At 46.5% G+C, this 64,974-nt stretch overlaps 1 protein-coding gene across 5 annotated transcripts; it reads right to left on the reverse strand.

Moving 5' to 3' along the window:
• Positions 1-9,819: 9,819 nt before the first annotated feature.
• HKDC1 (hexokinase domain containing 1) lies at positions 9,820-57,599 on the reverse strand. Of its 5 annotated transcripts, XR_012093987.1 has the most exons (19): positions 57,418-57,589; positions 50,507-50,669; positions 44,467-44,615; positions 44,246-44,365; positions 39,150-39,245; positions 37,547-37,646; positions 34,955-35,138; positions 32,087-32,242; positions 30,737-30,970; positions 29,549-29,853; positions 27,853-27,998; positions 27,636-27,755; positions 21,606-21,701; positions 21,330-21,429; positions 19,808-19,991; positions 17,608-17,763; positions 15,687-15,817; positions 11,897-12,130; positions 9,820-10,759 (listed from the first exon to the last, which is right to left on the reverse strand). XR_012093987.1 is itself a non-coding variant. In XM_007963226.3 (18 exons), exons 1-18 carry the CDS (start codon positions 57,478-57,480, stop codon positions 10,612-10,614), a joined length of 2,754 nt encoding a protein of 917 aa, XP_007961417.3. In that variant the 5' UTR covers positions 57,481-57,584; the 3' UTR covers positions 9,820-10,611. The 5 variants fall into 5 exon arrangements, 4 of the variants coding, with proteins under 4 accessions (XP_007961417.3, XP_072875181.1, XP_072875182.1 ...); XM_007963226.3 differs by lacking the exon at positions 15,687-15,817 and having other exon boundaries at positions 57,418-57,584; XM_073019080.1 differs by lacking the exons at positions 15,687-15,817; positions 57,418-57,589 and adding an exon at positions 55,118-55,202.
• Positions 57,600-64,974: the final 7,375 nt, after the last annotated feature.

Genomic DNA, 64,974 nt, shown 5'->3' on the forward strand with positions numbered 1-64,974 from the left:
GTAAAAGCATGCTGAAATACTTGTCTTCTTTGGGAGAAGATATATCTATCAATCCTTCGCTTCCATCCTATATATATGTAGGATATATATAGATATATAAAATATCCCTTTATATGTAATTATAGATAAACATAATAGCTATAATTACAAATAATTATTAATTAATGATTGAATGAGTTGATGTTTAATTATGCTAATTAATAAATAATTTTAATCATTTAAAATCAATATCTTAAAATTAAGATTTTTTTTTTTTTTTTTTTGAGGCGGAGTGTCACTGTGTCGTCCAGGCTGAAGTGCAGTGGCCGAATCTCGGCTCACTGTGAGCTCTGCCTCCCGGGTTCACGCCATTCTCCTGCCTCAGCCTCCCGAGTAGCTGGGACTACGGGCGCCCGCCACCACTCCTGGCTAGTCTTTTGTATTTTTTAGTAGAGACGGGGTTTCACCGTGTTAGCCACGATGGTCTTGATCTCCTGACCTCGTGATCTGCCCGTCTCGGCCTCCCAAAGTGCTGGGATTACAGAGGTGAACCACCGCGCCCAGCCGATACTAATTTTTTTTAAAGACAGAGTCTTACCATGTCGCCCAGGTTGGAGGGCAGTGGCGTGATCTCAGTTCACTGCAGCCTCCGCCTCCTGGGTTGGAGCAATTCTCATGGCCCAGCCTCCTGAGTAGCTGGGATTACAGGCGTGCACTCTCATACCTGGCTAATTTTTGTATTTTTAGTAGAGACAGGATTTCACCATGTTAACCAGGCTGGTCTCAAACTCACAACCTCAGGTGATCCAACCACCTTCGCCTCCCAAAGTGCTGGGATTACAGGCATGAACCACTGTGCCTGGCCAGATGTTAAAATTCTAATAAATTAACCACTAAATATTAAAGCAAGAATTGTTAGACCTACGGAAATATTCTGACAAATCCACATTATAAGAATAAATTTAAATGTATTTTTCTCTGCCATTAGGTCAAGCAAGCAAACAAATGAAATCAACAAAGTTATAAAAGATTTGAACAAGTTTAATCGAATAAATATATAGAATTATTTATTTAATACAGTATATACATACTTATATATTTTTTTCTTTTTTCTTTTTTCTTTTTTTTTTTTTTTTTGAGGAGTTTCACTCTTGTTGCCCAGGCTGGAGTGCAATGATGTGATCTTGGCTCACTGCAACCTCTGCCTCCTGGGTTCAAGCAATTCTCCTGCCTCAGCCTCCTGAGTAGCTGGGGTGACAGGTGCCCAGCACCACGCTCAGCTAATTTTTTTGTATTTTTAGTAGAGACAGGATTTCACTATGTTGGCCAGGCTGGTCTCAACTCCTGACCTCAGGCGATCCACCTGCCTCAGCCTCCCAAAGTGCTGGGATTACAGGCATGAGCCACTGTGCCCAGCTAATACAGAATATATTTTAAGTGCACATGAAAAGCATTCAAATTTCAAAGCAAACATATTTATAAAGCAAGTCGTAATAAATTTGTAAATAATTAAGATAATTTAGACCAGAGATTGACAAACTGAATTGCAGGACAAATCCAGCCTGCCACTTATTTTTGAAAATAAAGTTTTATTAGAACCAAGCCATACCCGTTCATTTACATGTTGTCTATGGCTCCTTTTTTGTTATAACAGCACAGATCATATGGCCCACAGAGCCTACGACTGTGACTGCCTGGCCCTTTACAGAAATAATTAGTCAATCCCTGATATAGGCCATAGATCAACACACAATTAAGTTAAAAATTAACAAAATGATCAAATTTAAAACAATATACTTGGAAATTACAAATGTACAAACTTAAGCTTTTTTTTCCTTTTAAAATTTTTATTTATTTATTTATTTTAAATCTAGTAGAGACGGGGTCTCGCCATGTTGCCCAGGCTGGTCTCAAATTCCTGGCCTCAAGCTATCCTCCCGCCTTGGCCTCCCAACGTGCTGGGATTACAGGCGTAAGCCACCGCGTCCAGCCTTAAAAGTTGTTGTTGTTTTTTTTTAAATAACTCGTGAGTAAAATAAGACATTGTAATGGGAATTTAAAATATTTAGAATTGGTGGTTAGGATGTAGGATGTAAGAGGGGAACAGTAGACCATTGTGTCCACTATGGCAATTAGAAAAAATATATATGGATAAACTAAAAAACATATATATTTCTTTTTAGAGACACTGGAAGGCTGGAAATCTAATGGAACTAAATTCCAGAACAGAAGGGACCCTTGCAAAGTGAGTGGAGATTCGTGACTGCTTTCCTGTATGAGGGCATTTGTTGAGTCTTGGCATGGGCTTGGGGAGATTAGACTTGCCAGAATAGAGGCAAGCCTACTCAGAGAGAATGAGAAACCAGCCAGCTTTTCTGGTCATGTGAGCTGGCTAGACAGAGTAGAATCTGGAGAAGCTTCAAATGCATAGCTGGTTTTCCTCACCTGCCAGTTCTCCCCACAGGATTTTTGCTAAGTTCTGGGCAGTAGAGAAGGCTAGATTGAAATTCAGAGAAAGATATCCTATAGTATTGTTGTATTTGAGAAAGAGAAGGCTGCTTGAAAAAAGGGCCTATAATAAACACAAGACACGCACGATTCTAAGATATTTGAAACTTTTTTTTTTTTTTTTGAGACAGAGTTTTGCTGTCACCCAGGCTGGAGTGCAGTGGTACCGTCTCAGCTCCCAGCAACCTCTGCCTCCTGAGTTCAAGCAATTCTCCTGCCTCAGCTTCCCAAGTAGCTGGAATTACAGGTGTGTGCCACCATGCCCAGGTACTTTTTGTATTTTTAGTAGAGATGGGGTTTCACCATGTTGGCCAGGCTGGTCTCAAACTCCTGACCTCAGGTGATCTGCCTGCTTTGACCTCCTAAAGTGCTGGGATTACAAACGTGAGCCACTGCGCCTGGCCGAAACCATTTTTTTAATTAAAATTTGAAAAACTAAAAAAATACAGATGAGGTCTCACTATGTTGCCCAGGTTGGTCTTGAACTCCTGAGCTCAAGTGATCATCCTGCCTCAGCCTACCAAAGTGCTGGGATGACAGGTATGAGCCACCATGCTCAGCTGATATTTGAAATGAAAAGTGAACTGATCCAGCTCAATATCAGACTGGATCAAAGTGATCAGTTCATCACCTTAGTTGCCTGAGAGAAGAAAGAGTGTTCTCTCTCTGGTGAAAAATAATATCTACATCAGACTTTATGGCTATTTATGCATAATATTAAAAATATATAATATATGCAAACAAGTAGAAAAATGTGACCCATAAGCAAGAGAAAAAATAGACAAGAGAAACAGTCCTACAGGTAACCCACATGCTGGAATTAGCAGACAAGGACTTTAAGATGCTTTTTTGTAACTATGTTAAAGAAAAATAAAAGTTAGACAAAATGGATGAAAAGATAAAGAATGTCAATAGAGAAATTAAATCTCTAAAAAAGAACATGGATATTCTACAATTGAAAAATATGATGTGTTAAATTAAGAATTCATTGGCTAGCCTTAAGAGCAGGTTGGCCACAGCAGAAAAAATATCTATCACTGAACTTGAAGACTAGTTATTAGAGATTATGCAAACTGTCTGGGCACAGTGGCTCATTCCTGTAATCCCAGCACTTTGGGAGGCTGAGGCAGGAGGATCACCTGAGGTCAGGAGTTCGAGACCAGCCTGGCCAACATGGTGAAACCCCATCTCTACTAAAAATACAAAAGTTAGGCTGGACGCGGTGGCTCATACCTGTAATCCAAGCACTTTGGGAGGCCCAGGCAGGTGGATCATGAGGTGAGGAAATCGAGACCATCCTGGCTGACATGGTGAAACCCTGTCTCTACTAAAACTACAAAAAAATTAGCCAGGCCTGGTGGCGGGTGCCTGTAGTCCCAGCTACTTGGGAGTCTGAGGCAGGAGAATGGTGTGAACCCCGGATGTGGAGCTTGCAGTGAGCTAAGATCACACCACTGCACTCCAGCCTGTATTACAGAGTGAGACTCTATCTCAAAACAAATAAATAAATAAATAAAAATAAAAATACAGAAGTTAGCTGAGCATGGTGGCGGGCACCTATAACCCAGCTACTTGGGAGGCTGAGGCAGGAGAATTGCTTGAACCCAAGAGGCAGAGATTTCAGTGAGTTGAGATTGCACCAATGTACTCCAGCCTGGCTGACAGAGTAAGACTCCATCTCAAAAAAAAAAAAAAAAAAAAAGTAAAAAAGAAAGAAAACAAATTATGCAAACTGAAGCACAGAGAAAAAAATAATAGCAAAAAAACTGGAACAGAACTTGAGAGAGATGTAAGACAAGATAAAATGCTCTAATGTTTGCACATTGGAATTTCAGAAGGAAAGAGGAGAAATAATGAGTCGTAAAATAAGAATTTTCAAAAAAAAAAACAGTGAAAGATATTAACCCACAGATTCAAGAAGATCTTAGCAAAGCCCAAGCAGGATAAATTAAAAAAAAGAAAAAGACACACACACACTAAAACAAAAACACATCCAAGCACATTATAGTTAAACAACTGTTGAAAACTAAAGAGAAAGAGAAACCCTTGCAAACAGCCAGAAAGGAAAAAAAAAAAAAAACTTTCAGAAAAATAGTAATGAGAATTACAACTGACTTCCCAAAATAAATTATGGAAGCCAGAAGAAAATGAAATGACATTCTTAAAATACTGGAGGAAAAAACTACCAAACTAAAACTGTGTATTGTGTACTCTTTAAAAAGGAGGAGTAAAAAGACATTTTCATATAAACAAAAGTTGAGTGAATTTACTACCATCGGTGCTGTACTACAAGAAATGCTAAAATTGCTTAGATCTGCCATCTAAGATCTGTCTCTAAATAAGTGCCAGCTCCATTAGAACATTTTGATCAGAGATTAATAACCTGGGCACCAGAGAGCCTTAAGGTAGAAGGTGATATCCATAAGCTTCTGTGGGAAAAAAATACAAATGAATATCTGATAGTCTCTAACTGAAATTTAACATTTCCTTTAATTATGAATGTGGGCAACAAACCCACCAGTGCTAGCAGCATCTGTGACTTCGTCTCCAGTGGAAATCACAAATATATCGGGTCAGGCGCAGTGGTTCACGCCTGTAATCCCAGCACTTTTGGAGGCCAAGGCAGGAGGATCACCTGAGGCCAGAAGTTTGAGACCAGCTTGGCCAACATGGTAAAACCCTGTCTCTACCAAAAACACAAAAGTTAGCTGGGCGTGGTGGCAGGTGCCTGTAATCCCAGCTACTTGGGAAGCTAAGGCAGGAGAATCACTTGAACCCAGGGGGTGGAGGTTTCAGTGAGCTGAGATTGCGCCACTGTACTCTAGCCTGGGCAACAGAGCAAGACTCCATCTCAAAAAAATAAAAGAAAAAAGAAAGAGAAATCACAGATATATTCATATCTATGCTGTTGTTGCAAATGTCTCAAAGTAGTATTTATACTCATTAGGACTTCAAAATTGTCAGGCTGGGTGTGATGGCTCATGCCTATAATCCCAGCACTTTGGGAGGCCGAGGCAGGTGGCTCATGAGGTCAGGAGATCAAGACCATCCTGGCTAACATGGTGAAACCCCATCTCTACTAAAAATACAAAAAATTAGCCAGGCGTGGTGGCAGGCGCCTGTAGTCCCAGCTACTTGGGAGGTTTGAGGCAGGAGAATGGTGTGAACCTGGGAGGCGGAGCTTGCAGTGAGCCGAGATCGTGCCACTGCACTCCAGCCTAGGCGACAGAGAGACTCCATCTCAAAAAAAAAAAAAAAAAAAGGAACTTCAAAATTGTCATTGTTATTAGGTTCCTGCTGGATCTTGCTACATAATGCATTAATAAACACACGCATGTATTACCATAGTGCCACTTTAACATTTTAATAAATGTAGTTCACACTATTAATTTCCCTTGTAATCCTATGTATTTTATGCATTTAAAAACGTTATTCTGATCAAGAATATAAGGTTTCACATGATTGTCCAAGGGGTACATAGTACGTGCACACACACACATACACGTGCACAAAGGTTGAGCATTCCTGATCTAAAGGATATAGGAAATGGTCAGGAACTGTCATCACCTTGCTCCTGTTTACCATGTTGTATTACAGATATTTATAGATCTTTCTTTCCTCACTAGCCTATGAATTCTTACAGAGCAGGAATGAGGTCTTTTATTTCTTTTGGTCTTCAGTGCATAGAACAGGGCTTGGCATTCATTGAATCATCATTTATAGAATATCTTCGGTGTATAAGGATTGAGCCCCATTGGGTGAGGAAAGAGAATGGAGAGATTCAAAGGAAAGTGATAATTAATTCATGTGCTTATTTGAGCATTCAGTCATTCATTCAGAAAACTGTTCAATTGCTACTCAATACCAGCCAGTATGGTAGGCTCTGGGGACAATAGGAAAAATGAAACCTAAGTCTTTATTCTCATGGAGCACCCATTCCAGCTAATGGGAGAAAGATAGATAAAAGATTTCTGAAGAAAGACAAATGAGAATGAACTCACTTGTTTGGGAAAGGCAGCATCATGGGGAAAATCTTATTCTTAAATCTACATTCATCAACTCTTTCTGGGCAAAATGTTACTGGGAGAAAGTAACACTTAAGGCTAGAAAATGAAGATAAAGATGCGCTCTCTCTTCCTTTTTTTTTTTTTTTTTTAGACAGACTCGCTCTGCACCCAGGCTGGAGTGCAGTGTCACCTTGGCTCACTGCAACCTCCACCTCCTGGGTTCAAGTGATTCTCCTGCTTCAGCCTCCCAAGTAGCTGGGATTACAGGCACCTGCCACCATGCCTGGCTAAGTTTTTGTATTTTTAGTAGAGATGAGGTTTCACCATGTTGGCCAGGCTGGTCTCGAACTCCTGACCTCCAGTGATCTACCCACCTCGGCCTCCCAAAGTGCAGGGTTTACAGGCATGAGCCACTGTGCCCAGCCAAAGATGCTTAGAAGGAAAAGTCAGCTAGGTGCAGTGGAGTGTGCCTGTAGTCCCAGCTGCTGGGGAGGTTAAGGTGGGGGGATTGTTTGAGCCCAAGAGTTTGAGAGTAGCCTGGATAACATAGCGAGGCCCCGCCTTGAAGAAAGAGAGAGAAAAATAAAGTCTTTGGAGTTCTCATGAGGACAGTTTACCTTGTTGCATGGTTGCTGGTCTTGCCTATTAAACTTTGAGAAGTTGACCCTCCATTGCCCAAGATGTTTCAGGGGCTGGCCTGTCCAAACACAGCAAGATAGATGTCTGCCCTCTCTGGAGTTCTGGTTCTTGTTCAAGGATTCTATGATGCGATCAATTAGTCAGAATGTGCAAGGTTGCCTAGATACCTTGGGGCTCCTTTTTCTTGTAAGAGACCAGGGCTGGGTGAGAAGGGACTGGGTGACCTCCCCTAACCTGCCAAACATGTGCTGAGAGACCAGGTCATGGGAGAACTTAGTGGCACAACAATCTGAATCTACGGGTCAGATCACTTGTCCGGGAAAGACAGCAAACAGAAAGATCCCTGGCAGAACCAGGGGAAAGAGGGACTGGAAGCTGAGGATGTCTTACCATAAAATGGGAGAACTGGGGAAAGAGAATAAGGACAGCAAGGTTTTCAATTGATTAAGATGAAACCTAATAAGGTGAAACATTTCTCCAAAGAGGCATAACTTCAAAATATAAAAAGATACATTTAAAAAATTCATATGACATTTATCTAAAGAGATATAACCATTAAATAAAAAAGAGATAATTTTGATAAATCTAGGACCTGTTCACAGCAGTACCACCATACATTTGTATTGAAAGTATGGACCAGACACGGTGACTCACGACTATATATCTCAGCACTTTGGAAGGCCAAAGCAGGAGGATCACTTGAGGCCAGGAGTTTGAGACAAGTCAGGGCAACATAGTGAGACTCCTGTCTCTACAAAAAATTTAAAAATTAGCTGGCATGGTGGCATGTGCCTGCGGTCCCAGCTGCTTGGGAAGCTGAGATGCGAGAATGCCTTGAGCCCAGGAGGTCAAGGTTGCAGTGATTCGTGATTGCGCCACCATGCTCCAACCTGGGTGACAGAGTGAGACCTTGTCTCAAAAAACAACAAAAAAGAAAGTATAAAAAATATGTCCCAAGGAATCCTCAGCTCCCTCATTACCCCAAGCCCTAGCTGGCCCCTCTCTCTCGGTCTTTAGACTCATCCCATCCCCCTTCACTCCATCTGGACATCCTGCTTCAGCAAATGGTGACACTTAGAGCTGGACTCCAAAACCATTTTTTTTTTTTTTTTTTTTGAGATGGAGTCTCATTCTGTCACCCAGACTGGAGTGCAGTAGCTCGATCTCAGCTCACTGCAACCTCTACCTCCCAGGTTCAAGTGATTCTCCTGGCTCAGCCTCCCAAGTAGCTGGGATCACAGGCATGCACCACCATGCCCGGCTATTTTTTTTTTTTTTTTTTTTTGTATTTTTACAATATTTTGTATTTTTAGTAGAGACAGCATTTCACCATGCTGGCCAGGCTGGTCTCGAACTCCTGAACTCTGGTCATCTGCCTGCCTTGGCCACCCAAAATGCTAGAATTACAGGCATGAGCCACCATGCCCAGCCAAAGCCATAATCTTTTGAAGAGACAGTAAGAACACTGTGGAGTTGTCATAATTAAGTATGTAACTAAGCAAATAAATAAAAATAAAATCACTCTGGATTATTCTTTTCAGTTTGTTTCCCATGACAATAACAATAGTTGACAATTTCTTTCCTTCCTTCCTTCCTTCCTTTCTTCCTTTCTTCCTTTCTTTTCTTTCTCTTTCTCTTTTCTTTCTTTCTTTCTTTCTTTCTTTCTTTCTTTCTTTCTTTCTTTCTTTCTTTCTTTCTTTCTTTCTCTTTCTTTCTTTCCTTTCTTTTTCTTTCTTTCCTTTCTTTCTCTTTCTCTCTCTCTTTTTTTTTTTTTTTTTTTTTTAAAGAAGCAGGGTCTCATTCTGTTGCCCAGGCTGGAGTGCAGTGGTGCAGTCATAGCTCATTGTAACCTGGAACCTAGACTCGAGAGATACACCCCACCTCAGCCTCCTGAGTGACTGGGACTGCAGGTGTGCACCACCACATTCAACTAATTAAAACAATTTTTTTTTTTTTTTTTAACAGATGAGGGTCTTGATATGTTGCCCAAGCTGATCTTGAACTCCTGGCCTCAAGCAATCTTCCTGACTTGGCCTCCCAAAGAGCTGAGATTACAGGTGTAAGCCACCATACCCAGTCTATACTTTTTCTGAAGAAAATTTCTTGAAAAGTTCTATTTTTTCAATCATGCCTCCCACAAGTAAGTATTTGATAGGAATGGCACAGTGCTAGGTTCACTAGAGCAATACAAGAATGTGTTTGACAAAGAGTTTACAATCTATCTGGCCAGATGTAAAACTCATACAGATAACTATGTGCAAAACAGAAAGGCACAGGCAGTTCAGGTAAAGTGGGGAAGAGAGGAGAGAGAGAGGAAGTCCACTGGAGAAATGGTCAGGGATAGGCCAATTCCACATAGTTCTGCAGGGTAGAATGGAGATCAGTGGGGTGTATGGGAGGAACCAAGCTCAGAAGTCAGAGGGACTTCCAGTCAACTCCAGCTGTTCAAAAGCAAGAGCTGTAGATCATGTGGGAAATGCTCAGTTACTGGAAATATTCCAAAGAATCTGGATAATCTGTTAAGGATATTTTAGAAGATATTCCATATATTTCCCCCTGTTGGTAGGAAGTTTGGACTTGAGAAAAATGCTCAAGCTGCTTCTGACTCTGCATCCCTTATTCCATCAACAAGGCATGGTGTTACCAAATAAGCCTCCCAGAAGAAATATCAGCACCTCATGCAAAGTTTATTGGAAAATCAAAAATTTTTTATTAATTTACTGGATTTCATATACCTAACAATCCTTAAAACAACTATCAACAGCTGCAACACAAACCACATGCAAAATGAAAAACAGATGCCCCAGACAGCACCCCACCTCATGGCACACACTTAATAAGGAACAAAATCAGGATGCTGACATAACTTGCTTTAAGCATGCAAAGATTCCTGCAGGGCTCCCTGGCAATCAACCTCTCTGCACCCCGGGGCTGGATACTTCAAAGTCTTTGTTCTGTCATCAGGTTTGAAGTCAACATGGCAAGTTAAGGACAAGTTAGATGAGATCCCCCTAGTTCATAACATTAGTTCCTCTTGCCCTCCAGTGTTCATCCACAAGTATAGGGCCCAATCCCCTATAAGAGATGACTTAAGCATCCCAATGGGGAAACAGCCTGCCAGTCACATGGGCAGATTCTATATATTTCCAAGTCCAGCAGCCACAGGACTGAAAACCACAGAGAACTGACGGCTCAATCCTCAACTGAAAAATGTGTTGAAAGGGGATCTCTCAGGATAGACATTTTGATTTCACAAGTTGACCCATTTTGGCCCAAATATACCAAATAGAAATGTCACGTAACATCACTGCAAATCCAATAACAAGATACTAAGAGTACCCGAGAACCTGGGGTTCTCTTTCGGCCATCCAGAAGGTGAAGTCAGCCAGGAGGGTGCCCATTGGTCTCTGACCAACTGATCTGCCAGAGGAAATGCTGGTCAGTATCCAAGATGCATCAGATCCAGTCCCAGGGATTCCTAGTTCTCCTTCTGTGCCTGCTGTAACCTCTTGGCCACAGCAGTGATCAGTGCTGCCCCTTTTCCACTGCCATCTTCTGACAGCATGAATGTCACATCACATCGAGGGGCTAGTTCCTTCACAGTTTCCTGCAATATTCTAGAAAAGCTATGAAAAAGAGAAAGAAACATCATCAGCCCTTCCATGTAGAATCAGCACGTTTATAAATGATCATAATCTAATTTCTTTAGCTTCTTCCCTTTGGTTTCTTTTCAAGGCTCTAAACAGCTGCTTCTTCTAATTTTTTTTTTTTTTAGACATGGTCTTACTCTGTTGTCCAGGGTGTAGAGTGCAGTTGTGCCATCACAGCCCACTGTAGTCTCGAGTTCCCAGGCTCAAGCCCCCCAGCTCAGCCTCTCATGTAGCTGGGACTACAGGTATGCACCATCATGCCCAGCTAGTATTTGTAATTTTTGTTCATTTTGTATTTTATTTTATTTATTTATTTATTTATTTATTTATTTATTTATTTATTTATTTTTTGAGACGGAGTCTCGCTCTGTCACCCAGGCTGGAGTGCAATGACCGGATCTCAGCTCACTACAAGCTCTGCCACCCGGGTTCACGCCATTCTCCTGCCTCAGCCTCCCGAGTAGCTGGGATTACAGGTGCCCGCCACCTTGCCTGGCTAGTTTTTTGTATTTTTTAGTAGAGACGGGGGTTCACTGTGTTAGCCAGGATGGTCTCGATCTCCTGACCTCGTGATCCGCCCGTCTCGGCCTCCCAAAGTGCTGGGATTACAGGTTTGAGCCACCGCGCCTGGCCTGTATTTTATTTATTTATGTTTGTGGAGATGGAGTCTCCCTGTGTTGCCCAGGCTGGTCTCAAACTCCTGGGCTCAAGGGATTCTCCTGTCTCTGCCATTACAGGCATGAGCCACTGCACTCAGCCAGCTTACATTTCTTGAGCTCTGTGTGAAACACTTTACATGTGCTAACTCATTTCAACCTCACACATTTAGCCCTATGTGGTAGGGATTATTAGTGCTGGCCTTTTGTGGATCAGGAACCTGGGGTTTAGAGACACCAGCTAACATTCCCACACCGTATTACCAGGTAGCAGAGGCACCAGGGCTCACACCTTGTCTGTCAGATGGAATAGGTGGCTTGACCACACAGCACTCCTTTCCCATAAAAGGATGGGGATGCATCTTCCCATGCCACGGCTGAGGAGGCTATGCCAAGTCCACACTTGGCTGCCAGCACCTCTGCTGCCCCACCCGCCACGCCTCTCGTGGGCACTCACTGAGGGTGCAGCTTGTACAGGGTGCCATCCACACCCACAGTGATCCTCAGGTGCTCCAGCCCCTGGTCTTCTCTCCTTTTTTCCACTATAGCGGCCAGGCCAGCACCACAGAGCTGGGCCGCCCTCCGGGACACAGCTCCGCACACCTCCTTCACCACGATGCTGTCCTCACATGTGCTGTCCAGGCCCAGCTGCTGCAGAATCGTCCTGACCTGGAGGAGGGCCAGCCGATCGCTGCAGGCAATACAGCAGGGAGTCAGGACCTCCTTCCCAGCACCCTGGGATGTGGTCAATGTAACCCACAGCCTTCCCATTCTTAGATGCCCTTGCAGGAGTGGGGAGAAATTGACCCAGGCAATGGCTAGGCTGGAGCAGAAAGGCTCAGGAGTCGAGACTCAAGAAGGTCCACCACCCCTGGAAGTTCCATCAACTTTAAAAAATAAAGTGTGAATGCCTCTGGTGTTCAGCATGTTCTTATCTATGATCTCACTAGAAGCCACATGAGCTGCAGCAACCAACACACCAGGTACCCGTTTTTCAGAAGGGGAGGCTGTGGCTCAGCCTGCTAGGGCTGTGCCCTCTCGTTAGAGAGCAGGGGCTCAAACTCAACCCTTTTCACACCACCTCTCACACTTTGCCACAAATCGTGCCAACTCTCATACGCTGGCCCCCTTCAATTGGAGGCCAACTTTCCTTCTATTTAACTTTTTCTAATTCTCTGCATTTTCTTCCCTTTTTCTGATTTCTCTGCTCTTTGACAGTAAGACTGTGTTTTCGGTAGTAGCCAGCAGGGTACATTCAATAAGCAAGTGAATACATGAATATACAAAATACAATCAGAACCTTAGAGAATCGGAACCAGGTAGGACTGTAAACACATGCAACAAAACACCCATCATGGGGCAGGCTGACTTCAAGTCTAGACCCCGGTCATCTCACAGTGAACTAATGGTACTTAAACGGAGCCCTGACTCCCACGCTAAGCGATGTGAAGTTGTATCCTTGACTGTCTCAGGTAATAATTAGAGAAGAGGAGTGTTATCAAGAAAGACAATTGAGAAACAACCTGTATGACCATACAGGGGATTCAGCAGGTAAACGGTGGTGTAGCCAAACAGTAGAATTCTTCATAGATCTTAAAGATGAGTTTGTAGCCAACACAGTGGCTTACACCTGAAATCCCAGCACTTTGGGAGGCTGAGGCAGGAGAATCACTTTAGGCCAGGAATTTGAGACCAGTCTGGGCTACATAACAAGACCCCAAGACCCCATCTCTAAAACAAACAAAAAAAGATGATGCCATGGAAAATCTTCATGACATAATGACATAGTGAAAAAATGGATTATAAAATACTATGCACGGTATAATGTTGGTTTTTTATTTTAATGTTTGCCCTTGCCAAGATAAAAAAAGATACACGGCCGGGCGCAGTGGCTCAAGCCTGTAATCCCAGCACTTTGGGAGGCCGAGACGGGTGGATCACGAGGTCAGGAGATCGAGACCATCCTGGCTAACACGGTGAACCCCCGTCTCTACTAAAAATACAAAAAACTAGCCGGGTGAGTTGGCAGGCGCCTGTAATCCCAACTACTCGGGAGGCTGAGGCAGGAGAATGGCGTGAACCTGGGAGGCGGAGCTTGCAGTGAGCTGAGATCCAGCCACTGCACTCCAGCCCAGGAGACAGAGTGAGACTCCGCCTCAAAAAAAAAAAAAAAAGACACACACACCCCCACATACATATAAGGAAATCTATTCAGACATTGGGAGGATTACAGGTAATTCCTTTTTTTTTTTTTTTTTTTTTTTTTTTTTTTGAGACTGAATTTCGCTCTTGTTGCCCAGGCTGGAGTGCAATGATCTCAGCTCACCGCAACCTACGCCTCCTGGGTTCAAGTGATTCTCCTGCCTCAGCTTCCCAAGTAGCTGGGATTATAGCCCCACCACCATGCCCAGCTAATATTTGTATTTTTAGTACAGACAGAGTTTCACCATGTTGGCCAGCCTGGTCTTGAACTCCTGACCTCAGGTGATCTGCCTGCCTTGGCCTCCCAAAGTGCTGGGATTACAGGCGTGAGCCACCACACCTAGCTTAATCTTTATTTTTCTTCTTTTGCTTATCTGTATTTTTTAGATTCTCTAAAATGAATGAATAACATTTGTATAGTAAGAAAAAAAGGTTTTTTAACTGGTGTGTCTAAAGAGAAAGCCTGCAATTCCTTCCTGGGTCCAGCCTTTCACAGCTTACTTAGTTCAAGTACATTCCCTTCCTGATCCTCAGAGCAATCCTGGGAGTTAAGCAACAGGGCAATAATTTCTGTTATGAAGCAGGAAACTGGAATTCAAAGAGGTGAAACAACCTGCCTCAGCTCATGCAGCATAAACAGGTTAAGTAGTGGGGATAAATCTTAAAACTCAAGCTCTAAGACTGTAAATTCAGGGACCTTCCCCCTGAGAACACTGTCCCATCCATTTGACAAACTGCTTTGAAATGGGCTGCAGTTAGCACGGCACCTACCAATTCCCATTGGCACTAGGTGGATAATTTTCTTTTTATTCCAGGAAGGTTTTAAAAAACAAAACCTGGCTGGGCATGGTGACTCATGCCTGTAATCCTACCACTTTGGGAGGTCTAGGCAGGTGGATGGCTTGAGCCCAGGAATTCAAGACCAATCTGGGCAACATGGTGAAACCCCATCTCTACAAAAAACACAAAAATTAGCTAGGCGTAGCGGTGTGTGCCTGTAGTCCCAGCTACTTGACAGTGGGTGGGAGCAGGGGAGAGAAGCAGTGGTGGCAGCTGAGGTGGGAGGATCACTTGAACTCGGGAGGTTGAGGATGCACTGAGCTGTGATTGCGCCACTGCCCTCCAGCCCAGGCAACAGAGTGAGGCCCTGTCTCAGAAAACAAAAAAACAAAACAACAACCTGTAGAAATCAAAACATTCAAAACAGACACTTCTTGTGCAGCAGAAGCAAATAATTCTGGGGGTATAAGAGTGTTACCACTTTGCGCTTGTCTAGGAACAACTTTCCTTTTATTACGGAAAAAAGAAAAGCAAGGCAAAGATAAGTAAACTTGCTTATCTATTGCTCATGAGAGAGAAGCTGTTTTACACAGCAAAATAGGATCCCTTTGGTCACCAAACATGATGATTTTTAACCCATCTGTTCAGATTGGATGGGGTGAAGACTAGACAGGAGAAGGATGCTGAGCACTTGCTAGTTAACACCCCAAAAATATATAATCGCTGCTGCTGTTATTGATTCCACCATCCTCTCCTTAAACAATAAGAACGCCCCTTAAACAGCCCATCTGATTTACCTCATTACGTACACCACTTTCATGTATAATGTGTTTTCTTTTTTTCCCCACTGGAAAGTGATTTTTCACTTGTGGGCATCTGACCATAAAGACCAGGAGAATTAAATGAATGAACCCAAATGGAGATAAAATCCAAAAACAAAGCATCAGATAACATCCAGTGCTAGCACAAAAAGCAGTGAAACTGACATATTTGTACATAACTGGTGGTGATGGAAATTGAAACTACTTTTTAAAAAAAAAAATACTGCACCCACGGCAAAATACTCTTTTAACCAAATGTTTCTACTACTGACGAAATGATTTACAATATTCAAATGACTATGTGTACTAAAAGAACAACTACGATTACTCAGAATAACAGGAATTTATAAATTATAAACTAGACATCCTATACTAAAGGGAAAGTTTAGTAAATTATAGTACAGTAACATAGTATAATATGCAGCCATTCGAAGTGATAATTACACCAAAGAGTTGATAGGGGAAAGTTCCTCTTTCTAGAAGTATTCCAGCTAATAACTGCAGGAATCATCACCATTTACGATGTCTAGTGAAATAATAGATCCAGGCAATATGCATCAATGACTGATAACATCCTAAAAGAAAGAGAGACAGACAGACAACTCAATGCCACCTAAGAAATATTCTTGTCCAAAATTAACTACTGAATCTAACTAAGCACCTGGGTCTAAACTAAGTGTTTTTGGGAAATACAAGAAGACAGAGGAAAATGCTAAATGCTGCAATCCACAAAATCTAGAATACAGGAAACTCATAGGATAAGACAACAGTTTTTTCAACAAATACATGGCAAGGGAAAGCAAGACAGGGAGAGGAAACCCATAGATTAAAAGAGATTATTTAAACATATTAACTAAATGCAGTGTGTAAACTTTGTCTGGATACTGATGCAAACAAAAGAACTGTAAAAACCATTAATTTTTGGCAATTCAGGAAATAAGAACACTAACAGCACATTTTGTGAGACTGAGGTTTATCATTAGATTTTTAAGTGTGATAATGGTACTGTAGTTATGTTTTATTAAGAACCCTTATATTTCAGAATACATTATGACATATTTACAGATGAACTGATGTAAGATGTGGGGTTTGTTTCAAATTAACCCAGCCTGGGGATGGGGACAGCAGGACTGTATAGATGAGCCCAGTTTGGCCATAAGTTTATTATTGTTGAAAGTGGTGATGGAAATATTGAGCTCACTTTACCTCTCTTTCCACTTTTGTATATGCTTAAGACTTTGTATAATAAAAAACAAAATAGCCGGGCATGGTGGCTCACACCTGTAATCCCAACACTTTGGGAGGCCAAGGCAGGTGGATCACCTGAGGTCAGGAGTTCAAGACCAGCCTGACCAACGTGGTGAAACCCAATCTCTACTAAAATAATACAAAAAATTATCTGGGCCGGGTGGCACAGGTCTGTTATCCCAGCTGAGGCTGAGGCAGGAGAATCGCTTGAACCCAGGAGGCAGAGGTTGCAGTGAGCCGAGATCACACCATTGCACTCCAGCCTAGGCAACAAAAGTGAAACTTTGTCTCAAAATAATTAAAAAAACAAAAACCAGAATTTTAAATGAAAATTTTCATGAACAAACACTGAAAACACAATACACAGAGTGATAAATGTAATGATTATGATTATGAAAAATGTTTGCATGCATTCAAGAACTTAAAAGGAGCTGGGCGCACTGGCTCACACCTGTAATCCTAGCACTTTGGGAGGCTGAGGTGAGCAGATTGCTTGAGGTCAGGAGTTCGAGACCAGCCTGGGCAACATGGGGAAACCCCATCTCTACAAAAAATACAAGTATTAGCTGGGCATTGTAGTGTGCACCTGTGGTCCCAGCTACTCAGGAGGCTGAGGTGGGAGGATTACCTGAGCCCTGGAGATAGAGGCTATAATGAGCTGCAATCGCACCACTGCACTCCAGCCTCAGTGACAGAGTGAGCCCTGTCACCAAAAAAAAAAAAAAAAAAAAAAAAACCTTAAAAAGGAAATATAATATGCAAAAATCAAAATAGCTGTAGTTGAGCATGTGGTTGATATTTTCAGGAACAAAAGAGGATTATTTTTTAGCCTTAACCTAACTCCTGTGTAACTATTTAGGAAGCTTGGTGGAGGACTTAGTCATTTCTGCTAAACATTCTGAGGCCCAGGCGGGCTGCAGGCCCCAGAGTGCTATACACATGGTCCTCGAGGCTGTGATCCTGAATCAGTTGGAAAGAGAAGAGCAGCCCCAGGAGGCAATCCCTTGTCCAGCTAGGGCCTTTCTGTTTTTCTTTTTAAACCTCAAATTGGCCCAACCCCAGTGCAGTGACAGTATACGCCAGTCAGAGCCTCATGATGAACTTGATCACAGGTCACCTTTCAATCTGGGACAGGAACTTGGTTTCGAAGATGCCCCTGGTCCGGAGACGCTCTGAAATCTGCCCTCTGAAGAGGAGACCCTGCTTGGTCAGGTCGATCAGGATCTGCCGCACAATCTCCCCCAAGTACATCCCACTGGTCATTTTCTCGTATCTGTTTGGTGAAGAGGGATAAGGTTGGGGCAGACATGCAATGCAGAAGACCACATGATGTGAGAAGGCCAGGCTTTGGAACCACGCATGGGCGCTAAGCAAAAGTTAGTCCCTGGTCTTGGCCCCAAAGCCAATGCTCATTGGCTTTGTGTTACAAATCTGTTCCACTGGAGATTCTGCTCTGTGAGTTAACACATTGAAACTGTCTGCATGCACCAGGGGTGCTCAAAAGCATTAATTCCCTTCCTCCTTTCTATTGGGCTGTGAGCTCCATGAGGGCCAAGAGAGCAAGAGAGAAAAGGGGCCTCGTACTGACCAGGCACTCTGCACAGGCTGTGTAATGGTGATACACATCATCATTAACAACAGTGACACAGAGGCAGACTCCCACTGCTTGCAGAGTCAAATAGAAAGCATTTATGTGCTGGGCTTGGGTTCTCTTCACTGCTCAAGACCTCATCAGTCTAAGGGATTAACACCAGAACAAACAAACAATGGTGATTTCAAGACAAGTTCAAAGGTGCTGCCCCTTAAAACCTCAGTCCAAAAATGTGAGCCTTCAGTGGCTGCAGACACAACACTAATTAGAATGAACTGCCCCTTGGGAAGAGCCATGATACTCAGATGCCCCAACTCAGGATTCAGAGGAAAGGTCCCTTCTTTTTGGAGCAATCCCTGCTTCAGCTGGGCTTACCACAACTCACCTGCCTTCCAGTTACAAGATTGGTCCCAAAGGGGAGAGAAACCAGCAGGGCCAGTCTCGGTCTTTTCTGAGCCTCTTCTTAGAAAACGTTCTCAGTTCAACAGTTCCCAAGGTGTCCATGGCCTAGGCATCCCCTCACATTTCCCATCTGCTCAAGCTCTCAACTTGGATAGCACCCCTAACAATAAATCTATGTTTCCCATTATTTTCTATATTAAGACATTGAGCTTAGTTTTGATAAAGACCATATGGCCTGCAAACCCTAAAACATTTACTATCTGTTCTTTTACAGAATACGTGTGCCAACTCCTCTTCTAGGGGATGGGCCTGGGTTAATAATCAAGTTTTAGCATGTGATATTGTTTGGATTTATGTCCCCACCAAAATCTCAAGTTGAATTGCAATCCCCAGTATTGGAGGAGGGGCCTGCTGGGAGGTGACTGGATCATGGGGGCGGATTGCCCCCCTGTTGTTCTGGTGATAGTGAGTGGGTTCTCACAAGATCTGGTTGTTTTAATAGTGTGTAACACCTCCCCCTTCACTCTTTCTTCCTCTTTCTCCAGCCATGTAAGACGTGCCTGCTTCCCCTTCATGGTCTGCCATTATAGTAAGTTTCCTGAGGCCTCCCCAGCCATGCTTCCTGTACAGCCTGTGGAACTGTGAGCCAATTAAACCTCTTTTCTCCATAAATTACCCAGTCTCAGGTAGTTCTTTATAGCAACGGGAGAATGGACTAATATCACTTGCCAGCTCTATCTCTGCTATCCTTTTCTCTCATAATAACAGGATGCAAGTGAAATCTACTCTAATTTATTTTTTAAGCCATTCATTCTTTTCAGTATTTTTCATGTGGTTAGTCATTGGAATACACCTCACAAGTGATTGTGACCCATGATAGGACATGACATCATGGTCAAGAACCAGCACTCTCATCCATCACAGGTGGCCACTTCCCCACTCCCAGAGAAGGTCACCAACTTAGTAGCCAGCTCTTGAAGGCCTGAAGATGTTGGCTTCTGAAAGAGACTTTCTAAAAGCCCATCACAAGAGGGGTCACTGAGTCACCATGCCCTTGGTGAATGAACATGCTGGCAGCCTCTGCCTCACTTCCAGAACCACCACTAGACCTTATGGGGCCTTATGGTAATTAGAAAAAGGGGACTTTTCCCTTTTACCTGTTGCAAACTTGTCATAATATTTTTCTTTTGTTCCAATAGGTATTTCACTGACATTCGACAGCTGTAATAAGCACACAAAGCTATGCTGTCTATGGTACCCCCTTAGGTCTCATAGTGTTGCTCACTACACAACCCATATAAATGCACACAACCACCCTCTTCACCTCTGCTTGCCAGGATTCAAGGACCCCTCGTCCACCTCCATGTCATATCGGGTCCGGATGTCATCTATGCAGCCATTGTCTCCAAATCCTCCCCACTCTGTGTTGATGCACATCTTCCCTTCATCCCCCTCCACCATCTCGATGTTCCTCATGTCCTCCATGTAGCACATGTTGCTGCCTGTTCCTAGAAGGAATTGTGAAGGAATTAGTCTTCAAAGACACCACCAGGTTTTAGAAAGGCAGCAGAGTGCAGCAAATAAGAATTTAGGCTTGGAGTCAGATACGACTGGATGTGATTCCAGCTTTACAGTCATAGCTGGCTAACCTTGGGCAAGCATCTCATCTTTCACAGGCTCAGTTTCTTCATTTCTGAGAAGGAAATAATACCCGCCTTATGGGTTTGTTATGAAGTGATATTTTTAAGTTTCCTTCCATAGTAAGCATTCAATAAATGGTAGCTGCCGACTTCATCATCATTATCATCATTACTGTTAAGCCATAGGCACACAAAGCTTCCAAGCAGTCGTAAAATTAGCAGTCAGAGCTGGAAGGGACCATGAGGAATCATCTAGTCTTGGATAAACAAATGCTTGGCATCTGTTAGCCACCCTCTTCTTCCTTGCCCATGACTTGGCCTCAGAACTATTCTCAGCACAGCAGTCCAGGCAAGTATTTTAGTCAATCAACAGGCCTCACCTCTTTGCCCTCCTATATCTAGCCCAATCCCTCCCACAGATGAAGAAACTCAAGTCAGACAGAATAAGCCACCTGCCCAAGCTCACAAAGCAGGTAAGAGTTAGAGTGAGAGGAAACCTCTCACCTGGCATGGGAGATAGCTCAGTACATCCCCACCTCCTTGTTCCACCTGCTGCTTATATCCAGAAAGCCCAGATGACCAAATGGAACAACTTTTCTAGGTTCTATCATTACTTAGTCTGTGCCTGTCACCTGGAATGCCTTTCATCCCCATCTCCACCTGTTCCAATCCTACCCATTCTACCCCTGGTAGAGACAGCATCCCCCTAGAATCTACCCTCAGCCTTACTCACTGCCAGACTTCTCCCAAAGACCCCTAAAATCCCTGTATCAGGCCACTCCTTTCCCCTCTTCTAAGTTTCTTCCCGGCTCCTCTCCTTCCTGTGCATCCTGAGAAGCAGAAGAATTCAGAGAACAGAAGAGGTGCATGTTGGAGCCAGAGTGAAAATCTACAATAGCTCCCTCAGCCCCAGGTCAAGAGGATCCAACTGTAGTCTCCTTCCCCCCATCACAATCGGCTCCAAGGCCCTAATTTAAAAATCTCTTCTTCCCGTGTCATTATCCTTCCTCAATAGAAAGGATGACCTTGGCTTAGGACTCTTAATGGATAAAGAACTTGGTGACCTGGAATCGCAATTGTAACTTCATCTCTGCCTTGGGCAGAGCCTCTGTATAACGGGACAATGCCCACCCTCTCACATTGTTAAAAGGGAACCGTCAACGGATCCAGTGGGATTAGGCCAATGGGCCATGCCTGACCACTTACCTGCAATCAGGCCAATCTCACAATTAGGATCTTCATAGCCACAGGTCATCATGGTCCCCACTGTATCATTCACAACTGCAACGATGTCCAGGTCAAACTCCTAAAAAACAAAACAAACAAACAAACAAAAACCCAGCTCTACTATGAGTTGAATGTGCCAAACAGGCTTAGGAGGCAGCAGAGACCAGAGTCACAGGAACTGGGCAGAGGATGGCAGAGCACAGGGGCCTGGGGAAGGCGGCAAGAGCAGGCATGAGCCTCAACACCACATCCTACGTTTCTCCTCTTGATGGCTTCCCTGAGCATGTCCACCACGTCCTCCCCTTCGCAGTCAGTGGCCTTGAAACCTTTGGTCCACCCTATGAGTGTTCCCTGAAAGAAAGGAGGGGAAATTCATTTGAGCAATAGTTTGCTAGGACTACTGCACAACCTCAACATCCAACAGATGCAAGGCACTATAGTTGGCTGCTTGTCAAGTACATGTGCTTTTGCCTCTGCCTCCCTCTCCACAGCCCTAACCCTGGGCACAGCAGCATCACAGAGCACCACACTCAGGCAAGGCCTACCACTGAGTGGAAGCAGTGCAGCAATTCATACTCGTTAAGGGTCAAATCATGTTCCCTGGCCATGATTACACAGAATAAAGGCCTAGGATCACAGTGATCCTACTTCTTTTTTTTTGTTTTCCTTTCTTTTTTTTTTTTTTTTTTTTTGGAGATGGAGTTTCACTCTTGTTGCCCAGGCTGGAGTGCAATGGCGCAATCTCGGCTCACTACAACCTCCACCTCCCGGGTTCAAGCGATTCTCCTGCCTCAGCCTCCCGAGTAGCTGGGATTACAGGCATGCACCACCACGCCCAGCTGATTTTTGTATTTTTTAGTAGAGATGGGGCTTCACCATGTTAGCCAGGCTGGTCTCAAACTCCTGACCTCAAGCAATCCACCTGCCTTGGCCTCCCAAAATGCTGAAATTACAGGCATGAGCCACCATGTCTGGCTGTGATCCTACTTCTAACTTAGTCAAGAACAGATTACGATGTGATCAAAGGCAAAGCTACCAAATGTTTATCAAAGTATGTTTCACAGTGAAAAACTAGAGGCATCCTACAACTCCAACAGTATGGATCTATCGTCCTGTACCTCAATATGGGACATGGTATACACTCATAAAGAATCACACTGTATGAGAATATTGGATGTGAGAGAAAGATGTTGTCCACACACTGTTAAGTGAAAGCACATCAAACAAATACAGATAGTGAATTATTCTATTTTTATTTGTAAAATTACACTCATACACACATACACTCACACCTGGAGAAAGGACTGGAATAATATATACACCAAAAGGGTTAACAGTGGTTCTTTCTGTTTACAAAATTATGCCTCACTTTTCCTCTCTCCTTTTTGTTTGTCTGTATTTTCTAATTTTTCTTAAAGTAACATATATGATTTTTATAATACTGAGAAAGTGGTTCTTTGTTTGTTTGTTTGTTTGTTTTTTAAGACAAACTCTCACTCTGTTGCCCAGGCTGGAGTGTAATGGCATGATCTCAACTCACTGCAACCTCTGCCTCCTGGGTTCAAGTGATTCTCCTGCCTCAGCCTCCCGAGTAGCTGGGACTACAGGCATGCACCACCACGCCTGGCTAATTTTTGTATTTTTAGTAAAGATGATGTTTCACCATGATGGCCAGGTTGGTCTCAAACTCCTGACCTCAAGTGATCCTCCAGCCTCAGCCTCCCAAAGTGCTAGGATTACAGGGGTGATACAATGTGCCTGGCCTGAAAGTAGTATTTTTAATTCTCAAAAGGAAGCCCAAAGTTATATTGTTAGCCTGAGGCAGGAGTTACTCTAGACCCGGACTCCATCACCTAGAAAGCCAGGGTGGGGTGAAGGCAGGCAAAACTGGGGTGTCTAGACCAGGAGAAGCCCTGGGACAGAAAAGGCAGTCAGAAAATCTGATGGCAGCACTGTCAGCCCCGTGACTGGATGCCACCTCACCCTGAGGCCGTTAGCCCACAAACCCCAGTCTCCCTCCTTCCCTCCATAGTTCTTGGGAAACTGGGCCCCTGGCTGGCTCCTTTCCTGGTTGGTATGTGTACAACATTAGAGAGACACTCCCAACTGGGAAACCTCTCTTATTAATTGCAGTTACACAAAACTAATCTGTTTTTTGATGTCTCTCTTTTTTTCTCCCCAGCCATGGGTGTCTTTGCTTCTAGCTGCCCATGGGTCTCCCCTCCCTCTTCACTGTGTCTTCACGACACCTTCAGAGCTGCTGGGAGAGAGGCCCAAAGGCCCAGTGTCCTGAGTCAGGAGCAGTAGCTGTGTCCTGGCGCCCAGTCAGGACCGCAGACAGCTGCACACGGCACCCTCCCGGATGGTGTATTAATTTTTAATGGCAGCAGCAATGCAGGAATGCATTAGTAGTGTAAAAAATTAAAATGTTACTGACAAGAATAGAGTTCCCTTCAATGCCCATCCTCCCAATCTGAGAGGTAACCTCTGCCATTAGTCAGATATTAATCCTTCCATAGCTTTTCCTTTCCACTCATTAGGACATTTTTTCTTTTTCCCCCCATTTCTTCTTTCAGGGGTGAAGTTATACATATTTTTAAGTAAATAAATTCACACTGTGTGTGAACTACTCCAATATCTTTTTCTAATTCAAGAACGTATCTTCCAGACCCTTCCAGGCCATTTATATGGATCTGCCACATTCCTTCACTGAGCAAAATATTCCTTGAATATAATTGCATGAAAATAAAACCACGAAACACACCTATAAAACGAGTTCTATTTTTGTGATCATTTTCCGATGAGGAAACCAAGGAACAGGGAGATTAAAGAACTTGCCCAAGGTCACACAGCCAATAAGCAGAGAAGCCAAGGGTGGGGGAAGGGGGATGAGGGAATCAGTGCTTAACGGGTACAGAAATTCAGATGGAAAAGAAAAAGTTTAAGAGATGGATGGTGGTGATGGCTGCACAAAAATGTGAATGTACTTCATGCCACAGAAGTGTGTATTTAAAAAAATAGTTACAGTGGGAAATTTATGTTATGTATATTTTATCACAATAAGAAAATGGTACAAAAATAAAAAACTTTTTTTTTCTTTTTTTGAGACTGCGTCTTCTCTGTCACCCAGGCTGGAGTGCAGTGGTGTAATCTCGGCTCACTGCAACCTCCACCTCCTGAGTGCTAGCGATTCTCCTGCCTCAGCCACCCAAATAGCTGAGATAACAGGCACCCGCCACCACGCCCAGCTAATTTTTGTATTTTTAGTAGAGATGGGGTTTCACCATGCTGGCCAGGCTGGTCTCGAACTCCTAACCTCAAGTGATCTGCCCGCCTCAGCCTCCCAAAGTGCTGGGATTACAGGAGTGAGCCACTGCTCCTGGCCCTGGACAAAATCTTAGTACGTCTTTGATGCTACCCTTATTGTTGTCCTGAGCTCTCTGGTTGACCTGCTGAGCTGACCAGAGTTCTCCCATACATTTAGGAAGCCGTATGCTGCTTTATGCCAGTCTTGGAAGCTGGGCTGATGAGAGTCTATCAGAAAGACAGAGAGCTCCTCTCCACAAGCTGGTGAGTCTGTCTGTGAAGTGGAGGCCAGGGGTTGCAGAGAATTCACCGCCACGATGTCAGGCCCTGGTGACAGCGCGCACTCCCTCACCACCATTACCAGCACCGGATTCCTCTCGGCCTTTTCCAGGCTGAATTTCAATCCTATGCTGCCTCGAGAGTGAAGGATGATACTAGGATTTGAGTGCCTGCTACGTGCCGGACACCATGCTATGCATTTTACACACACCAGCTCATTTAGTCCTCACCGTATTCCTCCATTTTCACCAACGGGGAAACCATGCCTCAGAGAAGTTAAATAATCTGCTCAAGGTTATTCAGATGGGAACAGTAGAGACAGGGCTGCAAAACAGGAGCCCACGACCCCAGAGTCTGTGCTCTTGACCACTGTGTTTCCTGACCTGAGGAAGGACACTGGGCTTCTCTGTGTAGCCACATCTGGGCCTGCTCCCACGCCCCTGAAGAAGGACATGTCCTTGCCCGGAGGTTTTCTGTGTGAGCACTGGCAGAGGCTGCAAACTGTCTCTCTCCATCTGCAGAACAGACAGCTCTGCCCCAGCCTCACTCGCCCACCGTCAACACCAGGCCGACACCCCATGACCCACTGGAGCTCTGCGGAGTCTAAGAGCTCAGCCCAGTGTCTAGTCCCCACTTCTAAGCTCTACCTCTTGGTCAAGCTAGTTTACCAGAAAAACCATGCAAAAAACACATATTGCTGACCTATCTGAGTCTTAGCTTCCCTTTATTAATGAAAAAAACCTTTATTCATTACACATAAAGTTAAGCCTGGGTGATTTTTTGTTTTTACACACAGACACGCACACACACCACACACACACAAACACACACATTTAGAGGTGGGGTCTTACTATATCGCCTAGGCTGGTCTCAAACTCCTGAACTCAAGTGATCCTCCCACCTTGGCCTCCCACGGTGCTAGGATTACAGACATGAGCCTCTCTACTTGGCCTGCTTGTTGTGTATGTTTTTGTTTTTGTTTTTGATAGAGATGGAGTCTCTGTTGCCCAAACTGGAGTGCAGTGGTGTGATCATAGCTCACTGGAACCTCAATCTCCTGGGCTCAAGTGATCCTCCCACCTCATCCTCTCGAGTAACTGGGACCACAGGCACGTGCCACCATGCCTGGCTATGGTTTGTTTTGTTTTGCTTTGTTTTGTTTTTGAGACGGAGTCTTGCTCTGTCACCCAGGCTGGATGGAGTGCAGTGGTGCGATCTCGGCTCACTGCAAGCTCCGCCTCCCTGGTTCACGCCATTCTCCTGCCTCAGCCTCCCAAGTAGCTGGGACTACAGGTGCACGCTACCACACCCGGCTAATTTTTTTTGTATTTTTAGTAGAGACGGGGTTTCACCGTGTTAGCCAAGATGGTCTCCATCTCCTGACCTCGTGATCCACCTGCCTCGGCCTCCCAAAGTGGTGGGGTTACAGGTGTGAGCCACTGCTCCTGGTCTGTTTGTTTGTTTTTTAAGTGACGGGGTCTCACTATGTTGCCCAGGCTGGTCTTGAACTCCTGGCCTTAAGCAATTCTTCCATGTCAACCTCCTAAAATGCTAGGATTACAGAGATGAGCCACCACACCTGGACAACCCTGGGTGTTTTTGCCCTAGAATTACAAGAAAGACTTTGTGATAAATGTTCCCATATTTATGAATTATCGTTATGAATTATCGATTAAAATGATAAACTATGATGTTCTTCAGTGTCGGCTAAAGTGGCCATGTGATCAATTGCTTCTGAGATACTAATATTAGAAAATAAATGAATTTATTGCCAGACACAGTGACTCAAGCCTGTAATCCCAGCACTTTGAGAGGCTGAGGTGGGTGAATTACCTGAGGTCAGGAGTTCAAGACTAGCCTGGCCAACATGGCGAAATCCCGTCTCTACTAAAAATGCAAAAGTTAGCTGGTGGTAGTGGCAGGTGCCTGTAATCCCAGCTACCTTGGGAAGCTGAGGCAGGAGAATCGCTTGAACCCAGGAGGCAGAGGTTGCAGTGAGCTGAGATCATGCCATTGCACTCCAGCCTGGGTGACAAGAGTGCAACTCTGTCTTGAAAGAAAGAAAGAAGGAAAGGAAAGAAAGGAAAGGAAAGGAAAGGAAAGAAAGGAAAGGAAAGGAAAGGAAAGGAAAGGAAAGGAAAGGAAAGGAAAGGAAAGGAAAGGAAAGGAAAGGAGAAAGGAAAGGAAAGGAAAAAGGAAAGGAAAGGAAAGGAAAGGAAAAAGGAAAGGAAAGGAAAGGAAAGGAAAGGAAAGGAAAGGAGGGAAGAAATGCAATTCTTGTGATGTGCTGGCAAGCTTTCTTTCATCAGACAATAAAAACCCATTGTAATTCCGTGTTTACATGACTGTCCAGAAAGATATGGATCGAATTATTGCCCAATTGTTATAACCGGCCTTCACTGGTCATTACCTCTTCCTCCCTCTCTCCATAGTATGATTCGACCTCTCTTTTAGTAGGAATATTATGTATGTGTCCCTTTACTGTATACTACTCTAAATTCTCTTGTGAATAGTCAATCTAAAAAATCGTGATAAATTAATTAAAAATTAAATTGTTGAAATTCTCTATCATGTGTTCCCAGCTGCCCCGAACCCAAGATCCCTGTAAAAATGAAGGCTGGCTGGGAGTCAGCTGGAGATGGCCCCAGTAGAGGAAGGAAGCCCACTGGGCTGGCTGTGAGTCTGGTGGGGCTGTCTTACCTTGTCAATGCTCATCTGCCTGCAGGGAAATGAGAACGTGAAGCCCAAAGGTAGGGAGGCTCCCTTGAGGCCCATGTAGTCCAGGAAGTCGGCGATGCACTGCACAATGTGGTCAAAGAGCTGCAGAGAGAGAGACAGCGGCATTCACACCGGGCGGACATCGATGCAGGGTGGCAGGCTGGCACCTCGGAGCCCAAAGGCCTTGCCTGGCACTTACCTCTTCACCAGTGCCCTGCATGATCTCCAGGGGGATGGCGAAGATCTTGTTGTACATTCGCACTGACCTCCGTCCACTTCTGATCTTCACCAGGAGGACCCGGAAGTTGGTTCCCCCAAGATCAAGGGCGAGAAACTTTCCTTTCTCTGTGATGGAGAAAGCAGCGGCTGCATTCCATGACAGGGACTCGTGTTGGGGCATTGGGAGGAAGAGGAGACGCTGGAGCAGAGCAGACCCAGGGCCTGCACTTCTGGGCCTCACAGACCAGAGAGTCGTGTGGGCCACCGTGCACAGTGCCCGGGCCCTGGGCAGGCATCTTCAGCCTGCGTGAGGCCAGGCTGCTTTCCTTGGCCTCCACTTCTGTGGCAAATGCCCAGGCACCACCTACACTATCACCAGTGAAGTGCTGTGAAAAGAGGCCTGGCCTGGAGTCAAGGGACCTGGGGCTTCTGAGAAATGGCTTTTTTTCTTGAGCAAGAGAGGCAAGGTCCTTTCCTTCCACATCTGCAAAATGAGACTGAACCTCTGAAGGCTCTTTCAGCTTCACTGACTGACAGCTTTCTCTGGAGCCACAAGGAACGGTGCAGGGCATCCAGTCAAGGACGTGCATGATTCAGATATCCAAGAGGCCTCTGGCTGGGCACAGTGGCTCACGCCTATAATCCCAGCACTTTGGAAGTCCGAGGCGGGCGGATCAAGAGGTCAGGAGACCGAGACCATCCTGGCTAACACAGTGAAACCCCATCTCTACTAAAAATACAAAAAATTAGCTGGGCGTGGCGGCAGGCACCTGTAGTCTCAGCTACTCGGGAGGCTGAGGCAGGAGAATGGTGTGAACCCGGGAGGCGAAGCTTGCAGTGAGCCAAAATTATGCCACTGCACTCCAGCCTAAGTGACAGAGTGAGACTCCTTCTCAAAATAAAAATAAAAATAAAAATAAAACAGTGTCTTTTACTGCTCTCAGTTAAGAGATCCTAAGTACAGCTGTTGGACCTTGAGTAGCTCATCTTGCCTCCGTAAGAGTCAGTTATGGCATCCATAAAATGGGAACCATTCCCTCTTTGGCAATATTCCAAGAGGTTGTGGGGATGAAATGAAATAAAAGGTTCAAAAGCAAATTATAAGATGTAAAGCATTTTACTAAGGTCATTATTTCTGGAAGAGTCTCGTGAGATTCAAAGAGGTAAAATAATTTGTCTGAAGAACTGACTTCACTACTTAGTGGCTTCTTTTGGCTGAGCACCGAGGACCAGAAGGATCAAGGGTTGGAGAAGTTGGGGGCAGAAGTGATGAGAGGGAAAGGGAAGCCAGCCAAGCCACAGAAGAGAACAGAGCCAGAGAAGCAGCAGGAGACAAGCCCAGGCAATCCCAGGCATCAAAAACAAAGTCCATGGGGTCAGGATCTGGGGGTCGGGGGTGCACTCATGTTCTCATCTACACACACGTAAGTGCGCACACATAACCTAATGTAGGTTTTTTGTGTTTTTTGTTTGTTTGTTTGTTTTGTTTTTTACTGCAAATGCCTTGGGTTAACCAAGGCCAACAGATGTAGAAAGAATACTAGCCTTCTACCTACTCCTGCCCTCCATTAGAGACGTGAACCTAAGTCTCTAAAAACCAAGAACCTCACTGGCTTTGAGGAGTTTTGACGGGAGCCCTGGATGGTTGTTCAGAGAGGGAGGCTGTGCTGGCCCACCTGTGCCGTCCGGCAGCCCGCAGACGTAGGTGGGCAGCATTCTGACCGTGGCCAGCCCGTGGCTCTTCTTCTTCAGCCCATACTCCAGCTCAGCCCGCATCTTGGCCTGCACGTCCACGAGCTGCTCTCGGGTCAGCCGGAACAAAGCCAGCACCTTGTCGATCTGCTTCCGCTGGGCCTGCACGCGGGAGGCCACCGCAGTCACCATGGCGGCCCCCTTGGTGCTGCCACTCTCTGACAGGAGGAATCGGACATCACAGCTCGGGACCAGTTTCCTCACCACCTTGTGCAGGCGTTTTGGGTACCTGAAGCAGGGATGATGGCAAAACATTGAGCAATCATAAAGGCCAGGCTCAGGCAAGACCCAGGGGCAGCAGTGACCTGGTCCCAGAGGGCCCTGCAGGTCCGGGGCTCAGCCCTTTATTTGCTGATGGTAGGGAGGGGAGGGGGTGACAGGACGGAGGGACTAAGAAGCTGGGGCAGTGGAAGGCACTTGGGAGGCTCAGGGAAGTGCCTATTCTGTCAACGAACATTTCAACCAGTCTGTGCAGAATGTATTGGCTGAATCATTTCTGATTCAGAAGAAATGATTCATTCAAAGAAATGATTCTTTGGACAGAATCATTTCTGTCCAAAGGGAAAGATTTTCTTTCTTGGCTCTTTCCAGGGTGTAACCACTTGACTTCCAAGTTCACCCCTGGTAGCCAAAGGGGCTTTCATTCTCCTTCCTTTTGGAAAATTCCCATTTCCCTGTGTTTTCCTACCAGGACCCTTCCCATAAACTTGGCAACCTGTGCCATCTCTATTTTTCCCTGTCTATGATTAGGTGTATCTTACTTCCCAGGCTTAACCACACAGTAGGTGTTTAGTAAATAATGGCGAGATGGAAGAATGAATGGAGAGATGAATGGGCGGGTGATGGATGGAAGGACATAGATACATGGATGGACGGCATTCCTAATTAGGCAACTGGCTTTAGCAGAATATTTCTTTAAGAGTAATCCCCAAAAGCAACCCAGCCAGCCAGATGAATGTGGGCCCTGGATTCACCCTTTCCCTTGTAATCTCAGAACCAACAAGAGGGGCTGATGGTTCCAGACCCCAGAGAAGCAGTATAGTCCAGAAGACACTGGGGCCCTGCTCCAGGGAGATGCATTTGTGGGGGCGTGGCTGACAGGCGGCACTCACTGAGGGTGTATCTTGTAGAGGGTGCCGTCCACGCCCACCGTGGTCCGGAGTCGTTCCACCTTCTTGTTCTCCCGGAGGCGTGTCAGGATGGCCGCCAGGGCTGCTGCACAGAGGTTGGCCGAGCGGAAGGAGACGATGGTACAGACATGCTGGACGGCAATGCAGTCAGCCTCAGATGGCTCCAGGCCCAGGTCCACCAGGATCTCTCTTGTATTGGCAAGGCCTTCTTTATACCTGGCCAGGGGACAGGAATGAGCAGACCACACTTCTGCATCCCATTGGTATCCTCCCGGGCGAACAAGCTTCCCCACCTCTCAGGATTGTGAAAATTAACAGACAGGCCCATAGTAATAACATAAAAATAACAATATCAACATTGATAGTAGCAGCTGCCACTAACTGAGCAGTCACCATGAGCCAAGTACTTGTCTAAGGATTTTACACGTATTAACTCCTTCAACGCTTACACAAATCCTGTGGGAGGCACCGTCATTACCCTATCGTACAGATGAGAGATGTGAGTGCAGAAAGGGTGAGTAACTTGCCCATGGCTGTACAGCTAGTAAGGGCTAGCTAGAGCCGAGATTTGAACTCAGCAGTTAGATTCTAGCACCCACACTTTTAATCACCCTGTGCTACGCTGACTTTCACAGAAATTCTGTCCCTGCCTAGTTCTGCATAGACATAGATGCTGTAGGTCAGTGCCACACGGCTGAGCTCAGAATTTAAACTGATCACAAAATCAAGGCAATACCAGGGTTACTAAGCCTGAGAAGCAGGACCCTCAGATGTGCTGGATGGCAATGCAGTCACACAGGAGCCAGTCGCCTTCACCTGCAGCCTTCACCAGCCAGCTCCCCATGCGAGAGACCTGTGTGTAAGGCCTCAAATCACCACATTCAAAGCCAGTTCCTGATGGGAGCAGCTCAAGAAGGCTCTGCTATCACAGGAGTTCTGGACTTGGATTCCACACATGGGCTTAGTGTCCAAGGATGCCCTGATATTGTAAGCAAACTTTGTGAATATACATTTTCGGGGCTAAGGGTCTAGTTCTCAAAAGGATCTGTGATCCTAAAAATGTTACAAGTTACCACTTTAAGAAGAAGGCAACAGAACATGGGAAGAGGGTGGCCCTCTGACATCAGAGTCCTTCTTGATGAAATCAACAAGAACCTCTCATCTGGGTCACGGCAGACATTGCTAACCCTTCTGAAGCCATGACCAGATCTGAAATCCTCCTGGTGAAGGAGGAGGATCTAGTCCCTCCTGCTGTCCTATCACACCGAGCACCCCACACCTGGGCCTCCCATCCCAACTCTCCACGGAGCCAAGGCAGAGGGACTTGCTTACTTCTCCATGGCAGCCACGTGCCGTGTTTCAATCTTGCCCTTAGTGTGGAGAGCAGAAGATTTCTCACCGCCGAACAGGAGGCCAGCCTTGGCCATCTTCAGCAAGATAAGCCTGACAAGCTCTCCCAGGTACAGGCCACTGATCATCTTCTCAAACCTGCATGTTGGTGAACAGATCAGTGGACGCAGCCCGTTTGATTAAGCTGCATCATTTCCTGAAGATCAGGAGCCACTGCCGCAGACAGGAGCAGATGGGAGAGGGCTGAGCTAAGATTCCCTCCCTCTCACAAAGTGCTGGATGGCAAGAACTTTTGTCTCAAATCACCCTGGCCATGTGTACCATTCTCACATCGAGCATAGGGACTCTCAATTTCATAGACTTTGGGTATTTTCCCAAAATCACTCAAACATAATGCGACAAGTCAAATTTCACACTCAGATGCTTCCCACTCCTACATCAAGCTTCTGTCCAAGAGAGAAAGATTCTGTGCCTGTGAGACGGGCTTGGACAGCCCCAGAGACGCTCTACAACAATGTGGATTTAAGATCCCCATGGCTACCTACAGCTTTACTCCAAGTCTGCACACCAACAATTCCTAATTGTTACCCGGGCAGACTATTAAATATTATTATTATTATTATTATTATTATTATTATCATCAGAGACAGGGTCTCGTTCTGTCACCCAGGCTAAAGTGCAGTGGTGCAATCATAGCTCACGACAGCCTCCAACTCCTGGCCTCAAGTGATCCTCCTGCCTCAGCCTCCCACAGGTGTGCACCACCACACCTGGCTAATGTTTTTATTTTTGTAGAGGCAGGGTCTCATTATGTTGCCCAGGCTCGTCTTAAACTCCTGGCCTCAAGTGTTTCTCCTGCTGTGGCCTCCCGAATCCCTGGAATTACAGATGATTACAGGCGTGAGCCACTGCACCAGGCCTAAATATAATGCTTATTTTCCAAACACAATAAGACCCAAAATCAAGAACAATCTTGTCATAATCTACCTTATATAGTTCATTATAAAAAGTCTCAGAACAGGCCAGGTGCAGTGGTTCACGCCTGTAATCCCAGCCCTTTGGGAGGCTAAGGCAGGTGGATTACAAGGTCAAGAGTTCAAGACGAGCCTGGCCAATATGGTGAAACCCCGTCTCTATTAAAAATACAAAAAAATTAGCCAGGCGTGATAGTGCATGCCTGTAATCCCAGCTACTCAGGAGGTTGAGGCAGGAGAATTGCTTGAACCCAGAAGGCAGAGGTAGGTAGCAGTGAGCCAAGACTGCACAACAGCACTCTAGCCTGGGCGACAGAGTGAGACTCCATCTCAAAAAAAAAAAAAAAAAAAAGTATTTGAACATTAAAAAAAAGAAGACAATCAAAAGAAATTTAGGGTGGATGTTAAGGAATATAATATATATACATATTTTTTGAGACAGGGTCTTGCTCTGTTGCCCAGGCTGGAGTGCAATGGTACAATCACAGCTCACTGCACCCTGGACCTTCCCAGGCTCAAGTGATCCTCCCACCTCAGTCTCCTGAGCGGTTGGAACTACAGGCATCTGTCATCACACCTGATTAATTTTTTTTTTAATTTTTATTTTTGTAGAGACTGGTCTCACTATGTTGCCCAAGCTGGTCTCAAACTCCAGGACTAAAGCAGTCCTCCCACCTCAGCCTCCCAAAGTGCTGGGATTACAGGCATGAGCCACCAGGCCTGGAAAGAATAGAATTTATTTTAAGTAAAATGGAAATGGGTGAAGATGATAAAATTCAAAAAATGGACGCCACATCCTTGGCACATGACTGCTCTGGGTCACTAGAGCATGGGCATGTGCCTGGAGGAGGTGCCACCAAAGAGGAATGTGCTTCCTGGGTGGGCAGTTCTAGCGTTTGAATCACTCCTAGAAGGTGCTTGAAATTCACCCGCATGTCTTGACAAAATGATTGATTCCAGGGCTGGGGCTAGGAAAGTGTGACATGAGCCGGGAACATCTTACAGTGCCAGGAAATAAGGAAGTACTTAAAGAGTGATGGAACATGTCAAAAGGACACAGGAGCCAGCTTCAGGGGCTTCCTTTGCCCAAATCTGAAACAATTGGAGCATCAAAATAAAAATGGACAGCAAACATGGAGGGAAGGTCCTGCCAGAGCCCCCACCTGCTGAGTGATGAGGCCTCCGAGAAAGCAAGGCGGCCGGCAGACATGCGAACACGAGGAGTTCGGCTGCGCCTGCCTTCTCCTCACTGCCCAGGTGTGTTCTGCGGCCATACATCCGAGTGCTCTTATCTTCAGTGCCTTTTATGCACATATGTAACCCAGAAATACTGACTGAATTAGAATTAGGGTTATTAGGGTTATGACTTAGGGAAATCTTTCAATGTCATTGGCTCCTATTTCCTCATTTGTCAAATGAAACTGAAATACAAGCAATGCCTTAGAAATTTGTTGTAACGGGGCCGGGCATGGTGGCTCACGCCTGTAATCCCAGCGCTTTGGGAGTCTGAGGCAGGAAGATTGCCTGAGCTCAGGAGTGCAAAACCAGCCTAGCCAACATGGCAAAACCCCAACTCCACAAAAAATACAAAAATCAGCCAGGCATGGTGGCGCGTGCCTGTAGTCCCAACTCCTCTGGACACTGAGGTGGGAGGATTGCTTGAGCCTGGAAGGTGGAGGCTGCAGTGAGCCAAGATCGGGCCACTGCACTCCAGCCTGGGCTAGAGAGTGAGACTCCATCTCAAAAAAAAAAGAAAAGAAAGAAAGTTGTGATGGATAGCTAGTCACAGCTGGAGAGCCTTCCAGGCAGCCAGGGGACCTGAGTGATTGGGCCCTGCCTGATGCCAATGCCCAGATAACAGCAGAATGGAACTCACATTTGCTTTCCCGGGTTGAGAGAGCCGAGGTCCAGCTCCCTGTCGAACTCGGTGCGAATGTCCTCCAGGGCCCCATCGTCTCCGAAGGCCCCCCACTCTGTGTTGATGCACATCCTGCCCTCATCGCCCTCCACCAGGTCAATGTTGCTCATGTCCTCCATGTAACACGCATTTGTGCCAGTTCCTGAACCAGGGATCAGAGAGAATATGCAGAGAGAAGGCTCCCAGCTGGGCACAGACAGAGAACTCTTGACGGCTGGGGAGTCCTCCTCAATGTACCACAAAGTGCTTTTCATGCCCTGGGGGCTGGCTCTCGCTGGGGGAAGCAGCTTGGGCAAGCCCCAAGCACATGGGGAAAACAGCTGACATGTCAAGTCTGCACTTCTCAGGGTGCTCAGGCTTTGCGGTTCTGAATGGAGTCAATTGTGAAGAAGTCTCCTGATGAATATGGATGAAAGCTGACGAAGCGCTCTTACAAGAGGATGATATATGAAGCTAATCTTGTAAATATTTTTTTCAGAAAATCACCAACCCAGGGTAATTTTGAAAATTCTTTCCCTAAGCTACTTAGCTTCCTCTCTATTTGGTACTAAAAATATTCTTTACTTATGGCCTGCCACAAATTGTTTCTAGCAGAAGCTGCATGCTTATCTTAGACAGTGATTAGCTACCACCTAAGAAAGCAACACTCCGTTATGCAAAACACAAAATCGCTCCAAGGAAATGCCTCAAACACTTGAGCGCTGGGGAATGACTGCAAGTGGGCACCATCTTTTTGGACTCTTTTGGGAGGATGGAAATGTTCTAAAATCGGATTGTGGTGATGGTTACAAAACTGTATGTTTACTACAAATCATTGAATCGTACACCTAAAATCGGAGGACTTTTATGCCTCAATAAAGCTATTTGAATTTTCGGGTTTTTTTTCTTTTTTTTAGTATCTTTCCTTGGCTGATACTCTGGTGTGAGTATTTTAAATGCCAACATGGAAAATGAGAAATGTAGAAAAACAGAATGTAATGTTTGGAAAAAGCTTTTCTCAGAAATGCACAGACACTGTTTAGGCGTGGCCCCCCAATCTGTGGTTACCAGACACAGCCACAGTGACAGACGGGTGCCATGACTGGCAAAGGCCTGATCCATCCCGAGGCTCCTGGAAACAGAAGGGCAGATGTCCCTCAGCTTTAAAGACCTGCCCTTCGGGAAAGCCAGGCTGAGGAGGGTCTTGAGGGACATTAAGAAAAAGCAATTCAGAAGAACTCTCCCCAGGAGAGGTAAAGGAATGGGAAAAGGAGAAGGGGATATTCAAGAACAACCTATAAGTCAGAGCCATTCAGCTTTACCGTACCCCAAATGCCTTCCCACACATTCCTCCAGCAGATCCCCTGGCTCTGGTGTGGAGACCGCCCACTAGACAGCCCCGCTGCACCACGACCTCCCGGTCCAGAGCTGCAGTGCACCTTGCCTGACAGTCCAGCGGTCTCCTGGATGGTCGCCCTGCTTCCACTCTTGTCCCCAGTAATTGATTATCCACACAGCAGCCAAAATAGGCTTTTAAAAAATGCACATCCGGCTTGGCGTGGTGGCTCATGGCTGTAATCCCAGCACTTTGGGAGACCAAGGTGGGTGAAATCACTTGAGGTCAGGAGATTGAGACCATTCTGGCCAACACAGTGAAACCCCATCTCTACTAAAAATACAAAAAATTAACCAGACGTGGTGGTGGGCACCTGTAATCCCAGCTACTCGAGAGGCCGAGGCAGGAGAATTGCTTGAGCCCGGGAGGCAGAGGTTTCAGTGAGCCGAGATGGCGCCACTGCACTCCAGCCTGGGCGACAGAGCAAGACTCCGTCTCAAATAAAAAAAATAAAATGGGCATTCATTTATCCATCCCCCACCCAGAGTTCCCCAGTGCCTTCCAGTCTCCCTCAGGGGATAAACCAGTGACCTTACAGTGACTGTGTCCACATCCTGTGCAATCTGCCCAGTCTATCCACTCCCTCACTTGAATGGCCTCCGACTCTCAGCCTTCACTCACCTCATCCAGACACCACTTGGCTATTGGGTTCCCCCAGGACCCCCTCCCTGGACCCCTTCCCATCTCCAAGCCTGTGGGTGTCCTCTTTCCTTTGCCAGGGACTCCTTGCCCCCGGACCTCTACCTTGCCCCCTGGTTTGCATCACTGAGGTCCCGGCTCAAATGCCATCCCTCAGAGAGGCTTCCCTGACGCCTCATCTCACTCACAGTCACATCACTCTCTTTGGTGTCTTTTTTTCTTTTATCACGCTAACCACCACTTGAAATTATCTTAATAGTTTAGGCTCTCTGGGCCTCTCACCCACCTCCCCACTGAAAGTTCCCGGAGCACAGGAACTCCCCACTCAGAACCCAGTGCCAAGCCCAGGGCCCGGCACACAGCGGGTGCTCAGTAAACACTTGCTGAATGATGGATGAATGGATGAGTGAATGAATGAATTTTTCATGTCCCTATGTTGCTTCTCCTAAATAGTGTCAGTGCCCTTCCCGCCAAATTCACTCATCCCCAACAGTCCCTTCTGCCCCACCCTCAAAACACCAGTCCAACTGAGTTACCGATGATGACACCAACTTCGCAGTAGGGGTCGTCATAGGCACAGGTCATCATGGTCCCCACGGTGTCATTGACCAGGGCCAGGATGTCCACGTCCATGTCCTGCCGAACACAAGGCCAGAGGGCATCAGCGGGTGGGAAGGAGGTGTTTCCCTCCCTCCTTCCCCACAGAGGCAGCGGGCAGGGAAGGTGGCTGCTGAGACATCCATAGATCCTGCCTGCTAGGCCTGTCTGAAGGAGGAAGACCTCATCAAGGTTCAGGGTCTAGGAGAGAGAAAGAGCCGACGGGAGCTGAAGCGGGAGCCCGTCCTCCTGCTTTGCGGGTGAAGGCCTCTGCAGTGGAAATATGAGGGACAGGCCACCAAGACTCCAGCCCTTGCTTTTTGTTGTTGTTTTTTTTAATTTAAAAAATTTTAGTTTTTAGTCTATAGATAGGGTCTCATTATGTTGCCCAGGATAGAGTGTGATGGCTGTTCACAGGTACAAACATAGCACACCACAGCCTCAAACTTCTGGGCTCAAGTGATTCTCCTGCCTCAGCCTCCCGAGTAGCTGAGACTACAGGCACACATCACACCCAGGTTTCAACCTTTGTTTGTGGGACCCTGGGAAGACATCGAGGAAAGCATGTTTATCCTGGGAGCAGTGGCATTTCCAGGAGAAAACACCAAAGTCCTCATCCACGGGGACATCTCAGCCAGCAGGCACAGACTCGGCCAAGCCCTCCCCATGTGTGGCTTGGTGACTTCCTGTCTGGATTTCCTGTTCTGCCAAGTCGGCTTGGCTTATTGCACCAACATCCCCCAAAGTTTGGAAGAACATTTTAAAATAAAATGAGAGCCAGGCATGTGGCTTTTGTCTATAGTCCCAGCTATGCAGGAGGCTGAGGTGGGAGGATCACTGGAGCCTAGGAATTTGAGGATGGAGTGCCAGGCACTACCAGCCTGGGCAACACAGCAGGACCTCATCTCTTAAAAAAAAAAAAAAAAAAAAAGAAGCAAAATGAAAACAATAAGGGAAAATGCAGGCTATAAAAGAATAAGATCCCAGCTTTAAAGAAAAAAAGACTGGAAGGCTATGCAGCAAAACATGCCTTTTGCTGTCAGGGTAACAAGCAATTTGGGTTTGTGTACTTTTCAGCTCAGCAAGGAGTGGGTCTTGCTTTCGCAGTAGTTTAAATTATTGTAAAATACATTCAACAAATAGGGATATTTAATGGACAGAGAGTGGACAGTGAAATACAGAACGAGCCTGGAAAGAATATGATCTTTTTGGCCTCAGAGAGGAGGGCGTGCAGGACCTACACACAGCATTAGATCTAACCAAGACCTCCGGAAGAGGGCTGTGGCTGCTGGGGAGGCCCAGGGATGAGCTGGCCCCCTTTCAATAGGGATTTGTGCAAGCTCCGCCTACCAAGGCTCTGTGGGTTCATCCAAGTTGGCCATATCTATACTACAGTAGGACCTTTTCTAAGAGCAATTCCTTCTCTGATTCTCCCTCCAGGCAGGCACCATATGTGACCCTTCACCCCACCCCCACCCCCTCCAACCCAAGAGAAAGGAACTAGGGCTGGGAGAGCCTCTCACACTGAGGTGAATTCCTCACCTTGTGTCTCCTCATGGCTTTGGTCAGACGGCTCACCACATCCGTGTCCTGAACTCCTCGTGCCTTAAACTTCTTTGTCCATGAAAGCAGGACACCCTGGGAGAAGATTTCAGGTCCAGTTTGAATGAAAGAGGTGCTGAGATGTGCAATGTGCAACTGAGCTGCAGAAACTTCATGCCTACATGCATCCCCCATGGCCTTCTCTTCTCTAAGCTGAATCCCCCCAATTTTTTAAAACATCACTTCTGCAGCCTTTTCTAATAATTTAAATGACTATTATTCTCATCTGAGTGGTTTGAAATATATGGTAGCAGAAGGAGTAATTATTGAAAAGTTAGAGCTCTTGGATTCATGAGACATTAGACAAGCCGTTTAACCTCTCTGAGCCTCAGTCTACTCCTCTGCAAAATGGAGTCCCTCCCTACCTCTCTCAAAGGAATGCTCTAATGAAAACACCTGGTGTATTATACATGCAGAACGCATGGTTTGCCAGGTCCACAGAACAGAACTAACATGGTGGAACCTTGCAGACTGTCTCAGAAACTTAATTTCAACTTAGAAAACTGATTCTCAACCAGGCAGAGTGGCCCGCACCTGTAGCCCACCTACTTGGGAGCCTGAGGCAGGTGGATTGCTTGAGGTCAGGGGTTCCAGGCCTGCCTGGGCAACATAAGACCTCGTCTCTTAATCAGGAGAAAGAAAGAAAAATGGTACTCAATTCGCATTATCAATCATTGCTTACAAATGGTGTTTCCTGAGTTTCGTGTCTGAAATCGCAAATAATCATATAACTTTTCAGACTGGAAGAGAACTTGGAAGTTAAGAGAATCGCCCAAGTCTTTTCAGTCAAGAGCAGCTGACCCAAGCTCACAAACTTCCTGACCACACCTCCTCCGCTTCCCTCAATTTATGGATTTTAAAACCCTGAGACTGAGAGAGGGAGGAAATTGCTCTGAATCTCACCACGAGTGAAGGGCAGAGCCCAAGCAGAACGCAGGTCTCTGACTCCGGACCAGCCCTCAGGCTTTTTCCCTGCACCACAGCGCCGCCGTGTGGTAGCTCTCCCTAACTTCTGCCCTCATAGGCTATGACAGCATCCTTGCCTCCCCGGACAGAGCCGGAAGAGATGCACAGGGTGGCTTTCTTCAAAAATCCCTGTTGCAGGGAAGGTGGATGGGGGAAGTGAGGGATACACGCTTGTGACAAAATGTTAAATTAAAAAGGCAATTACATACAACTGTACATTTTCTTTTTGTCTCAAATATTTGGTGACTGGAATCAACCATAGATTTCCTAAACTATAGATACAGGATAACACTTGTGCTTAATATAGCTATGAGTGAAAGAAAAACCCACAATTCTAGTGGTGGGAATAGTTGAATGTTGAGATAAGTGGTGATTTCTATTTTCTTCTTTAAACGTTTCCATTCCGTCTCTCTCTTTTTTAACCTTGAAAAAGTATTACCATTTATTTTATTATCAGAAAAACATGCACACACACACACATACACACACAGAAAGAAATTTTTCTTTGGTTAAGACTTTCTGTTCCCGACTGGATTAAGAAAATGTGGCACATATACACCATGGAATACTATGCAGCCATAAAAAAGGATGAGTTTGTGTCCTTTGTAGGGACATGGATGCAGCTGGAAACCATCATTCTCAGCAAACTATCTCAAGAACAGAAAACCAAACACCGCACGTTCTCACTCATAGGTGGGAACTGAACAATTAGATCACTTGGACACAGGAAGGGGAACATCACACACTGGTGCCTATTGTGGGGGGGGGGGGGGGAGGGATAGCATTAGGAGATATACCTAACGTAAATGACGAGTTAATGGGTGCAGCACACCAACATGGCACATGTACACGTGTGTAACAAACCTGCATGTTGTGCACGTGTACCCTAGAACTTAAAGTATAATAATAATAATAATAAATTTTTAAAAAGACTTTCTGTTCCCTCAAAAATAAGAATTAAAAAAATGTCAGGCTGGTCTCGAACTCCCAACCTCATGTGATCCGCTCTCCTCGGCCTCCCAAAGTGCTGGGATTACAGGCATGAGCCACTGTGTCCGGCCTCTCCTTGATATAATTAAATGCCCTTCCTTAGTTTAAATTTTATCTGAAAAATCTTTATTGTGATATGACACTAAATGGGTCAAAATGGGCCGGGCACAGTGGCTCACCACACCTGCAACCCCAGCACTTTGGGAGGCTGAGGCGGGAGGATCACCTGAAGTTAGGCGTTCAAGACCAGCCTGCCCAACATAGTGAAACCCTGTCTCTACTAAAAATGCAAAAATTAGTTGGGTGTGGTGGCGGGCGCCTGTAATCCCAGCCACTCGGGAGACTGAGACAGGAGAATTGCTGGAACCTGGGAGATGGAGGTTGTGGTGAGCCAAGACTGCACCACTGCACTCTAGCCTGGGCAACAGAGCTCAAAAAAAAAAAAAAAAAAAAAAAATCAAAATGTTTTCAGGCGCCTGCTGCCATTTTCAATGAGGTTCTAAAGTGGTGTCTTTCTGGAAAGGCACTATGGTTGGGGAGTTTATGAGCTTGGGGTGGGCTACTCTTGATTGCGGCTTTGTGCAAGTCACTTAACCTTGCTGAGTTGCAGTGTTTCTCAAATACAGAATGAAGATAATCATATCTACCTCATAGAATTGTTTGGGGGATTTAACAAGATAATGCGCATAAAGCATTTGGCACAGTGTGAGGCACAGTGTCAAAACCCAAGGTATGTGTTTTTATCGTTATTATTGAGAAAGATGTTGGTGGGTATTCAACATAAATAAATGACAAAATCCTGGATGGATAAACCATACGTTCACACCCTCCGCTGCCAAGCTATCAAGAAAGCATGTACGTTTAATTCTCAAAGTTGAATGAATTCTCACAGAGCTTGAGAATTCTCTTCCTCCTTCCTGGATTCTCTGTCGCAGAGCTCTCGAATAAGAGCAGCTGGCACACTCCTTCCACCACCCACACTACAGGATCCAGCCAGGGGCCTGATTCCCGAACCCCTGACACACGTCTACTCACTCCTGGGACCTCTCTCTGCCAGCCGGCTCCACTTGGCCTCACCCAAACATTCCCTGAAAACTTTTTTGTATGTTTTCTTGTTGTTGTTTTTTGTTTGTTTGTGACAGAGGCTCGCGCTGTCACCCAGGCTGGAATGCAGTGGCGTGATTTTAGCTCACCACAACCTCCACCTCCTGGGTTCAAGCGATTCTCCTGCCTCAGCCTCCTGAATAGCTGGGATTACAGAAGCCCACCACCAGGCCCAGCTAATTTTTGTATTTTTAATAGAGACAGGGTTTTACCATGTTGGCCAGGCTAGTCTTGAACTCTTGATGTCAGGTGATCCGCCCCCCTCGGCCTCCTGAAGTGCTGGGATTATAGGCATGAGCCACCGCACCTAGCTGCTTGTTTTAGAGATGGAGTCTCGCTTTGTGGCCTATGCTGCTGGAGTGCAGTGGAGTGATCACAGCCCACTGCAGCCTGGACCTCCCGGGCTCAAGCAATCCTCCCACCTCAGCCTCCCAGAGTGCTGGGATTATAGGCATAAGCCACTGTGTCAGGCCTCTGGAACCTTCTTTATATTATTTTCTCAATCCTTTCTTTATAAAAGAATGAAAAAGTAAAACTCAGCCTGTCCGCTGTATAGATGATGGCAAATTCCCACGATGGAATCAAATAAATGATTGACACTTTCAACTGTGAGATAGTTATCAAGCACCTATTAAACACAACACACTGTGAGAGACCTTGGTGGGGAAATTCTGTGCCCTTGGCGGGCACTACTTGCCCTCCAAAAACCTCTGTTGAATTTAGGGATAAGATACAAAAGCACAAAGAGACAAGTAATCCAGGGACAGTCACCACAGCCTAGCAGCTACTGTGTAAGGCCCAACCACAGTGTTGGACACTTTACAAATGCTTTGCCTAAGTTTCACCTCAGCCCAACAAGCAGATATGATTATCTGCTTTACAAATGAGAAAACAAGGCGGGACACAATGGTCCATGCCTGTAATCCCAACGTTTTGGGAGGCAGAGGCAGGCAGATCACTTAAACCCAGGAGTTTGAGACCAGCCTGGGCAACCTAGTAAGACCTCATCTCAACAAAGAAAAAAATAAAAATAAATAAAATTTTCTCAAAGAGAAAACAAGAGGCTCATGAAATTAAGGAACTGGTCCAAGGGGACACAATTTGTCCTGAACCATGATTCGCAGCCATGTGTGTGGAACGTGGAAGCTCATTCCCTTTCACTATTCCACACCAATAAGTGACTCAAATATCAAGCACATCCCAAGGAGGCCCATGTGACTGTCAACTGGGCATCATAACCAGAAGGGCCAGGAGGAGACTGATCAGCGTCCCCAACCCAGACAGGAGTGGCCCGGGGAGACTAGACTCTTCACAGAACGTCCCCTTATTTGCTGTCTTTATTCACATAAGATCAGGTTAGCTTCCTCCTGCTTACAGACTGAAAACTGAGACACACAGAGATGAGTTACCAGGAACCCCCGCCTGGCAGGTGGCACAGCTGAGACTGTGTATCCCAGGCTCTGTGTCTGCTCCAGAACATTCTCACTCCAGTGTCCCCATTCTAATCCTCCTCCTGAGGGCTCATGACAGGGAGAGAGTCCCCAGCCTTCCCACGCTGCTTCTAGTTGGCTATGTCAGTGGTCCTAAGTGCAGGCCTCAGGCAGCATCACATCTCCTGGGAACCTGTCCGGGAGGCGAATTTAGGGCCTCCTTGCAGAAACACTGATTCCAGTAGGCCCAGCAGTCTGTGCTTAAAACAAGCCCTCCAAGGAATTCCTCACACCAAGGTTTCAGAGTTACTGAAAAGCATTCCACTTTCCCGAGCTGTGCCCACGTTAATCATAAAATCAAGGCCACTGCGTTAACAAGTTCTTTGCCTCACGCTGATGCCCCATCATGAACAAAAAGAAAAGAAAAAGACAAACAAGAAAGCTCCTGCTGCTCTCTCCTGCGCGCAGCCTGACTCCCGCCCGTGCCTGCATTCCGCAAGCCCCAACTCCTGCACAGCTGCTTCCCTCCGCGGGCTCTGGCCTTACCTCTTCCAGTTTAGTCTGTCGGCAGGGGAAAGAAAAAGTTAGGCCAAGGGGCAGTTTCTTATGCTTTAAATCTTTGGTCTTCATGAAATCTGCCAGACAGTCTGCTACATATTCAAACAGCTGCAGAGAAGAGAAAGCAAAGGACACGGGCTAAGGTGTGGTTTCCCCACACACAGATGCCACCACCTTCCCTGCTGTCACAGGAGCCACCTGCCAGGTACCTCTGTGCCGTTCCCGCGGATGATTTCATTGGGCGTTGGGTAGAACTGACTCTCCATCTGCACATGTCGCTTCCCTTCTTCAGCGACTTGCACCTTCAGCACTCGAAACTTGGACCCTCCGAGATCCAGGGAAAGGAACTCCCCATTTTCTATTAAGAAACAAATTCAGTTTCCGTTTATTGAGGGTCTACTACAGATACGGCAAGCTCTGCATTACAGGTTGGACATACAATCAACGTCATCAAATCTTACAACCACTAGGTATCATTATGCCCATTAGCCAAGGCTGAGGACTATGGCCATTTCTCAGAGCCCTCGAGGTAAGGCACAGAGCTGAGATGTGAACTAAGTCGGCCTGACTCTGCAGCCTGAGCCCAACCCACTGGCTCATGCTGCAGGAAGGTGCATTTCTGCTGGAGAAGGCCAGTGTGAGCACAGTCCTTGCAGGTGGTATGAGAGGTGGCTTCGACAGTGGAGCCCATCCTGGGATGCCATCACCGGGAAGACAGCGGGTACTCCCAGCCTGGGGAAACTCGGATAAAGGTATGAGGGGAAGGCAGGTGTGCAGCAAGGAGCAGACAGCCTGCTGCAGCCAATGATCCTATGGGCAGAGGGAAAACACTCCTGGAGGGGAGAGGAGACAGGGACCAAACAATGGCCCTTGAGGTGCCAAGGATGCTGAATTTTTTAGGCCAGAGCCACTCCAAAAGGAGAAATTGGAACACGACCCAGCCCAGCCCAAGACAGATGCCATTAATTGAAAGGTGGAGGCTGGGTGCAGCGGCTCATGCCTGTAATCCCAGCATTTTGGGAGGCTGAGGCAGGGAGATCACCTGAGGTCAGCAGTTCAAGAACAGCCTGACCAACATGGTGATGCTGCTGCTGTTGCTGGTCTATAGACCATAGTTAGAGTAGCAAAGGTGCAGCCAGCTCGATTTTTTCGTTTTTGTGGAGACATCTGGAAATTCTTACCTTCCCAGATCAGCCGCAAAGGAGATGATGGAGCGGTTTATCATTCGGTGAGGGAATTCAGGGAGTTAATCCTATGCAACTTTTATTAGTATTTATTATGCACCAAGCAAGACGGTTCTTCCAGACGCTGTCTTGCTGTGTAGGAAGTAGGGTAGATCACACAACCTATGTCCACACATTTACTGAGCATCTACTCTGTGCTGAGTAACATGAGTCAGGTGCTAGGGATGTGCAGATGAAAGACAATGTGCTCCCTGGGAAACTGATCCGAAATACAGGCACATAAATCAGCCATTTCCATATAGCAGGACCAGTGCTCAGATTGTGAGAGGCACAGGGAGAGATCCCCAGATCAAAGCTGGGAGTCAAAGGCAGCTGGCTCTCCAGGGAGGGGACACAGAGCTGAGTGTTGAAGGGTGAGCAGGAGTCCGGCTGCCAGGCTGCGGGGAGCGGGGGTCAGGGGGAGGAACCACGGGCAAAGGAATGAGAGAGCATCCAATAGGAGTGAGTGTGCTTTTGCCAAAGGAGGGCAGTTGTCGCAGAAATGAGGTTGGAAGGTGGTTTTCAGGTTAAATTTGGAGGGATTTGGAAAAGCTATCCCACCCCAAGGATCTCGGGCTTTATCTGGAAGGTGAAAGGGAGCCGCAGAAAGATTTTAAGCTAGGGAATGCCAAGATCTGAGATTTTGGGGACAAATGCCTCTAACATCAACCAGAATAGACTGAGGGTTTAACAAAAGAAGAGGCTGCTGTGCTGCCATCAGACGGGAGGGGATGTGCTGAGACCTGGCCAGCGTCGGTGCGGAAACTTCCCACTCCCAGCACCCGCACAGCGATCACTATCAAACACCTCACTCCAACAGTGGCTCGAGGTGCCATTTCATGGAAGCCACATGGTGTGATCCCTTCTGTCTCTGACCCCAGAAAAAAGGAACCAGTGGACCCTGGGAGAGGGAGGACCTGCCCAGGCAACAGCAGTCTGTGGGACCTCGGGGTCCTCACAGACATCAAGAAAACATCCCCAGCCAGGCACGGTGGCTCACACCTGTAGTCCCAGAACTTTGGGAGGCCCAGGCAGGAGAATTAATCCCTTGAGGCCAAGAGTTCAAGACCAAACTGGTCAACATGGTAAAACCCTGTCTTTACAAAGCAAAAGACAAAAAATCAGCTGGGTGTAGTGGCATGCACCTATAGTCCCAGCTACTTGGGAGACTGAAGCAGGAAGATCACTTGAGCCTACGAGGTCAAGGCTGCAGTGATCTATGATGGCTCCACTGCACTCCAGGTTGGGCGACAGAGGGAGACCTTGTTTCTGAAAAGAAAGTAAAAGAAAAACAGCATCCCAAGCGGGGTAGATTCCTTTGGCCAATCCGCCTGCTCCAGAGGACCCTCCATGAGCTGCCTTGGACACCAATGGTTGGTTCCCTTCTCCTAAGTCACTGCAGGGGCTCATGCCTTCACTCCCTCCCCTTCCCCAGTGCAGAGTCTCCCAAAGACGCACGGTGGCTGAATGTGGAGATTCCTGGACATTCAGAGTCTCCAGGTGGAGGGGCTGGGAAAGTGTGTATTAGGAAACGCTCCAGGTTCCAGGCTGACGACCTCAGGGCTCCCGGGCTCACCCCCAAGGCCTATTTGGCCTTGGAGGCTGACTGGAGGCTAAGGTCTGGAACGGAGCCAGCAGGGGTCAAGCCAAAGAATCACAACCACCCTCACTCTTCCCATGCCCCTTCCATGACTGGCAGAGAAGGCTCCAGTATGAACACAGCACTTTCAAGGCACTTGATCCTGTCAGAACAGACCACTGCAGCCCCTTGACCAAAAGGCTGGGTGGTAACTAAGGCTCAAACAGGTAACCCCTTCACAGGTAGGTCCTGATGGGAGTAGGCAAACTCAGGACTTCTCTGGAAACTGCATACATTTCTGAGACAGACGCCATAAGGAATCAGGAGAGTTTTGTTTGTTTGTTTTGTTTTTGAGATGGAGTCTCCCTCTGTCGCCCAGGCTGGAGTGCAGTGGTGCAATCTCGGCTCACTACAAACTCTGCCTCCCCAGTTCACACCATTCTCCTGCCTCAGCCTCCCAAGTAGCTGGGACTACAGGCGCCCGCCACCACGCCCGGCTAATTTTTCGTATTTTTAGTAGAGATGGGGTTTCACCGTGTTATCCAGGATGGTCTCGATCTCCTGAACTTGTGATTCACCCGCCTCGGCCTCCCAGAGTGCTGGGATTACAAGCGTGAGCCACCACGCCCAGCAAGTTTTGTTTTTTGTCGGTAATCATGAAATTATACTACCAGCTCGCAAGAGCTATGGAGGACTTGGGACAAGATTTTAGAGATTTTAAAGCATGCCATCCACTTGATCTAATTAAATCCTGACAATCATGTACGGTGCCGGGATTTACCAAGAACACCTGGCTTATTAGGAACTCTGGACCCAGGGACCTCAGCACAACAGAATCACTGGCGAGATGCTTTGTGTGGTGAGAGGCTCTGCGGAGACGGGGATGGGGAGCTGGGCATCTTCCTGGCTAAGGAAGAGAGAGTTTCTATGACTTAGTTACTTTCACTTCTGAACCTTCAGAAGCAGCTAGGGCCAGGAGGCCACCGCCTGTCCCGTAGCCTCTAAATCCTCAAAGGCCACCTTCCCTTGCTTCTAGGGACACACCTTGTCTGTATCTGGAGGAGGGACCTCAGTCCAGGAAGCCAGGCGGACTTAGCCCTGGTGCTCCCCACATGACTCAGGTGCTTCCTCCCAGGGGCCCCAGATGCCCTGTCAAGGACGCGTTCCAGCACTGTCGTCAAGCTGTGGCAAGGGCAGAGCCAAGATTTCAGATGTCTCTCTCCGAAGCTCACGTCCCTCCAGGACAGGGCACTGTCCACCCCTAGCACCTACCCACAAGTGAGGGCACAGGGCCTTTCCCAGTGCAGTGTCCCAGGGCCTCTCAACCAGCAGAGCCAAGCTACCTTGATCCAGGCATTGCTCCAGAGAGGTCCAGAGCGCAGCCAATTCCATCAAAGCCGCCTGAGAGTTCCCAAACCTCAGTCCCTGCTCTTGCCACACAAAGCATCTTGCCAGTGATTCTGTTGTGCTGAGGTCCCTGGTCCCTTGCGGCAAGAGCCCCAAGGCTCTTTCACGAACTCGGTTTGGGCACTGGGACCCTGACACGAGAGAAACCTCTTGATCCTTGGTGGTTCTGTCTGAACAGGGTTGTCACAGGAAATACGTGGCTCAGCAAGTCCCTAGCACCCCATGACCGCAGTGGTTGCTCAGTAAATGGCAGCCCTCTTTCTTTCTCTTTCTTTCTCTTTCTTTCTTTCTTCCTCTTTCTTTCTTTCTTTCTTTCTTTCTTTCTTTCTTTCTTTCTTTCTTTCTTTCTTTCTTTCTTCCTTCCTTCCTTCCTTCCTTCCTTCCTTTCTTTCTTTCTCTCTCTCTTTCTTTCCTCTCTTTCTCTCTTTCTTTCCTCTCTTTCTCTCTTTCTTCTTTTCTTTCTTTTTTGAGATAGAGTCTCGCTCTGTCACCCAGGCTGGAGTGCAGTGGTGCAATCTCGGCTCACTGCAACCTCCGCCTTCCAGATTCAAGTGATTCTCCTGCCTCAGCCTCCCGAGTAGCTGGGATTACAGGTGCATGCCATCACACCTGGCTAATTGTTGTATTTTTAGTACAAGTGGGGTTTCACCATGTTGGCCAGGCCGGTCTCGAGCTTCTGACCTCAAGTGATCTGCCCTTCTCGGCCTCCCAAAGTGCTGGGATTATAGGCGTGAGCCACTGCACTGGGCCAGTAGCAGCCCTTTTCCTTCTTATGGCTTCATCCAGAGGCTGAGAATGGAAGAGTTGGATTGGACCTCATAGATCCTCTCTAGAGAGTTCTAGGCCATTGTAGGCAAAACAATGTCCACCCCACCCCTCCACAAAGATGCTCATATCCTAATCCCCAGATCCTGTGAACATCTGAGGGTACAAGGCAAAAGGGAATTAAGGTTGCAGATGGGATCAAAACTGCTCATCAGCTGACCTTGAGGTTGGGAGATTATCCGGGATTATCTAAGCATGACTAATGTGATCACAGGATCTTTAAATGTTGAAAGGAGGCAGAAGGTCAGGCCAGAGAGGGACCTGAAGAGGCTACACTGCTGGCTTTGAGAACAGAAAGGGGCATGCCTCAAGGATGCAGGTGGCCTCTCGAAGCTGGAAAAGTCAAGGAAACGGATTCTCCCCTCAAGCTTCCAGAAGGAACGCAGCCCTGCTGACACCTGAATTTTAGCCCAGTGAGACCCATTGCAAACTTCCGTCCACCAGAACTGTCAGAGAATATATTTAATTGCTTTCAGCCACTGGGATTGTGGTAATACATCACAGCAGCCATAGGAAACAGATACATGGGCCATTTCTCATTCTACAGATGGGCAAACTGAGGCTAAACACTTGCCTCAGGTCACTAAGAGTGACAGAGCTGGGCCTCAGGCCCAGGTTTGTTGAATTATCATTGAATATGATTTCCACTACATCATTCTTGCTTCCATTACTCATACTCTATGGCCTAGAATTTAGATACCTAGGAGCCAGCGCCATTTATTACTCATTCGACAAATATATCAGGGCCTGGCATGCACCCAGCACTCTACTAGGTGCTGGGAACACTGTGGTGAGTGAGACTTTGGACCCATGGATTGAGTGGTTAATTTGGTGGAGACTCAGAGTGGGGACACTGCAAAGTGACAAGTGCCCTGACAAGCACCCAGCCAGCACGGGATACTTCCTAGATGGAGGCAAGGACCGCGACGCTGAGATGGAAAAGCCATGTTGATGCTCACGAGGGAAGAACACGGAGATGCTCCGGGAGGAGAGGGAGCAGATGTGTGAGGCCACAATGGGCAGAGAAGCCAAGGTGCCTTGGGGCTGCAGAACCAAGAGGGATTCAGCAGGACTGAAGCACAGAGGGGTGGGGAGGGTGGGACGGCAGAGAGAGGGCTAGAGAGAGAAGCCAAGGTACGGGGCAAACCTTAGGTACTTTAGATACCCATCAGCCAAGAGGAGCCGGGAACCCTAGCAGCGGACTACTGCACTCACCGGAACCATCAGGAATGGCCCTGACGAAGGTGGGCAGCATCTTCACCGCGGCCGTGGGGTTGGTGTCCTTCGCCAAGCCCTTCTCCATCTCTGCCCGGAACCGCCTCATGATGTCCAAAAGGGTGTCATCGGAGAGCCGCATGTGATACAGGAACCTGTCCACCTGGAACAGACACCGCCACCAGGGGGCGCTGCTAGGGGCCCTCGCCCTCCAGCCGAGGCCGTAACCCCCTACGTCCCTCAGCAAGCTGCGTCCCTGACTCTGGGGACAGCATCGAGATGTGGATTCCCAAAGGCTCCCTATCTGACCCCTCATCAGGCAGAGGACAGGGAAGGGAGTTGGGAAAGCAGAATGGAACGGAAGGCTGAGAAGGTGTGGAGTCACTCCACTGAAGGGCAGACTCAGGAGAAAATGATTCCCCCATTATTCGGATGACACAAGGGAGAGGCAGAAACTAAGAAGGATTCAGGGTTTCCGATTCCCAGTTCAGGACCCTCATCAGTGTCCCATTCCTCTCCACCGAAAAAGGCCAGCTAGAGCTTGAATCGTAAATTCCTAAACGTGGAAGCTTTCTTTCATCCAATGATGATCACGGATATAGCCAAATAGATTTCTCTTTGTTTATTGGCTGCTAGGAAGCTCAAAACTAAATTCAGTTTCCAAAAGCAATGTCTAAAATCTAGTCCTTTAAATTCCGCTCCCCCCCACCCAGCCTCAACCCTTTATTTGAGACAGAGTCTCACTCTGTTGCCCAGGCTGGAGTGCAGTGGTGAGATCTCAGCTCACTGCAACCTCCACCTCCCAGATTCAAGCGATCCTCCTGCCTTAACTTTCTGAGTAGCTGGTATTACAGGCAGGTGCCACCACATCCGACTACTTTTTTGGGTTTGGTTTTTTTTTTTTGTATTTTTAGTAGAGATGGGGTTTCACTATGCTGGCCAGGCTGGTCTTGAACTCCTGACATCAAGTGATCCACATGCCTGGGCCTCCCGAAGTGCTGGGATTACAGGCGTGAGCCACCTCACCCAGCCATAAATGTCATTTTGGTTTAACTGAGTTGTTGCAGTTAAGATAAAGCTGAATTTTTAAAGTCAGCTCAAATTGCTATTGATAATGAGTGGATCTCACTCATGTAACCAGGAAACAGGGACAGAAGACCATACCCAAAGGAGGGAAGTTATACAAATCACTATGGCTATACTCAGTCCTCTTGACAGGAATAAGTCACATCAGGGATGGCAGCAAAGCTTCCTCCCTCACACTAATTAACACTAATCAATTGGTGCTGGCAGTCTGGAGCCCCGGGCTCACTGGGATGGGTTACTGATGGGGGCAGGAGGAGAGACAAGGGCATATGCACCCCATCCTTGCCAGCCCTGTTTCTATACGGAGCACTCTCCACCCTCCAGGTGACAGGAGGCTCTATCCCAGGCACATTCCTGGTGAAAGGGCATTTTATCCAGGGTGAAGAACACGTGCTACTGTCTACAAAGTGCGTCCATGTATGTCACCTATTCTCATCGCCACATCATCCCTTTGAGGCAGCCACATAAGGCCAAAGTTCTTGTCTCCAAGTGAGAGGTGAGGGGAGAGGGCTGCAGAGCTGCGGCTATGTGGGACTGTAACATAGTCTCTAGATCCCTCACCCCCGTGGCCTGGCTTTGGCTCACAGCTCTGTGGGGGATGCATAAGCCTGACAGACAAATTACACCAAATGCACAGGGCTTACATTACCTTCAGGCTAGGACAGGGCCCCGGCCATCCGCCAGGCCTCAGAGGCTAGGACCCAGCTCAGTCCCATGACAATGAAAAGACCCAAGACACTGAAATGGTCCCACGGCTCCAGGGACTTGGGGGCCAGAGAAAGACCAGAAAATCATCAGACAGCCATTAGCAAAAAAGGACAATTGAGCTTTCAGCATATTTGAGAAAACAGGATGGAACCAGGTCAGGCTTCATTAAGGACTTCCTGCTCCCCTAAGGCTATTTATGACTAATTGGTTGGCACAGCCACACACAAACCAAGAAAACTGGATGCAAAGGACGTGACCCCAGTAACTAGGGTTGGGGAAGGGTGGGACGCTCTACGTGGGAACCGAACTTGATTCCTTCCTACCCGAAGGGCCCTCACACAGTGCCCCTGAACCTACTGATCATTTTTGCTTAGCCTGAGAGTATTAAAAACTCCAGGCATCCACACAATATTATCCCTTCTGTGTAAGTCCTGTTTTTTGAAGCCCAGTTGGGGTCATTTGTGACTGGGGCTTAACGGGGTCATCGAGCACTTGGTTTGCTGCTGCTCTTTCAGTAAGTTAAGGTTATGACCGAAAGAATGTCAACTCAGTAACAGTTTCTTGTTGATTTTCTGTATCTCCCACAGCACCACGAACAGTTGTTAGAAGGGAAAAGTGAAACATACGTTGGGACAAAAAGCACCTATTTTCAATCCAAACAAGTCACGTGGGGTATGTATAACCAGGGACACGCGTCCCAGGCACTAAGGGAGAGTATCGCGGCTGCAGAAAACCAAGCCCGCTTTTGGAGAGATGCACAAACCATCATGAGAGATATCTTCTAAGCAAGAAAACCAACCAGCAGTGCGTTTCACTTAGAAAGAGCAAATTCAAACATTCAAGACTCAGAGCTGCTGAATTACAGAAGGTGGGAGCTGGAAGGGTCTTAGAGGTCATCTAGTCCAAAGGTCTCACATTATGAATCGAGAGTCATAAAAAGATTCTGCTCTTTGACCCAGGGCTTTCATTTCCGGAACCTATTCTCAGGAAATAATCCTGACTGTGGAGAACCATGAATCTCTACCAAGGCCGGGTGCTGTGGCTCACACCTGTAATCCTAGCACTTTGGGAGGCTGAGGCGGGTGGATCACCTGAGGTCAGGAGTTTGAAACCAGGAGGTCGAGACCAGCCTGGTCAAGCTGGTGAAACTCTGTCTCAACTAAAAATACAAAAATTATCCGGGCATGGTGGCTGGTGCCTGTAATCCCCGCTACTTGGGAGGCTGAGGCAGGAGAATCACTTGAACCCAGGAGGCAGAGGTTGCAGTCAGCCAAGATCGCACCATTGCACTCCAGCCTGGGTGACAGAGCGAGACTCTGTCTCAAAAAAAAAAAAAAAAACTCTACCAAGGTTTATCATAGCAGTACTTTTATTTTATTTTTGAGACAGGGTCTTGCTCTGTTGCCCAGGCTGGAGTGCAATGGTGCAATCACAGCTCACTGCAACCTCAACCTCCCAGGCTCAAGTAATCCTGCCACCTCAGCCTCCCAAGTAGCTGGGACTACAGGCATCTGCCACCATGCCCAGCTAATTTTTGTATTTTTTGTAGAGACAGGTCTCTCTGTGTTACCCAGGCTGCTGTCGAGCTCCTGGAGGCAAGTGATCATCCTGCCTCCGCCTCCCAAAGTGCTGGGATTACAGGCATGAGCCACCTCGTCCAGCCTAATATTTTAATTATTAAAAATGTTTTGAAAGTATCCAAATGTGGCCGGGCGTGGTGGTTCACATCTGTAATTCCAGCACTTCTGGGAGGCCGAGACGGGCGGATCACGAGGTCAGGAGATCGAGACCGTCCTGGCTAACACGGTGAAACTCCGTCTCTACTAAAAATACAAAAAATTAGCCGGGTGCTGTGGCAGGTGCCTGTAGTCCAAGCTACTCAGGAGGCCGAGGCAGGAGAATGGTGTGAACCTGGGAGGCGGAGCTTGCAGTGAGCCAAGATTGCGCCACTGCGCTCCAGCCTGGGCGACAGAGCGAGACTCTGTCTCAAAAAAAAAAAAAAAAAAAGAAAGTATCCAAATGTCCAACAAGAGGGAAAAGGTTAAATACATGATGGCACATCCACTTGAATGGATATTAGGAAGACATTGTAATGATAATTATGATGATAATGAAGCAATCTACATAAGTGGTTACACTACAACAGTAAGTGAGGGAAGCGGTTCAGAACTGTATGTACCTTATCAACATAACTAAAAACATACAGGATGAAGAAAAACTAGGAAGGCTTCCACCCAGCAAATATGAAAGTGTTTGAGATTAAAAGTAAATTAAAGGTGGAATTATAAGTAACATTTCCACTTTTTGTAATGTTGACATACAGAGCTGTAAAAAATACACATTGAAAACCTCCCAGTTTTCCTATGGATGAACAATCTGCAGGTCAGCGACCAGGTCTGGCCTGGTACTATCAATAGGTCAAATCATGTCAATATATTGAACTGGAAAAGAATCTGTCAGAGTGGTTTCTATGTTCCTTTTTTCATTTTGTTTTATTTTTGTTTCCATGCTGGTATGGGAGATTTTTAGAAATTGTTCCAGGGTCTCAGTAGTAACCCTTGCAGGCAAGTCTGGCCCATGATCTGGACAATTCTAGAGGCAGGAAGCACAGAGACAACGAAGGGGACTCACTGCCCCACCGACGGCAGAGAAAAGAGCTGTGCCTTTTGACCGGGTGTGTTTTCACCCTGTGTTGGGAGGAGTGTTCTCAGAACCGTGACTCAGCCCAGCAGCCATAAACCAGCCTCCCACACTACCCCAGAGACTTCCTGGGGCACTTGCTTAAGGTGGCTGTAAAAGTGCTTCCAACTTTCTCACCTTCCACGGGGAGAGGGAGGTCAGCTCCAGGCGTTGAAAAAGGCTGACTGTCCTTCCAGAAGGAACTGGAGCCCATCAGCAGAGGCTGCATTTCCCATCACAGGCTGCTCCTGAGCCTGCACCTGGGCTTGCGGACAAACATGGCCCGCCTGATCTAGGGTACAAAAGGTTAACCAACACAAAGGGGCCCAAGGAAATGAAATAAGTTTGCAGAATCAAAGGTTTCAGGGTTCCAAAGATTCCCCCTTGTGGGTGGGAGAGACACGGTGCAAGTTTTATCTTTCTTTACTAAGCAGGTAACAAAAGAAAGTGGATTCCTAGACAGCACCTCCTTAAGTAGCCAGTAGAGGGCTCTGTGATTCTAATCAACATTTGATTGCTTTACCGTGTTTTTAAATTTGCTACCACCTCTAACTCAACTCTCTAATGAATAGAATTTAGCGGGAGTTTATCCCACCAAGTACCTGAGGGCTATAAGGGGCCACACTTCCTCTCTCTCTCTGTCTCTCTCTCTCTCTTTTGTTTTGTTTTGTTTTGTTTTGTTTTGTTTTGTTTTGTTTTGAGAAGGAGTCTCATTCTGTTGCCCAGGCTGGGGTGCAATGGCACGATCTCAGCTCACTGCAACCTCTGCCTCCCGGGTTCAAGCGATTCTCCTGCCTCAGCCTCCCGAGTAGCTGGGACTACAGGCACACTCCACCACGCCTGGCTAATTTTTGAATTTTTTAGTAGACACGGGGTTATACCATGTTGGCCAGGCTGGTCTCGACCTCCTGACTTCAGGTGATCCATCCACCTCGGCCTCCCAAAGTGCTGGGATTATTGGCATGAGCCACCATGCTTGGCCTTCTTTTTTCTTTTCTTTCCTTTTTTTTCAGACAGGGTCTCACTCTGTCACCCAGGCTGGAGTGCAGGAGCGCAACCTCCTGGACCCAAGCCATCCTCCCACCGCAGCCTCCCAAGTAACTGGGACTGTAGGCACGCACCACCACGCTTGGCTAATTTTTACATGTTTTGTAGAGATGGGGTTTCTCCATGTTGCCCAGGTTGGTCTCAAACTCCTGGCCTCAAGTTTGAGATGAGATCTGCTCATCTCAGCCTCCCAGAGTACGGAGATTACAGCTGTGAGCCACAGCGCCCAGCCTCCTTGCTCATTTTGAAAAGCAGGAGGGCGTCATGGCACAGCAGAAAGAGCATTGAAGGGAGAGTCAGCCAACTTGGGTTTAATCCTCATTCCATCCTAAATACTTGGTGACCTTGGCTAAGTCCTCCTGCTAGGAGGACTTCTGTCATCTGAACATTGAGAGATGCTTTTTGCCCAGTGCTCTGACAGCCAGCTGGTGTGGCCAGAGTAGCAGACTGGGCTCATTTTAGCTGCCTGGAAAGAACTCTGGTTCCCTCCTGTTGACCCTTGGCAACCTTTAACCAGCCCACTTTGGAATGAATTTTGTAGACAAGTTCCCTGAGCAGAGTGACAAAATAATGCACACCATGAATAGTGGTGTGGCAAATAGCAGGTGCCAATAATAGATATTTCAGTGACTGTCTATTACAACTCACACCCTCTTGCTGCCCACATTTATATGCTTTCAAATACATGAATAAACAGATCTGCCCAACAGCTCTTTTTTTTTTTTTTTTTTTTTTTTTTTTGAGATGAAGTCTCGCTCTTGTCCCCTAGGCTGAAGTGCAGTGGCACGATCTCGGCTCACTGCAACCTCCACCTCCCGGGTTCAAGCGATTCTCCTGCCTCAGTCTCCTGAGTAGCTGGGATTACAGGCGCCTGCCACCACACCCGGCTAATTTTTGTATTTTTAGTTGAGACGGGGTTTCACCATGTTGGCCAGGCTGTTCTCAAACTCCTGACTTCAGGTGATCTGCCCACCTCCGCCTCCCAAAGTGCTGGGATAACAGGCGTGAGCCACTGGCCCAGCCTTCTGCCCCAACAGTTCTTAAAACTTCTTTGAAAATGATTCTCCTCGCCTGTGTGACCTTTCCGAGCAAACATCCCTTACGACAAACACAATCCTCTTCAAGCTTTCCAAAGACTCTCCTCACCCCCTTCCGCATCCAGCACCTGCCAGGAAGTTCCGAGTGAAATGTAAGGTTCAGGACAGTAACACAATGCCCAGGAGTGTGGGAGAATTACTCCCTCCACCCTCAGTGAGTCTTTTACTGCTCATATGCTCCCAGTGTCTTTTCTAACAAGCTCTGGTAACTCCCTTCTGATTTTTTTTTAAGGGAATCAGTTTTGTCCATGAAGAAGGAGCTGGGCATCTCTCAGCTTCGTGGGCCCTCCTTACCTTCTTGATCTGATCCTCCTTCAGCTTGCTGAAGTAAAATGCCATCAAGTGGACCGCAAACATTTTCCCCAAGTCTGGTTTCCCCTGAGATGGACAGAGATTCCTGTGCAGCGTTCACCCCCACGACTCTGGAGTGTTGCACGCCTCCAGTCCAGGCTGGCAGACCTACCGGGGAGCGAGGTGCTGCGGACTAAATACCTCCAGCCTGCTTGGTTCAATGATTAAACTTCGCCCCCACCTTTAGGCCCTCCCTCTGGCACACACTTGATTGTCTAATAGGAGGCTCTGGATGGTTGCTGAGGGTTAGTGGAGGGGGAAGCAGGGAATTGATGGGTTGCTTGACTACTTGAGAATTGGGTGCCACCAAATCTCATTGCTGAGCAACCCTCTCAAACCAGGGCTCCGCCAAGCCCACTCAGCCGAGGAAAATCTTCTGAAAAGTTGGGCATGAAACAAAGCCAACCTTCAGCCAGTGGAGCTGCTCTGCACACTTGCAGTCCCAGGCTTTTCTCTAGTCTTTTACGCCGGTGGCATGACTCTGTGACCCCTGCTCCTCAGAAGCGCTGTCCTAACTAAAACTAAACATCGTCCTGGTCAACGGGATTTCAAGAATGTTGGGGCAGATTCTTCCATTTGTGACAGATCAGATCTCTTAACTCATAGCCCATGGTTAACAGAAAATGATCAATAAATGTTTACCTATTCACAATGTTAAGCCAGAAAACCTTTAGTTCACAGGTAGTGCCCCAGAAAAAAATATTCCTGAGAAAGAGTGAACTGAAATCACCAGTGCTCACTGTGAATCACTGCTGGAGAGAAGGAAGTCACAGCTAAGAAATGCCTCAGTCCAGCCAGGTGCAGCGGCTCACGCTTGTAATCTCAGCACTTGGGGAGGCCGAGGCTGGCGGATCACCTGAGGTCAGGAGTTCGAGACCAGCCTGGCCAACATGGTGAAACCCCATCTCTACTAAAAATACAAAAACCTTAGCTGGCAGTGGTGGCAGGTGCTTGTAATCCCAGCTACTTGGGAGGCTGAAGCAGGAGAATCACTTGAACCTGGGAGGCACAGGTTGCAGTGAGCTGAGATCGTGCCATTGCACTCCAGCCTGGGTGACAAGAGCAAAATTCCATCTCAAAAAAAAAAAAAAGAGAGAGAGAGAGAGAGAAATGTCTCAGGCCACTGAGATGTTTTATTCATTCACTTCTCACTCATCTTACTTGGCATGAGAAGGACCCAGAAAGCACCCAATACGCAGGTACAATCAACCTTGCACTCTTCCCACAGTCATTGGCTAGCTAATGAAACAAAAAACAGCAGTGTTAACAATAGCAGCTAACATGGATGGAGCATGTACCAATCCCATTTTGTTTTTATTACTATTATTATTATTATTTTTTAGACAGGGTCTCATTTGTCCCCCAGGCTGGAATACAGTGGTGGAATCATGACTTGCTGCAACCTCAACCTTCTGGGGGCTCAGGTGATCCTCCCACCTCAGTCCCCAGGGTAGCTGGGACTGCAGGCATGTGGCACCATGCCCAGCTAATTTTTGTAGAGATAGGGTTTTGCCATGTTGCCCAGGCTGGTCTTAAACTCCTGGGCTCAAGTGATTTACCCACCTCAGCCTCCCAAAATGTTGGAATTACAGGCATGAGCCACTGCTTCTGGCCCACTCTTATTTTATAGATGAAAAAATCGAGGCCCAGAAAGGTGACGTGATCACAAAGCCATAAATAGGACAGCAAGGGGTCAATCCTCAGAGTTTGATTCCAGTGCCCAGCTCATAATACATGACATTGGCTCTCCAGCCCTGCTTTCTCCACGCAGTAGATACTCAATAGATACACAATTGATTTATTAGTAGCAGCAGCATTCTGTTGGTTTGTTAAGAATTTCTTTATCTTTTTCTTTTTCTTTTTGAGACAGAGTCTCACTCTGTTGCCCAGGCTGGAGTATAGTGACTCAATCTCGGCTCACTGCAGCCTCCACCTCCTGGGTTCGAGCAATTCTCCTGCCTCAGCTTCCTGAGAAGCTGGAATTCAGTGCTCTCTACCCATCGCCATGTGGATGAGCCATCAGGTCTCACTTAAGCCCACAGTGCAGAGGAGGCTCGGTTAAAACTACTTCAGATGCTTTTTTCCGATTGATATAAGCATATTAAAACTGTCTCCCAGATTGATAATCCCCATCCTTTTCAGTCCATTTACCCTCAGACTATGACTTTTAGCTTTCTCCTTTATTACACAAGCAAACAAAGATTGACCTTTAGTTCCCCAAACCATTCAGTTCCCCAAACCAGGTGGAACTGTTGGTATTCTGAAATGGGCATGCTAGGCCCTAGTCCACACTCACTGAGGATAACATCCTGGGAACGCCATCTGCCATAAGTGATGACATTATTTATCTTAATTTCCCCACTAGTTGATGTGTTTCAGAAACAGACTCTAGCTACATTGCCCAGGCTGGATTCGAACTCCTGGACTCAAGTGATCCTCTGGTTTCAGCCTCCCAAGTAGCTGGGACTACAGGCTTGCGTCACCACACCCAACATTTAATTCCCCCATTTAAAAAGTAACCTGGGCCAGGCACAGTTGCTCACACCTGTAATATCAGCACTTTGGGAGGCTAAGGTAGGAGGTGGGCAGATTGCCTGAGGTCAGGAGTTCGAGACAAGCCTGGCCAACATGGTGAAACCCCATCTCTACTAAAAATGCAAAAATTACCTGGGCATGGTGATGGATGCCTGCAATCCCAGTGACTTAATTGTTTAAACCCAGGAGGTGGAGGTTGCTGTGAGCCGAGATCGCACCACTGCACTCCAGCCTGGGCAACAAAGTGAGACTCCATCTCAAAAAAAAAAAAAAAAAAAAAAGGTAACCTTGGCAGTGCAGTATGCACCGACTGTCATTGATTTGCTCACCATAAGAATAAGAGGTTACAGCCGGGCGCGGTGGCTCACCCCTGTAATCTCAGCACTTTGGGAGGCCAAGGCGGGTGGATCACGAGGTCAGGAGATCGAGACCATCCTGGCCAACACGGTGAAATCCCATCTCTACTAAAAATACAAAAAATTAGCCGGGTGTGGTGGCGGGCGCCTGTAGTCCCAGCTACTCGGAGGCTGAGGCAGGAGAATGGCATGAACCCGGGAGGCAGAGCTTGCAGTGAGCCGAGATCACGCCACTGCACTCCAGCCTGGGCGACAAAGCGAGACTCCATCTCAACCAAAAAAAAAAAAAAAAAGAATAAGAGGTTACAGTAGCCAGTGGTCAAAAGAATGCAAACCATAACCAAAGATCTCTGCAATCTCACGGTTGCTTGTGTGAGTCAGATAGGCAGCCCTTGGAATTTTAATTGGGCAAATGACACCAGAGGATTTTCATCTATGGCATCATTCCATTTTTAATCTGAGCACATTAGCGTCTACATTCCAGGCCTGAGGAAGGTGACTAAACCAGGAAGTTTAATGATTACAGAGACCACATGCATTTGGAGTCATCTAGCTCAGCCCCCGCATTTTTATAGAATCAAGACAAAATAATTAGGTTATTTTACCATTCCTTATCTGATTACTCCAATTCAAGTCTTGGGATTTTTCACCCTTACTAAAGTTCTATTGGCGGCCGGGCGCGGTGGCTCAAGCCTGTAATCCCAGCACTTTGGGAGGCCGAGACGGGCGGATCATGAGGTCAGGAGATCGAGACCATCCTGGCTAACACGGTGAAACCCGTCTCTACTAACCATACAAAAAAACTAGCCGGGCGAAGTGGTGGGTGCCTGTAGTCCCAGCTACTCGGGAGGCTGAGGCAGGAGAATGGCGTGAACCCGAGAGGAGGAGCTTGCAGTGAGCTGAGATCCGGCCACTGCACTCCAGCCTGGGTGACACAGCAAGACTCCATCTCAAAAAAAAAAAAAAAAAAAAAAAAAGTTCTATTGGCTATTCAAGGATATCTAGGTTTGAATCTTATAAGTAGTTGGATTTTGCTTAAGAACACCCATTTGAGGGCTGACACTGACAAGTGACATTTTAGTTGAAGCACATCACCTATCTGGCCCAAATCTTCCATGTAAGAAGGGAAACTCTCCCATCTCTAGACACATCTCCATTTCATAGAGCTCCACTTTAATCTACACGGTCCGTTTTGGCAAGGCCCAAAGATAATATCTGTTTTCCTTTAAGTACTGAGGATGGTGGGAGGACTAGAAGTCCAGTAAAATTTACCTATTTATTTAGCAAACACTTCCCAATGGGGTTTACTAGATGTCTTATGATATTAATTCCACATAACTATCATTCTCCCTATTTTACAGATGGAGAAACCGAGGCCCAGAGCCCAGCTGGGACACGGTGAACTCGAGATTTGAGCTCGGGCAGTCTAGCTCCAGAGCTCTTGCTTGCCCGCTGTGCTACACTGGCTAGGCTGGAAACAAGGCACGGGGAGACATGGGGTCTACGCTGGAAAACTGGCCCCAGGCTCTGGCTAACATAGTGGAAAGTGCACAGGACCTGGGGTCCCACTTTGGCTTTTTTTAAACTGCAGGTAAAGGTCCAAGTCTATATTCATATCTGTAAAAACTTCATAGCTACGTCAGTGGTCAAAATGAGAAAGAAAGCAAATGATCACACAAGGAAAGGCACGTGGTCTACAGTGGGCACACTAAAAGTGTAGCAGGACGAGCCGCAGACAAAACTCCTCAGACACTGGATTAAAGAAGGAAGAGGTTTTTTATTCGGCCAGGAGCATCAGCAGACTCGCGTCTTAAGAGCCGAGCTCCCTGAGAAAGAAATATTTGGCCTTTTTAAAGGCTTACAATTTTAAGGGGTCCATGTGAAAGGGTCATGATAAATCGAGCAAGCGTGGGAAATGTGACTGGGGGCTACATGCATCAGTTAACAGAACGTAAAGTTTTACAATGCTTTTTGCATACAGTGTCTGGATTTACAGATAACACAAGTAGTTTAGGCCAGAGGTTGATATTATTATTACTTTGTTTAACTCCTAGGACTGGGTGGTGGTGCCAAGGTTGTCTGGCTATTTATCTTACTTTTGTTTCTCTCTCTCTTTTCTCCTGTCTTTGAACTAGGCAAGGTATGGGGAGGAGGGCAGCAGGAGTAGTAGTGGTTCCTCCCTTAAAAGCATCTCCTGAAGCCCAGCCTTTCCCTGGGTAGGGACCCCTCTTCAGCTCATCCCACTTGGTCTCTTGGGATAAGAAAATGTGTGCAGACCTTCTAGTCCACTCAGTAAGGCATGATCATAAACCATCAGAAGGTACCTGTTCCATATAGTGGAATTGAACAGTTGGGAATTTTATGGAAATTCTATTTCTGTTACTAAAGAAAACAGTTCTTAATTCTGTCCTGTATTCTTTTAAATGGTACGGCCAAAATTAAGTTGTCATAACATAAATCAGTCTGACCTGCTGGTACTCCACTTGCTGCAAAAGAATCAGAAACTATGTGAGAGAGAGCAAACTTCCATAATAAGAAAACCAATGTAGAAACTTCCAAATGCTGCCAGTGGTTACAGTTACGATGGTGTGTCTATGGGAGCAGCCACAAATGAAACAGAAATGCTAACCTCAGCAAGTTTCAAAAGAATGCTACTACTAATCATTTTACAGGTTTATTCCGAACTGAAGACAGGGAATGCTCAGGAAGAAATTCCGACACAATTTCTAAATCATAACTGTACATTAAGGGTCATATTTGCAAAACACGTATCAAGGAAAGAAAAGCCGAACAAGAAAATGCAGTTCATATGACTTTTAACATTTTTCAGCATATTTACAACCGCAATTGCACAAAATAACTAACTTTTCAAAGCAAACGAGACTTCTGGTTTAGCATGGCATTAACCTACAAGGACAAAGAGAAAGGAAACAGTGAGCGATAAGAGATCTTAACATAATTCTGGAAGACAGGAAGTTCATGGAAGTAATCACTTAGTAGAGGAAACACTGAAACCTGAGTGCCCCCAGAGAGTGACTCGGCTGAGAAGGGAGCTGTGACATTTGTAAAACTCTAAAAATGCTCAGGAATCAGAGGCCCGGGGGAGGACATAGAGTGCAAAATAAGAGACTGGTTAAAAAGCTATATAAAAAAGCTTGACCAGGCACGGTGGCTCATCCCTGTAATCCCAGCATTTTAGGAGGCCAAGGCGGGTGGATCATTTGAGGTCAGGAGTTCGAGACCAGCCTGGCAAACATGGTGAAACCCCCATCCCTACTAAAAATACAAAAAAAATTAGCCAGGCATGGTGGTGGACACCTCTAATCCCAGCTACCGAGGAGACTGAAGCACAAGAACAGCTTGAACCTGGGGGGCGGATTTTGCAATGAGCTGAGACTGCGCCACTGCACTCAAGCTTGGGCGACGGACCCAGACTCCATCTCAGGGGGGAGAAAAAAATAAACCCAAACCCACAGGTGTGGAAAGGGAAAACTATAGAGACAGTAAACAAATTGGTAGTGGCCAGGGATTCGGAAAGGTGGGGGATGCTGAATAAGTGAAACACAAGGGCATTTTTAGGGCAGTGAAACTCTTCTGTATGACACTGTAATGGCAAATACGTGACACACTTTCAAAATCCATAGAATTTGACAGCACAAAGAATGAACTTTAATGTACATACTTTCAAAAAAACATTTAGGAGGTCAGCGATGCAACACAGACTGTGACATGAGAGTCTAACTGTGTTGCAAATGTGTGAAATAGCCTCACGGAAGGGGAAGGGGAGGGAAAATATGCTGACCTAAGAAACTTTGGAAATTAATAGAGTAAGACTACAATTAAAAGAAGTGTATGTAGCACTGTATTCTGATTGATAAAGTTGCTTCCTGCAAGAGCACCCTTAACAATTCTGAAACCACTGCACCAGAATGCTGGAATTGAACAATTAAGTACATGGATGGTGGATGGTGGGAGGGAGGTTTCTTGCTGTTGGAGTGAGAGGCTTCAAGCAAGGGAGAAGACTAGAATGATCCATGTCACTGGATTAGAATTGAGGACATCAGTATAAACTCATGTTTAGCTTGATATAGACATAGATGGCTATACATATATGTTTATTTAAAGGTTTAAAGACATGTGTATATAGTTTAGTATACACATGCATATGTCCTTGCTTTGTCAGCTGAGAAACCCTAGAAGCAACGACACCCAGTAGCAACAAGCACACCTAGTGCCCAGATCAAAGAACCAGGTCTATACAAGATGGTCCTGGCGCATCTTGTAGTGCCAGAAAGGAAGGAAGTAATCAACAAAACAAAAACCAAATGGTACAGATGCGTCAAAGGAACCCAGGAGCCAACTGAAAGTGGAAGTGTTCCAATAACCAAATCTAGAAAACATTGATAGGAGTGTTAAAAAAAAGAAACAAGAAAAAATTGAGCAAGATAAAGTTTGATTGGATTGTAAGCCAAAGTCTACATTTCCATTAGCCTATACTGATATAAACAAATAATTGCATAAATATATAAGTAAGGGAGAAAGGACCAATCTCCCATGCAGAAGAATGTACATAGATACTCCACCCACAAAGAGGTGGAGCACAGTGTAC

The sequence above is a fragment of the Chlorocebus sabaeus genome, chromosome 9 (assembly GCF_047675955.1).
Source record: "Chlorocebus sabaeus isolate Y175 chromosome 9, mChlSab1.0.hap1, whole genome shotgun sequence".
In the NCBI taxonomy this organism is placed as follows: domain Eukaryota; kingdom Metazoa; phylum Chordata; class Mammalia; order Primates; family Cercopithecidae; genus Chlorocebus; species Chlorocebus sabaeus.

What these genes read in the sequence shown, in the direction of transcription:
- HKDC1 (XM_007963226.3), bottom strand. Translation starts at nt 57,480, where the DNA reads ATGTTTGCGGTCCACTTGATGGCATTTTACTTCAGCAAGCTGAAGGAG. An exon ending in CTCAACCCGGGAAAGCAAAT is followed by an intron (nt 32,243 to 34,954) that starts GTGAGTTCCATT and finishes ACCAACATGCAG; the next exon opens with GTTTGAGAAGATGATCAGTG. An exon ending in CTCTACAAGATACACCCTCA is followed by an intron (nt 29,854 to 30,736) that starts GTGAGTGCCGCC and finishes TCCCTGCTTCAG; the next exon opens with GTACCCAAAACGCCTGCACA.